This window comes from Sapajus apella, unplaced genomic scaffold, assembly GCF_009761245.1.
Source record: "Sapajus apella isolate SASKATOON/1434 unplaced genomic scaffold, GSC_monkey_1.0 scaffold64, whole genome shotgun sequence".
Classification (NCBI taxonomy): domain Eukaryota; kingdom Metazoa; phylum Chordata; class Mammalia; order Primates; family Cebidae; genus Sapajus; species Sapajus apella.
Window position 1 is genome coordinate 2,244,722 of NW_022437004.1, and position 60,948 is coordinate 2,305,669.

Genomic DNA, 60,948 nt, shown 5'->3' on the forward strand with positions numbered 1-60,948 from the left:
TCCTTGGTAGAGTACCTTGTAGATAGCAAGTATCTCGAATGAAGTAATTCCTCTAGCCTAAGCAATTGTTGTTTTCTATGTAGTCTTACCTAACTTCCTAAGAGATCTGTTTTAGAGTTAGATTGGGGGGGAAATCTATATAATAAGACCTGGGAGAGTGTTAAAGTTAGGCTTTGTTAACAATATTTCTAGAAAGAGGGTCTTGAGCCTTCTTTTCTACTGTGGGAAGAAGAAACATTATAAGAACTACGGGTGATGGAATCTAAGGAGATACAAGAATTGCGATCCATCCTGACAGTCTCTCGGTCTTAGAGTGGTTTTTAATATATAGATCCTGTTCATGTTAGATTTATATCTATTTATTTCCTTTTTTTGTATCTATTGTAAATAGTATCATTTAAAAAAATTTGGTTTCAATTTGTTCTTTGCTTATATACAGAAACTATTGAAGGTTGGTTTTTGTTTTGACCTTGTATCCTTTGACTGTATTAAATTCATTTATTAGTTCTAAGAGTTTTATTGCAGATTACTTGGGATTTTCTACATAGGCAACTATGTTGCCTACAAAATAAGGACAGTTTTTTATTTTTTTTATTTTTTTTATTTTTTTGAGATGGACTTTCGCTCTTGTTGCCCAGGCTAGAGTGCAATGGTACGATCTCAGCTCCTTGCAACCTCTGCCTCCTGGGTTCAAGCAATTCTCCTTTCTCAGCCTCCCAAGTAGCTTGGATTTCAGGTGCATGCCACCATGCCCAACTAATTTTTGTATTATTAGTAGAGATGGGGTTTCCTCATATTGGTCAGGCTGATCTTGAACTGCTGACCTCAGGTGATCTGCCCTCCTCGGCTGCCCAAAATTACAGATGTGAGCCACTGTGCCCAGCCAGAACAGTTTTATTTTACCCCTTCTGTTATACATGCCTTTTGTATCCTTTTCTTGCCAAATTGTACTAATGCTTCCAGTGTAATGTTGAATAGGAGTGGTGAAAGTGAACATTGTTGCATTGTTCCTGGATCTGAGGGGCAGAAGATTCAGTCTTTCATCAAGTATGATGTTAGCTATAGAGTTTTTGCAGATGCCCTTTATTAGTTTGAAGAAACTCATTTCCATTCATATTTGCTGAGTTTTCTTATGAATGACTGTCATATTTTATCAAGCTTTTTCTTTATATAATCATGTGATTTTTTTTTCCTTCTTTAGACTTTTAGTGTGGTGAATTACCCTAGTTGATTTTTGAACTGCTTTACATCCACAGGATGAATCCCACTTGATTGGGGTGCATTTTTTTTTTATATTGCTGGTTTGATTTGCTAGTATTTTATTGAGGATTTTTGCATCTATGTTTATGAGTGATAATGGTCTGTAGTTTTCTTTTGTACTGTCTTTGTTTAATTTTGGTATCAGGATAATTCTGTGCTCATAGTATGAATTGGGAAATATTCCCTTTTATATTTTCTGAAAGAAATTATGAAGAATTGGTATTATTTAAAAACAATGCGTAGTAAGATTTGCCAGTCAAGAGGGGCCATCTGGATGTGGTGATTTGTTTTTCAGATTTTTAACTTTTTTACTGCATTTCAGTTTCTTTAGAAATTATATGACAGTTCAGGTTATCTATTTTATCTTGGGTGTTAGTTGCTTGTTTGTGCTTTTTTCAGAAATTAGTCCATTTGTCTGAGTTGTAGAAGTTACACACATAGAGTTGTCAGAATGTTGAAATGCTGATGTTTAGTTTTACTATTTAATGCATCAAAGATTAAAAGGATTTCTTAAATTTATGTTTAAAAATTTTTTTTTGTAGAATCACTTTCTTTGGCTTAGTTGATTCTTGAGCCTGGACATTTATAAGACTGATCGGACAGGTTTCACTGAGGGATTTCTGGTTTTTTGTACGGATCTCAGTGTTTGATGTGCTCCTTCCCTATAGATCAGAAGAGCTTATGTTTCCTTTCACTAAACTCAGAGAAGGAAAACAGGCAACTTATTACTTACACAAGAGAATATATACTTCTATAAACTGAAAATATGTTTGGCACAGAGACACATACCACACAAGCCAGCAATTGTAGGCCTTAAGCTGTGGTAGCTTCAGCAAATAAGCAGGAAATGAATAAGGAAAACTGGAAGCACTTTGTCGTATAGATCGTGAGAAGGCTACTGGGTCATTCCAAAAGGATTCCAGAGCCAACTTAATCAGGCTCCCAATGGCCAGTACTCTTGGTTGTAGATCCAGGAACAATGCAAGAAAAGCATAACATTGCATTGCCATTTTCTTTCACTGTTGCACCCAATGACACTCTTAGACCTACTATGGCAGAAAGTCAGAGGAAGGGTAGGGGCCAGGAATCTTTATACTTAATAAGGTGATTTTAATGCCTAGCAGGATTGAGGAGCAGTGGTGAAAGCAACATGCCTGCTTGGAGAGAGAACTTTATTTGATTCCTGGAGATATTAAAGAAAAGCACTAAATCAAAAGTCCGATGATATAAAATTGGGCCTGGTCATTGATGCTACCAAACTAAGGAGGAAGTAACTTAATTTTCCTGAGTTTCAATTTTTTAAACTAATGTTTAAATGGTTAATAAAGAAACCATTATTTGGTTTTGAAGACAGAGGGAAGTTTTTCTACAATAATTGTGAAGTTTCTTCAACAATAAAAATATATTTATTTAACCCTTTGTAGCAATGCAGCTTGAAAAAGAAAATATAAAGTATGTGTTAGTCCATTTTCATGCTACTGATAAAGATATACCTGAGACTGGGAAGAAAAAGAGGTTTAATTGGACTTACGGTTCCACATGGCTGGGGAAGCCTCAGAATCATGGCAGGAAGTAAAAGGCACTTCTTACATGACGGCAGCAAGAAAAAATAAAGACAATGCAAAAGCAAAAACCTCTGATACAACTGTCAGATCTCGTGAGATGTATTCACTATCCTGAGAACAGTATGGGGGAAATTGCCTTCATGATTCAAATTGTCTCCCACTGGGCCCCTCCAACAACACATGGGAATTATGGGAGTATAATTAAAGATGAAATTTGGGTGGGGACACAGCCAAACCATATCAAAGCATATCTACAAAAACATACCATCTATATGTTGTAGTCTTTACTGGTCCCCTATGAAGTTTCAGTTCAGATGAAGAAATACTGCTTGGCAGCACCATGCGCAACTACGAAAAGAGGCATTCCTATCTGATGGGAGAGGAGGGTGTTCACGATATAAAAAAAGGCCCCAAAGCAATCAGGAAAGACAGTTATTAACGTGGTTTGAGCGTCGTAACTGCTTTCCTGTTTTTTCTCATCATGTAATATTTATTTATTTATTTTTCCATAAGTTAATGGGCTACAGTTGGTTACATGAGTAAGTTTTTTAGTGGTGATTTGTGAGATTTTGGTATACCCATCAGCGGAGCAGTATACACTGCACCATATTTGCAGTCTTTTATCTCTTGTCTCCCTCACACTCTTCCCCCCAAATCCCTAAGGTCCATTACATCATTCTTATGCCTAGTATTCTTTTAAATTTGGGAGCTCCAGCATTAGGTGCATATATGTTTAGGATTGTGATATTTTCCTGTTTGTCAAGGGCTTTTACCATTATGTAATGTCCCTCTTTGTCTCTTTTAACTACTGTTGCTCTAAAGTTTGTTTTGTCTGATAGAAGAATAGCTACCTCTCTGCTCACTTTTGGTGTCCATTTGCATGAAATGCCTTTTTTCATCCCTTTACTTTAAGTTTATGTGAGTCCTTATGTGTTAGGTGAGTCTCCTGAAGACAGTGGATGGTTGGTGCGTTCTTATCCATTCTGCAGTTCTGTATCTTTTAAGTGGAGCATGTAGGTGATTTACATTCATTGTTAGTATTGAAATGTCAGGTATTCTTGCGTTCATAGTACTCTTTGTTGCCTGAGTACTTTGGTTTTTTTGTTTGTTTGTTTTTGTTTTTTTTAGCTTGTATTTTTGTTTTGTAGGTTCTATGTGATTTATGCTTTAAAGAGGTTCTGTTTTGATGTTTCCGGGATTCATTTCAAGATTTAGAGCTCCTGGCCGGGCATGGTGGCTCACGCCAATAATCCCAGCACTTTGGGAGGCTGAGGTGGGTGGATCACGGGGCCAAGAAATCGAGACCATCCTGGTCAACGTGGTGAAACCCCCTCTCTACTAAAAATACAAAAATTAGCTGGGCATGGTGGCACATACCTGTAGTCCCAGCTACTCGGGACGCTGAGGCAGGAGAATTGCTTGAACCCAGGAGGCAAAGGTTGCAGTGAGCCGAGATTGTGCCACTGCACTCTAGCCTGGGTAACAAGAGCAAAACTCCGTCTCAAAAAAAAAAAAAAAAAAAGATTTAGAGCTCCTTTTTAGCAGTTCTTATAGTAGTGGCTTGGTGATGGCAAATTCTCTCAGCATTTGTTTGTCTGAAAATGACTATCTTTCCTTCACATATGGTGCTTAGTTTTGCTGGCTACAAAATTCTTGGCTGCTAATTGTTTTGCTTGAGGAAGCCAAAGACAGGGCTCCAATCCCTTTTAGCTTGTAGGGTTTCTGCTGAGAAATCTGCTGTTAATCTGATAGGTTTTCCTTTATAGGTTACCTGGTGCTTCTGTGTAACAGCTCTTAAGATTTTTTCCTTCGTCTTAACTTTGGATAACCTGATGACAATATGCTGAGGTGAAGATCTTTTTGTGATAAATTTCCCAGGTGTTCTTTGTGGTTTTGTATTTGCATGTCTAGATCTCTAGCTAGGTTGGGGACATTTTCCTCGATTATTCCCCCAAATATGCTTTCTTAGCTTTTAGAATTCCCTTCTTTCCAAGGAACACCGATTATTCTTAGGTTTAGTCATTTAATATAATCCCAGACTTCTTGGAGACTTTGTTCATATTTTCTTATTCTTTATTCTTTGTTTCTGTTGGATTGGGTTAATTCAAAGACCTTGTCTTCAAGCTCTGAATTTCTTTCTTCTGCTTGTTCAGTTTTATTGCTGAGACTTTTCAAAGCGTTTTGCATTTCTAAAAGTGTGTCCGAAGTTTCCTGAATTTTTGATTTTCTTTAAGCTACCTATTTTATTGAATATTTATCCTTTCACTTATTGTATCATTTTTTGGATTTCCTTGCATTAGGCTTTGCCTTTCTCTGATCCCTCCCCAATTAGCTTAGTAACTAACCTCCTGAATTCTTTTTTGGGTAAATTAGGGATTTCTTCTTGGTTTGGATCCGTTGCTGGTGAACTAGGGTAATTTTCTGGGGGTGTTGAAGGGCCTTGTTTTGTCATATAACCAGAGTGGTTTTTCTGATTTTTCTCATTTGGATAGGCTCTGTCAGAGGGAAGGTCTAGGGCTGAAGGCTGTTGTTCAGAATTCTTTTGTCCCACAAGGTATTCCCTTGATGTAGTACTCTCCCCCTTTTCCTATGGATGTGGTTTCCTGTGAGCCAAACTGAAGTGATTGTTGTCTCTCTTCTGAGTCTAGCCAGCCAGTGCATCTACCCAGCTCCGGGCTGGTACTAGGGGATGTCTGCACAGAGTCCTGTGGTGTGGACCATCTCAGCTGTGGATACCAGCACCTGTTCCAGTGGAGGTGGTGGAGGGTGTAATGGACTTTGTGAGGGTCCTTGGCCTTGATGGTTTAATATTCTATTTTTGTATTGATTGGCCTCCTGCCAGGAGGTGGCATTTTCCAGAAAGCATCAGCTGTAGTAGTGTGGAGAGGAACTGGTGATGGGCAGCGCCCTAGAACTTGCAAGATTAAATGTCCTTTGTCTTCTGGTACCAGGGTGGATAGGGAAGGACCATCAGGTCAGGGCAAGGATAGGCATGTCTGAGCTCAGACTCTCCTTGGATGGTCTTTTTGTGGCTGCTGTGGGCCATTGGGGTGAGATTTCCAGGTCACTGGAGTTGTGTACCTAGGAAGATTATGGCCGTCTTTGCTGAGTCATGCAGGTTGTTAGGGGTGTCAGGGAAGCTGGAAGTCACAGGCCTCACCCAGCTCCCACGCAAACTGTGCCGCGCCTTCCCTCCACCAACAGCCCTGAGTCTGTTTCCAGGCAGAGGGCAAGAGAGGCTTGAAAATTTGCCTGAGGCTTTCTGCCTACCAGCTGAGAAAGAAAAGGGCTTTAGTTCTTCACCTGCCTGTGAAGTCTGCATGCTGGATATGTGCCCTTCCCAAATTCTGGCCAGGAAGGTTCTCGCCCTATTCAAATTGTTACAAAGTTTGGCTAGAGAATTTCTTCTTTCTGTGGAGTTTTGCCCATTTCTCCTCTGGCTGACCTCCCAATAGATCCCTGTGGTGCCAGGCAGGAATGGGCTGCTGAGGACCCAGTGAGTTCACAGGGCCTTCCTACTCTTCCTCTACCCCTGTATTTTACTCAGCTCTCTAACCTGACTCAGCTTCATGTAAAGTTGGAAACTACAGACCTTTAGCTTCTCCAGTGGGGGCATGTGTCTGGGAGAGGAGGGTCTCCCTTTCCCACTTTTGCAGTTGGGGCACTTACAGTATTTGGGGGGTCTACTGGGTCCTGCAGGAGCAGTCTGCTTCCTTCAGAGGGTCTATGGGTTCTCTCAGGATTAATCATGTAATATTTTGAAACACCACATAATTATTTAAAGATTCTAACATATACAATCTAATCCTTATGATTCTTGTAAATGTAAGTAAAATAAGGCAGGTATATAATAGAACTTTGACCAATGTTTCTATAAATCAAATGTCTGCCAACTATAGTTTGTGTCGTCACCTGTTTTTGAAAATAAAGTGTTATTAGAATATAGCCCCACCCATTTACTTATGTATTGTCTATGGCTGCATTTGGACTATATGCAGAGTTTAGTAGTTGAGACAGAGACTATGACCTGCAAAGCCATAAATAATCAGTATCTGGTATTTACGGAAAAGTTAGCCAACCATTTGTATAAAGACTCAGATCTTATTTTTTGGTGAAAAACTGAAAAAAAAAAAAAAGGAAATGAAAAACCTAGTGAAACTTATTTTATTTCTAGTTCAAAACAAATCTTTAACTGCTGTAAGAAATGTCAACTACTTACCTAGGACTTTTGACAATTGGGATGAAGTCTACGTATGCTAAGTAATATGAAGAGAATTATTTTGTTGGTCAAAAATGTCAAAAAAATTCCATATTCCCTTGGCAGGATTTCAAGTATGACCTTTAAGAATTAGGAAAAGACTAGCCTATGCTTTAGGATTAAAACAATCAAATAATTAAACTAGTTCCATTTTCTAACATATTATCTATCATCATTTAAAGTGAATCATTGCAAATTATACATTACTAAAATTACACAGTGCATAATTGTTATGTTATTATTTAATTCAGCGTCAATTGCATAAAGGTCCAAAGTGTTACATTAAAGTTATAATCAAGATGAATTGAACAAGAAAGAAAAGATTTCTTTGTTAGCCCAATTGTTGATGATTCAATTCCTATTCATGCTAATGATTTCTTCTATCTTCCTATGGAAAACATGAGATTCTAGGGATTGCTGGCAAGATGGATGAATAGGAAGAGCTCCGGTGTGCAGATCTGAGCAAGAGTGACATAGAAGGCAGGTGATCTCCGAATTTTCAACTGAGGTACCTGGTTCATCTCATTGGGACTGGTTAGACAGTGGGTGCAGCCCAAGGAGGGTGAGCCAAAGCAGGGTAGGGCATCGCCTCACCCAGGAAGCACAAGGGGTGGGAGAATTCCCTCTCCTAGCCAAGGGAAGCCATTAGGGACTGTTCCTGGCACTCTGGCCCAGATACTGTACTTTTCCCATGATCTTCACAATGTGTAGACCAGGATATTCCCTCTTGTGCCTACAACACCAGGACCCTGGGTTTCCAGCACAAAACTGGGTGGCCATTTGGGAAGACACCGAGCTAGCTGCAGCAGTTTTTTTTTTTTTTTCCATACCCCAGTGGTACCTGGAATGCCAGCAGGACAGAACTGTTCACTCCTCTGAAAAAGGGTGCTGAAGCCAGGGAGCCAAGTGGTCTGGCTTGGCAGGTACCATGCCCATGAAAACCAGCAAGCTAAGTTTCACTTGCTTGAAATTCTCGCAGCCACCATGGCAGCCTGAGCTCAACCTGGGACGTTTTGAGCTCGATGTGGGGAGCAGCATCCGTCATTGCTGAGGCTGGAATAGGCAGTTTTAACCTTGCCTGTGTAAACAAAGTCACCAGGAAACTCGAACAGAGTGGAGCCAATGACAGCACAGCAAGGCCTCTGTAGGCAGACTGTGTCACTAGACTCCCTTTTCACTGGGCAGGGCAACTCTGAAAAAAGGCAGCAGCCCGTCAGGGACTTATAAATAAGGCCCTCACCTTCCTGGGACAGAGCACCTAGGAAAAGGGGCGGTTGTGGGTTAAACTTCAGCAGACCAAAATGTCCCTGCCCGGTAGCTCTGAAGAAAGCAGCAGATTTCCCAGCACAGCATTTGAGTTCTGATAAAGGTCACACTGCCTCCTCAAGTGCCTCCCTGACCCCTGTGTATCCTGACTGGTAGGGGCCGACAGACACCTCATATAGGAGAGCTTTGGCTGGCATCTGGCTGGTACCTTCTGGGATGAAGCTACCAGAGGAAGCTACCAGAGGAAGGAATAGGAGCAACCTTTGCTGCTATGCAGCCCCAGCTGGTGATTCCTAGGCAAGCAGGGTCTGGAGTGGACCTCCAGCAAACTCCAGCAGACCTGCAGCAGAGGGGCCTGACTATTAGAAGGAAAACTAACAAACAGAAAGAAAAAGTTTTGACATCAACAGAAAGGATGTCTACTCAGCGACCCCATCCAAAGGCCACCAACTTCAAAGACCAAAGGCAGATAAATCTATGAAGACGGAAGAAACCAGAGCAAAAAGGCTGAAAATTCAAAAAACCAGAATGCCTCTTCTGATCCAAGGGATCACAACTCCTCACCAGCAAGGGAACAAAACTGAATAGAGAGTGAGTTTGATGAATTGACAAAAGCAGGCTTCAGAAGGTGGGTAATAACAAACTTCTCTGAGCTAAAGGAGCATGTTCTAACCCAATGCAAGGAAGCTAAGGACTTTGAAAAAAGGTTAGACAAAATGATAACTAGAATAACCAGTGTAGAGAAGAACATAAATGACCTGATGGAGCTGAAAAACACAGAATGAGAACTTTGTGAAGCATACACAGTTTTAATAGCTGGATCAAGCAAAAGAAAGGATATCAGAGAGTGAAGATCAATTCAATGAAATAAAGCAAGAAGACAAGATGAGAGAAAAAAAGAGTGAAAAGAAATGAACAAAGCCTCCAAGAAATATGGGATTATGTGAAAAGACTAAATCTACATTTGATCTGTATACCTGAAAATGATGGGAAAAATGAAACCAAGTTGGAAAACACTCTTCAGCACATTATCCAGGAGAACTTCCCCAACCTAGATAGGCAGACAAACACTGAAAAAAACTGACAAAAACAGGCAATGGGGAAAGGATTCCCTGTTCAATAAATGGTGTCGGGAAAATTGGCTAGCCATGTGCATTAGAGAAATGCAAATCAAAACCACATTGAGACACCATCTCATGCCAGTTAGAATGGCAATCATTAAAAAATCAGGAGACATTGCCAGGCACGGTGTCTCACGCCTGTAATCCCAGCACTTTGGGAGGCCAGGGCAGGCAGATCACAAGGTCAGAAGTTTGAGACCAGTCTGGCTAGCATGGTGAAACCCCATCTGTACTAAAAATACAAAAATTAGCCAGGCATGTTGATGTGTGCCTTTAATCCTGCTACTCAGTGGAGGCAGGGGGGAGGGTTGAGGGAGGAGAATCACTTGAACCCAGGACAAAGGTTGCAGTCAGCTGAGATTGTGCCACTGCACTCCAGCCTGGATGACAGAACAAGACTCCACCTCAAAAAAAAAAAAAAGAAAAAAAAAAAGAAAAGAAGGAGACAGCAGATGCTGGAGAGGATGTGGAGAAATAGGAATGGTTTTACACTGTTGGTAGGAGTGTAAATTAGTTCAACTATTGTGGAAGACAGTGTGGCAATTCCTCAAGGATCTAGAAGTATAAATACCGTTTGACCCAACAATCCCATTACTGGTTATGTATATACCCAGATTATAAATCATTCTATTACAAGGAAACATGCACACATATGTTTATTGCAGCACTGTTTATAATAGAAAAGACTTGGAACCAATTCAAATGCCCATCAATGATAGACTAGATAAAGAAAATGTGGCACATATATACCATGGAATACTATGCAGCCATAAAAAAGGATGAGTTCATGTCCTTTGCAGGGGCATGGATGAAGCTGGAAACTATCATTCTCAGCAAACTGGCACAAGAACGGAATACCAAGCATCACATGTTCTTACTCAAAGTGGGTGTTGAACAATGAGAACACATGGACATAGGGAGGGAAGCATCACGTACTGGGGCCTTTCAGGGGCTGAGGGGCTAGGGGAGGGATAGCAGGGGGTGAGGGGCTTGGGGGGGGATAACATTAGGAGAAATACCTAATGTAGATGATGGGGTGATGGATCCAGCAAACCACCATGGCGTGTGTATACCTATGTAACAAACCTGCACATTCTGCACATGTGCCACAGAACTTAAAGTATAATAATAAAGAGCAGAAATACAACATGAATATCCACTATCACCCTTTCTCTTTAAGATTGTTTGGAAAGCTGAGCCCTAACGGGAGAAAAGTTCAAAAGAGAGAGAGAGAGAGAGAGAGAGAGAGAGAGAGAGAGAGAATAATTGGATAGAAAGGAACAAAATTCTTATTATTTGCCAAATGATACAACAGTCTACATAGAAAATTAATCTGTAAAAACCTATCATAATTAGTAAAATTATATAGCGTGTTTGCTAAATAATTTCAATTAACAAAAACCAATATTGTAATGTACTTGTAATGCAGTAAAATGTAAAGATACCATTTACAATCATAGTGAAAATATAATACTCAGGATGAAACCTAAACAAAAAAAAATTCTAGATCTCTGTATAAGGTGGTTTGCTTTAGCTTGAGATCCATCAGTGAGAATTATCCATGGGCAATGTCCAGAAATCACATTATTTCTCATAGACCTTGTAGCCTTGATATTATAAAGTTCTATGGAGAACTTTACACTGTCTTCCATAGGAAGCTGGGATGGTTGTTTCTGATATTGGAACCCATCGTGCACCTGTGCCCAAATATGTCCTAAGACTTTTACCTAGGACTTTCCTCAGTATCCACTGGTCATCCGGAAGAATAAACTCCTGAGAGACAACAATTCATGACCTCTCCTCTCTTGGTACAGAGGTAAATGCATCTTTGTTGCACAATTTACAATCTTTTTAAGGAAAAAACATGATTTTGATCATTGAACAGCATGTTCTTATAAACTTTTAGTGTTATCATGCAAGATCTAATTCTTATCAAATGTAGTGATACTTGTTGCAGATACTAAAATTGTTTCAGTTATGCCTTGGGTCAGGGTGACAGAAAAGCTCTATTGTTTAGATCTTTAGCTTATGGAACACATATCTCTTGGATTTTTTCCTCAGGGTCTTCTGTAGCTTTTGTATCTCATTTTGAAGTTGGGTGCTTTCACCTTGGCATCTCTCCTTCAGTAGTCGAGTCTGTTCCTAAAAAGGAACAAATGGAGGCTAAATAAGTGTACCATTAAGTAAATCTCTGTGAGCTGTCTAGTTTCCACATGCATTGATTTATTTAGTACTTAATTTTTTCTTGAAATGTTCTCTACCCTTGATTTTCATTATAGTGTTCCTTGGGCATTTGAGCTCCGTGATGATTTCTCCTGGGGTTTCTACAGCCAAAGGAGTTGCAGCTTATATCTTCTGCTCTATTGATGAAGGTCTTGTTTTTTTTCTTCTATTAATTATAAAAAACCTTTGTGGGCAATCTTAATAATATATTTGACTTCAGATCTTCCCTATGCATTATAGAGTTTTTAATACACCTACCTACACACATATTATTATGTATACACATAATACAGAAGCAAGGTATTCTCAAAATATGATGTGTATGAATCTTAGATCAGGAAATTTGATCTAAGTCTCTACTCTCTGGTGGCAGGGATAGCAGAAGATAGGTAAGGAAATCCCAGTGCCAGACTTTCCGTATGGATTTCTGCACATAGCTCCCAACTCAATACAAACTGTGAGTAGGGCACAGAAAACAGGCAAGAGTATTAGACTGTCCTACAAGTGTGAGGGTTAGGGAGTCCTTCTACTCATAAAAGTTCTTTTAGAGCCAAAGTCATACTGGATGGGATAGAAAAAAATATTACTGTGGATTCCACTCAGTGATGAAGCTGGGTCAGATATTTACTAGCTGTGTGACCCTGTAAAAGTTATTTAATATTTTCTGAACCTCTGTTTCCTCTCCTTCGTAATAGGGATCAAGTTCTTGTTTCATATGGTATTAAGCAAGAGATATAGATAAGGCATTTTAATGATGCCTAGCATATGACAGTCATGATTAGTGGAAGGGTATACTAAAAAAGGACTGAATGTGACACCCTGCAAATAAACTTTTAGTGACCACATGTAGGTAGTGGCCAGTTCAGGTCAGACAGACAGAAAGTACAAGTAAGCAAGTAGAATCCTTCCCCTACGCTTTATGTTCTCTCTGCCATACTAAGTTTGTGATCAAGAAGAATAGAGAGAAAACAGAAAAACAGAAACTACAAGGTGATACAATTAGATACCTGAAGTTTACTAGTAAGAGTCCTCTCTTGCTCTTCCAGCAACTCAGCCCTCTCCCTCTCCATCCTTTCAGTCAATTGCTTCACATGTTCCTGGTAACCCTTCTCTTTCTCTTCCATCATCTGCTGATACTTTATTTGCATTTCCTCTACCATATTTGCTGAAACCTGTGCAGATTCAGCTTTCACACGTTCCGCTGTGGAGGAAAAAGAAGCAAAATTTGTGTGAGGTTATCTTGTTGCCTCATTCTTCCTTACACACTTACCTGCCATTGTTGCTGCTGACTGGATATGCCCTTCTCAGAGATGACCTCAGCAGGTAAGACACATCTTGCTTTAGTTTATGGAACTTAGGTTTATTACTTAAAATTTGAAGAGCTTTAGGATAATCTGATCCTTTGATGTGCTCCTTACCTTCAATCTCCTTTTCCTTTTCTGTGAGAATCTGATCTGTCTGTAGAATCGCATCAGTCATAGACTTCTTGGATTTCAAGTATGTCTGCAGAATCTCTTCAGCCTTAGACCCAGAGAACACAGAGTGAGCAGTAGGAAATGGCTGTAAGCAGGTGTTACTGTTTGTCTGCTCACCATCTTTTCTTCTGGAATTCTTCCTCTTGGCCCCGGTGTATACAGTGGTCAAGATTCCCTATCGCAGGTGCAGATACATGCTCCAAGCTGGCCAATCAGATTACCATACTTAGCAGAGTCTTATTTAAGAGGATGATATAGATGCTGGGAAATAGGATTCCCTGAACTTTTCAAACTGAGGGCTCTAAATGTGGTTCCATACGGCTGATCTAGCTGGAGAATGAAGTCCTCCTTAACACAGCAAATCAGAGTGATTCAGATAGAGGGAGGAAGAGAGGGAGAGAACTGTGGGGATGCGGGGAGGACATCAGGCAGGAGACAAATCACCACATTATTTGAAATCTTGTATCCCGATGTCCTTTAAATCCAGTTTGAAGCCTAAAATGATAAATTACCATTTTTTTTTTAAAGCAACCATCATTGGGTTTCTGTGTCTTGGAACAGAAAAAATCCAGCTGTAACGATCATGATAACAACTTGTGGTTAATCTGATAATTGAGTTTATAACTCGATAGTTAATTAACTGCACTCTTTCTTTAATTAATTAATCAAAGAATTTTTAAAAGACAGAATGTGTCTCTGTTGCCCAGGCTGGAGTGCTGTGCAGTCTTGGCTCAATGAACCTCTACTTACTGGGCTCAAGCAATTCTCCTGCCTCAGCCTTCTGAGTAGCTGGGACTACAGGCCTGTGCCACAGTGCCTGGCTAATTTTTATATTCTTAGTAGAGACAGGTTTCACCATGTTGCCCAGGCTGGTCTTAAACTCCTGAGCTCAAGTAATCTGCCCACCTCCACCTCCCAGAGTGTTAGGATTACAGGCTTTGAGCCACCACGCCTGCTGACTACATTCTTTTTGATGAGCACTTGGGACATATCTGGTATAACAGCCTCTTTGCATATGTTATTGAATGAAAATGTGAATGTTATGCAGACAGAAAAGCACATCTGTGTGCAATGAAGCTTGGTCACCTTGGTGTTTGCAGGAGGCAGGTCAGTAGCTTTCCATAAATGACAGATGAATCTTGGTTACCTGTATCCCCTTCCTCGGTTCCTCATGGTACTTTTTCTTCAGGTCTTGTAGCTTCTGAATAAAGAGACGATAGCCCCCTGGTTTAGAATAAATTCCCACCTTCACTTCTTCTTCTAGAGGACTGAAAATGTTCTGAAGTAAAGCTGAGCAACGATCTGATGATGCTTTCCGATTCTGTTCACAAAAGTCATCCCACTTTTTGTCTAGCTCGGCCTTTAATGTAAAAACAGGAAGTAAAAAGAGTAACAGGAAAGGATGCTGGCTTGACCTCAGAATTTTGGGAAAGACTTCTGAAAATAAAAAGTCAGTGACTCTGGAGAAACTGAGAGGCTCCCCAGCAGGACCACACTCTTCCTCCTGACCCCACTTTCTACTGAAGTTGCTTTCTCCTTGGAGGTGGGTTTCAGGGCAGAGATTGATAGCTTTATGTCAACTGTTAGAGGAAAACCCTGCTTTTTCATATTGGAGTAATGATGTTATATGGAATAAATGTGCCTGAACAGAAGCCTGCTCAAGATAACTAGGATGAAAATTTTCTTTGCATTTGGTTAGAATATCAAATCAGTCTGAGAAGAGTGGGCAGGTAATTTGATTAGAAGCTTTGATTGTCAGTTACATGCATTTAATAAAGAGAAGAGCATTTATAGATAAGCTATGTGTTTCAACTTTGAATCTGAAGTAATAAAATTGTTTTTTTTCCAATTATCATGATTACCAACAGCTAGCTGTCACCATTTTAAAATCTAGAATAACTATTTCTCTCAAAATAAATGCCAATTTCATTTCTTAGTAGTACTTTGCCTTCCCAAATCCAAATCCATGTAAATGTGATAGAAAAATTACCCCTAATTTCTTTTGAAACAGATGGTCCACATCCTTGAAAGAGTTCTTCATGAAGACTTCAATGGCCTCCCTCTCACTGTCCCTGTGCAGGTCCAGCAGCTCCTGGAGGGTTTCCGTGGGCAGCTGCACCTTCTGGCCCATCTGCTGGTCGTAGTGGGCAATGGCTTTTTGCACTGCAGCTGAGTTCTCTATCTGGGCCAAGGCCAGGACTGCGTTCTCCATGCAGGGCAGATCCCCACTGCTGATGGCACTGACATAGGTCAGCACCAGGCTCCCTAGACCTGCATATAGAGAGCAAATAATAATTTTTCTTGTACTAAAGAAAACTCCCTATTCTGTGTTATTCTGAACATGTCAATCACCACCTATTTTTCTCACAGCATCAATCTCCTCAGCATCACCTGGGAGCTTGCTGGAAATGCAGATTGTCAGCCTCTGCCTCAGATCTACTGAATTAGAGTTTTTTATTTGGGTAAGATCCCCAGATGATATGTATGCCTATCAACATTTGAGAATCCTTGTTCTAGATGACATAGGCCTGTTGTAGTTGAATGTTTGCATCCATTTTAACCCCAAGCACCATCAGGAAAGGAAACTGTAGCTATTTCATTTATGACTGTATCCTCAGCCTATTCATAGTAGCATTTTATCAATACTTATGGAACAAATGGTACTCTCCTAATCAAAAGAAGTCCTCCATTTGGTTTATTTTATCACAGCATTGTCCAAGAAAGCTTTCTGTAATCGTGGAAGTTTTCTGTATGTACTGTTCAGTATGCTGGGCACTAAGTACATGTAGATATAAGCCTTTGAAATATAGCCATGTGAATTGACTTTAATATTTTCCTTATTTTAATTAATTTACATTTACATTTAGATAGCCCCACTTGTCTAGTGGCCACTGTATTGTACAGTGCAGACCAAGTTTACTATGGCAATATTAAGTAATAAAACATTTTTCCTTTGCTTTTTTTATCTTTTCCCACCAAGAAATTGACTAACAAAATCTATAAGAAATGTCGGTGCCATCTAGAATTTAACATAGACATAGCAATCGATTCGGATTTTTCAATACTGAAACTAGGTGGAGTTATTTCATGCTCCTTTTGTTGTTTTCTTTCTTTTTTTTTTTTTCTCTGTCACCCAGGCTGGAGTGCTGTGGCACGATCTTGTTTCCCTGCAACCTCTGCCTCCTGCATGCGTTCAAGCAATTCTCCTGCCTCAGCCCCCCAAGTAGCTGGGATTACAAGCAAGTGCCACCATGTCTGACTAATTTTTTTTTTTTTTTTTTTTTTTTTTTTGTATTTTTAGTGGAGACACAGTTTTCCCATGCTGGATAGGCTGGTCTCGAACTCCTGGCCTCAAGTGATCCTCCCGCCTCAGCCTCCCAAAGTGCTGGGTTTAGAGGCGTGAGCCACCATGCCTGGCCATCCTTTAGTTTTAACAATAAGTGGAAGTACTAGGAAGGGGACTTACGAGGCCCGTTGACCTTGATGCCTCCTGAAAGAGTTTTAGTTTTGGAATTAGTAAAGATGTAGGAACAGAAGTCTGCTACTTGTCGCACAAATTCGGAGTCCAGCTCTTCATCATGCAGTTTCTCGAGCTGGGCAAGCTTCTTGGAATTAACAGGTCGATCAAAGACAAAGCATTTCTTCTTTGGGAAGAACTTCTGGATACAGAGTCGGGGCAGATTAAAATTTTTATCTTTTTCACTGGTACCTAGAGAAACATAATAAAGAAATTTGCCTAATATAAATTTTTCTGTAGAAGGTCAAGCAGTAAATATTTTAGGCTCTGCAGGCTAAGTGGTCTCTTTTCCAAGTACTCAACTCTGTTACTGGAGCGCATGACAACAGCTTTAGACAATATGTAAATGAATAGTCATAGCATTCTTCCCAAAAAATCTCATTTACAAATACAGCTGGCAGGCAGGATTGGCCATCATTTGTCTTAGGCTGCGGTTTGCCAACATTTGGACTAGTACACTGTTCATATTTAATTCATGTTCTTTAAATAAATATCTATTGTCCTTCATATTTTAGGCTAAATACAGAATGACAAACCCTACATACAGAGATAAAATTTATCTAAATTATAAAATAGGGAAAAATGAAAGAAAGAAAAATTTATTTGAGAACATGGGAGAATATAATTAAAAATCTAATCTATTAATTCAGATATGCAGCAAGCATTAATTCCTTTTTTCCTTTCTTTTAAAAAAAAGTCTGTGCTATTGCTAATAGCAAGCATTAATTCTTAAAAATAGCAAGCTAGAGATATAGAAAACTGTAAATGTAAGAAAACTATCAATAGTAAACTAAAAAATGATAATTTCCAGTGTTTTGTCATCCTCATTTATCAATGGTATATCCCTGTTACCTTGCTTCAGCTTCAGGGAGTACTCCAGGTACTCATCTGCTGTGAGGGATTGTCCATGTACTTCCAAGTCCAGGGAGAAATCTCTCAATGTCCACACAAAATCTGGCAAGAAGCTTACAAAATCAGCTGAATCCTCAACCTCGTAGTTCTCACCAGGTGAGGATTTTGACTGGATTCGATCTGTGAGCTCTGTCACATAGCTGAGCAGCTAACTAAGGAAATGTGGCAAAATGAACAGGGACCTTATCCCATATTATTTCAACATATTCCCACACCTTCCATTTTCCTTTGCTCTTCACCTGTGAAGTCTAAAGTGGATACATGGAATCTCTTCCCTTCCCTGTACTTGCATTATTTTTTATGTTTTCTCCTTTTGAGCTTGATTGATAAGGATTCACAGGCAGCTTGTTTATGAATACTGATGTCCCTCTGACCTTGGTGTTGTTCTGAGTCACAAAAGGATACTGCAGTTGGTCTATGGCCTGCTGGTTGATGGTTCCCATGCTATTGTACACAAAGGTGCTGCTCAGGAGGATGGCCAGGGCGAAGATCCAGGAGTCATTCTGGTTGTCACCCTAGAAGTCAAGACACATTTAGTTCAGGAGCAAGTTTCATTGTCACAGCACTTTTCAGAGTAATAGTAGTATATCATAAGTTAGAGTTTTCTTTGAAGACTAATCACCTATGAAAAGAACCCAAATCCAAACAAAATGATTGTTATTTGGATATGGAATCTGTACAGGTTTTTTGATTAGCATTTTTTGGTATACACTGATTCTCACTAGGTCCTCTTATGATCATTGGCAGATAATTGCAAAACAAACATTCAAGGTTGGTAGGCATTCTAAGGCTTGAAATACAATTTAAATTTGCTCAGGCTACTGCATTATAAGTTCTCTGCAGGATAAGACTCATGACATTGGATTTATTTGTGCTCCCTTATACATCTGTGTTAACTCACATAGCTTATAACCTGCAATTAGTAGGATACTGTCTGTTGACCACCATACTCTGCTAGGATTCTGTCTTATTAATATTTTCTCACTTCTGGTTGCTAAGTTTGGCCTTATGACATGTACACAGAATTGAAAAGACAAATTAGAGTCAAATGCAAATTCTTTAAGAAAAAACAAAATATTCAGAGATAAAATATTTAATTAAATATTAAATATTTAAGAAATAAAATGAGATAAAAGAGATAAAATATCAGTGCATAAAATATTCAGTGATGAGGGGCTTATTCCAGAATTGAATCTTTGACCCTTACCTTCTTTATATCTCCCAGGCCCTCAGTGTCAAGCAGGACTAGTGTATGTCCTGGCTTCTTGGGGTGAGGCACACACCACATCCAGATTCCTTTGGTGTGAGATTTCACTGTGGAGCCCAGAGAGAAGCCTGCAAAGGAGAGATGGGGTAAGAAGGGCTGGAGATTTAATAACAGGTGCTTCTGAAATTTGAGGCAAATGTAGCATCATAATTAATGTTAAGAGAGATAACCGAAACCACAATCAGTACTTACCTTACTTATAATCAGAAAAATAGGAAAATTTGAATATCCAATACATAAATGGATTCAGGACCTTGCATAATAAAAACAATCAACAAATTAGAAAAAACTGAGGCAGGAGAATCACTTGAACCTAGGAGTATAGGTTGCAGTGAGCCAAGATCACACCCTCCAGCCTGGGCAACAAAGTGAGACTCCATCTCAAAAAAAAGAAAAAAAAAAAAAAGAAAAGAAAAGAAAAGAAAAAGGAAATAGAAAAAAACAAAAACAAAACAAAACTACCTCAACAAAGTAAAGGACATATATGAAAAGTCCACAGCCCACTTCGCACTCAATGGTGAAGACTGAAAATTTTCCTCTAATGTTAGGAACAAGCAAAAGATGCCCACTTTTGCCACTTCTTTTCCACAAAGTACTAGAGGTCCTATCCAGAATAATTAGGTGAGAAAAGGAAACAGAAAGCATCTAAATTGGAAAGGAAGATGTGAGTTAATCTCTATTCATTGATGACATGTTCTATGCAGAAAACCTTAAATATTACACAGAACTGTTAGAACTAATAAAAAGAATTCAGCAAAGTTGCAGCATACAAAATCAACATGCAAAAATCAGTTGTATCTCTATAGAGCAGCAATGAGCAATCTGAAAAGGAAATTTTGAAAACAATCCCACTTAGCACCAAAAGGGCAAACTACTTAAGAATAAACTTAACCATGGAGGGGAATGACTTGTATAATGAAAATTACAAAACTTTTTTTTTTTTTTTTTGAGACAGAGTCTTACTCTGTTAGCCAGGCTGGACTGCAATCACTGCTCACTATAGCCTTAACCTCCCAGGCTCAAGCAGTCCTCCCTCTTCAGCCTCCCAAGTAGCTGAGACTACAGGCACCTGCCACCAGGCCCGGCTAATTTTTGTATTTTTTGTAGAGATGGGCTTTCCTCATATTGTCCAGCTTTGTCTCAAATTCTTGAGCTCAAGTGATCTGCTTGCCTCAGCCTCCCAAAGTGCTGGAATCACAGAAGTGAACCACTGTGCTTGGCCAAACCTGGGCGACAGAGTAAGACTCTCTCTCAAAAAAAAAAAAAAAAAAAAAAAAAATTGAAAATAACAAATGTTGGTGAGTATGAAGAGAAATTAGAACCCTTGTGCATTTCTGTTGGGAATGTAAAGTGGTACAGTCGCTGTGGAAAACGATATAGCAATTCCTTAAAAAATTTAATGGAATGACTCTATGAGCCAGCAATTCCACTTCTGGGTATATACCTAAAAGAAGTGAAAGCAAGGTCTTGAACAGATATGCAAGCATCCATGATCCTATCAGCATTATTTATAGTAGCCAAGGGGTGGAAGCAAGCCAAGTGCCAATTGACAGGTGAACAGATAAATTAGTATACGCATACAATTACTCAGCCTTAAAAAGGAAGAATTTTGACACATGCTACCACACTGATGAAACTTGAAGACATTATGTGAATTAAAATAAGCCCATCACCAAAGGACAAATATTGAATTACTCCGCTTGTATAACATTCCTAGAGTAATCAAATTAATAGAGATGGAATGTAGAATTGTGGTAGGAGATGGGTATAGGTGGGGCTTTTGTTTAATTGGCACAGAGTTTCTGTTAGGGAAGATTAAGAAGTTCTGGAAATAGATGGTGGTGATAGTTGCACAACAATTTGAATTTAATACCACAGAACTACATACTTAATAATGGTTACAAGGGTAAAATTTATATTTTTATATATATTAAAACAATAAAAGAGAATATCCAATACAGACTGAAATGTTTTTTCAATCTTAAAGATCAGTGTAAATTTGCTGTTACTGTGTGAACATAGGCAGGTGGTCTCTTGAGCCCAGGAGTTTGAGACCATCATGGGCAACATGGTGAAACCATGTCTCTACAAAAAATACAAAAATTAGGCGGTGTGCTGGCCTGCACCTGCAGTCCTACCTACTCAGGAGGCTGAGGTGAAAGGATTGCTTGAGCCCAGGAAGTCAAGGCTGTAGTGAGCTGATATCTTGCCACTGCACGCCAGTCTGGGGCTTAGAGCAAAACCTTGTCCCAAGAAAAAAAAGAAAAGACTAGTCAAGTGCAGTCAGTAGTGAGAAGGGTGAGGGGAAAGAGTAGAACATGGAGTTCAACTGTAACTGATGGTGAACAATCAATTGAGATAACTCACTACCTTGAGAGCAGCCATGAGCTGACTCCTAACCTCTAGAAGAGTGAAGATAAAGAGTCCAACTGTAAATTGAAAATTAGCTTATCATTCCCAGCACCAGCTTTCTTTCCTCACATCCTCATAATGGATGCTGACTTTGTGAAGGGAAAATTTAAAAATGATACAGATTTTTCCTCATGTCTCTCACTGACACTCACAAAACTTTTGGCCATCCTGGGGAATTTTGGGCTTGGCAGAGCTTTGCTGGTGTCACTCACCTTTGTTATTTCCAGCCAGCTTGTTCATCAGGTAGGATTTGCCTGTGCGGTAGAGGCCCACAATCGCCACCACCACCACAGGCTGTGTAATGGCAGACAGGATCTTCAGAGCTTCTGGATTCACCACCAGTTGCCTATTAGTGTTCTCAATAAGGCATATTGGACCTGTCTGGTGGATCTCTGATGCCATGTCCAGGGTATTGTTCTCTTGTCTGCAAAGGAAGAGATGGAATGAATTAGAATTTCCAGTCTTTTGCATTTAAGGGATAGAGTCACAAAATTCCCCAGGATGGCCAAAAGTTTTGTGAGTGTCAGTGAGAGACATGAGGAAAAATCTGTATCATTTTTAAAAATTATGGAAGTATTATCATCAAAGTAAATATTGGTATGACAGTAACTTATCAACAGTCAACTACTCTTGTGATCTAGTACTTTCATTTAATTCATTGTGGAAAACCTTCCCTTGGATTCTTATTAAAAATTTTATACTAGACAATAAATGAAAGATAAAATAGGACTTAGATAATTTTTTTACATCCTGGCTATATGTAAGAAATTCAATATTGATGTTTATTCATGCATTCCTATGGTGAATAAAGACCCCCATGAATAAATGTTTCATTGGTATATGCCCTTAGGACAGTTTCCAGGGATTTTTAAATGTGTTACTTCCTCCATCTCCAACTGGTTATGCTTATTTCACTGCAATGAGGATCCACAAAGCTTCTCACAGTGCCATTCTGGAAGTGGAACCAATGTAACATGCTTTTACAAATTTTATAGAACTACATAACTATGTGAAACACATGGCTAGGGACCTTTCCAAGGGCTTTGATGGGGCATGTGCAAGAGAAGGGCCTGGAAACTTAAGCTTCATTAGTGTCATGATAAGGTAGCCTCTAACTCAGTGGGGGTATGAATGCAAAACTGCCAATACTGAATGTTGTCAAGAAACACACACACACACACACACACACACACACACACACACACACACACAGCAAAACAAAAAACAAACAAAAAAATCTCATGAAATAAGGATTAAAAGACCAGGAGGCCCACAAAGAAAACTTCATGGGAAGTTGTTAAAAGAAACTATATTTCCAGCAATACAGCTTCAGGTTTTCTGTTTTTATTCTGTTTTTTCCATTTTGTAGAGTAGGAGAAACAGAAATAGGAAGAGGAGAAATAGAAGTGGGGCGGAGGAGAAGAAGGAGAAGGGACTGGAAAGGTGAGAGAGAGAGAGAGAGAGAATGCATGAGTGCACTCCAGTAAGCGCCAGCAAGTGAACTGTCAGACAAGGTGATGAATGAGGCTAGTGTTTTGTCAAGAAATTCAGGGAGGAGTTTCCAGAAGGTGGGATCCAAGTTGTCTGAGTGCATGGGAGAAGTTAAGGTAAGCAAAGATACTGGCTTTAATAGTGATGCACTACAAGGGAATTACATAGGAAAATTAGTCTACTGCGCTCTCTTAAAAAAAAAAGGGAGAGGAAGCTCTTTAGTCTGGATTGTTTCTAGAGAAATAACCTGGAACAAAGTTCAAATGTGTAATAAAAAGTATGCTGTTTTCATGGATCTTCCTCTTTCATGTTTGGTTTCAGTTTCTTTCTTTAACAGTGTCAGTGGGCTGCTTACTCTGCTTCTCATTTACTGTTCTTTCCTTCTCTTGAAAAGAATCCATTGGTAGCTCTTTCCTTTTCCCAGCTGCTGTAGGAGCAGGATTCAGCAAGCTCCATCACTGACAATGGAATTGTGATTGTGTCCCAAGTCAACACAAACAATGTCAACAAAGAGAAAGACCATCCTAGTGCATTTCAAACTCTCAGTTCCTGTCTGCTGGCGCCTAATTCAACACAATCACTGTGGCACTTAGAGCCACGCCACTCCTGATAGCACCAGAATTTCATCTGACCTGTGTCTTATGTCAGGCTCAACTGGAGCCTAATTTGGTCCCGGTCATTTTTAAGGAAACGAACTGATCTTTATAAATTCCTTCCCATCCCCGCCACAACCTTATAGGCTCAATGTCCCTGAGCTGAGGTACTTCAGAGCTGGAGAGGAAGCAGTTGGAGTTTTTACCTGTTCTTTTCTCTTCAGTCCAGGTAAAGTTGTTTCTGTCACTTCTCTTTTCTTTCACTGGATGGCTGGACTTTTATTTCACCCCTCCAGTGTTGTGTAGCTTTCTGGATTTTTCTCAGTCATCAAATAATTAGAAGGTAAACCACCTTTGTAATGGCATCAGAGCCTGATGAAACTGAAAGTACTTCTTTCACGGCAATGACTCAGTAACCACAAATACAATTTCTGGTCTCTGCTAGTAGGAGGGGTAATTATGAAGTTTGGAGATATGTTAGTCAGCTTGCTTTTTTCTGCCCGTGGATGCCACCAAAGAAGCATCGTTGAAGTCTCTCTTCTCCCTGTGGTCATATCTAAGTCAGAGTCTATTTAACAGCCTGAACAGGGAGAAGCTCTTCAGTGGAGCATTGAGCTTTGAAACAATGGATGAAAGCCTGAGGAGCCATTTTGAGCAATGGGGAATGCTCACGGACTGTGTGGCAATGAGAGATCCAAACACCAAGCACCCCAAGGGCTTTGGGTTTGTCACATATACCACTGTGGAGGAGGTGGATACAGCCATGAATGCAAGGTCACGCAAGGTGGATGGAAGATTTGTGGAACCACAGAGAGCTGTCTCAAGAGAAGATTCTCAAAGGCTAGGTGCTCATGTAACTGTGAGAAAGATATTTATTGGCGGCATTAAAGAAGACATTGAAGAACATCGCCTAAGAGATTATTTTGAATAGTATGGAAAAGCTGAAGTGATTGAAATCATGACTGACAGAGGCAGTGGCTAGAAAAGGGGCTTTGCCTTTGTAACCTTTGATGACCATGAATCTTTGGATAAGATGTCTTTCAAAAATACCATACTGTGAATGGCCACAACTGTGAAGTTAGCAAGGGCCTGTCAAAGCAGGAGATGGCTAGTGCTTCATCCAGCCAAAGAGGTCGAAGTGGTTCTGGAAACTTTGGTGGTGGTGGTGGAGGTGGTTTAGGTGGGAATGACAACTTGCCATGGAGGAAACTTCAGTGGTCGTGGTAGCTTTGGTGGCAGTCATAGTGGTGGTGGATATGGTGGCAGTGGGGATGGCTATAATAGATTTGGTTATGAAGGAAGCAGTTTTGGAGGTGGTGGCAGTTACAATGATTTTGGCAATTACAACCGTCAGTCTTCAAATTTTGGACGCATGAAGGGAGGAAACTTTGGAGGCTGAAGCTGTGGCCTCTATGGTGGTGAAGGCCAATACTTTGCCAAACTAGGAAACCAAGGTGGCTATGGAAGTTCCATTAGCAGCAGTAGCTATGGCAGTGACAGAAGATTTGGATTAGGAAACAAAGCTTAGCAGGAGAGGAGAGCCAGAGAAGTGACAGGGAAGCTACAAGTTACAACAGATTTGTGAACCCAGCCAAGCACAGTGGTGGCAGGGCCTAGCTCCTACAAAGAAGATGTTTTAGACAAATACTCATGTGTATGAGCAAAAACTTGAGGACTGTATTTGTGACTAATTGTATAACATGTTATTTTAATTTCTGTTCTGTGAAAAGTGTAAAGCATTCCAACAGAGGGTTTTAATGTAATTTTTTTGAACCTGTGCTGTTGATTACTAAATGTAATAGTCTGAATGTGATGCTGAATCAATGTCTTTTTTTTTTTAAATATGAAGTTTCAAAGTTTTTTATTGGAAGAGATTTTAGAGACCATTTATTGTTTTAAAAACTTGTCCCTTAGGTATTGAAAAAAAATGAAATGTATCTCAAGATTGGAGATCTGTTTGAGAATTGTAGAATGAGGAGGCATCACATTAATTTTTAGGTATAAGTTTCTATAACAAGAGATAATTCACCATGGAGCTGCCTATTCCTTTAGAGGTGCAGCAAATGAGGAAAGGGCTTGTTTTACCCACTCGTGAACACCGAGCCCCTGGCTCTTAATGGCCAGCACACAGTCAGGAGGGGGCTCCATGCATTGTACTCATGTTCCAGGCTCAGTGCTGAGTGCTTTACATGAATTAACGACTTAAATCTCATAACAAATATTTCCCTATGATTTTATAGAAACGAAGGCACAGGAAGACTTTATCAGTTGTCTAAACTCATAGCACTATAACTAATCTGAACCCGGGGAGTTCCCAAACCCTCTTCTTGAACTACCTTACTATGCTGCTTGTTTGGTGATTGAATAATTGTAAAATAGTTGTAAAAATATTTAATTTGTAGATGTCTCTCTTTTTAAATTTAGTATACTATAACTTGATTTTTCATGAATTATTGTCTTAGAGCTTCAAATGTTATGCGTCTATTTCATTCATGACTACTTACATACAGAATAGGTGGTATTGGTTCTGTTTTACAGTAAAAACAAATTATAGCCCTTGTGAGCATTTAGTTGTTAATTTATTTACACACATTAAAATTATATATTAGGTATATATGAAATGCAGATATGTTGTTCTTTCTTACTCATATTTTATAAAATAATTTCATTCACACTCTACCTATTCTTCCTGAACACTTTGGCTTCATCATTATTAAAACTACTTTAAAGTCTTATTTATTTATTTATTTTTTTGAGACGAGGTCTCACTCAGTGAGCACCATCTTGGCTCACTGAAGCCTCCACCTCTCGGGTTTCAGCAATTCTCCTGCCTCAGCCTGTCAGGTAACTGGGATGACAGGCACACCCTACCACACCCAGCTAGTTTTTGTATTTTTTAGTAGAGATGGGGTTTCACCATGTTGGCCAGGCTGGTTATTGATCTCAAATGATCCACCTAACTCAGCCTCCCAAAGTGCTGGGATTACAGGTGTAAGCCACCCCACCCTGTCAAAGTCTTTTAGCTTATTTTTTTCAGAGTATGTCACTGTTACTTTTGTCATAATTGTTTTAACCATTTAAAACCTCTGCAAGTTGTCCTAAAAACATGTATCAAACAACAGAACATCTATTCAAGAAGACCCCTACAACTATGGTAACAATAGCAAGAATCCATGGTATTTGTTCCACAACCTGCTTCTTCCTTATCTTCAGTTTAGGTTGTCAAATGTTCCACTGCAGGTGGGTATGGCCAAGAAGCCTGTGTTCCCTCTTCTTTCATCTACCAGGCAGAGATAAAATATCAGGAGGGGCAGTCCATGAGCACTACTGATTCCCTCCAACACCAAGTTGTAGAAATTAAATTCCTGGTTAGTGTGACCAGAAGTTAAGGGCTCTCAACCTCCCTCTAGCCCAGGCTTGTCAGCCTGAGAATACCTCCTTATCCCTTCACTGTGGTTCACTTGTAGGGTGGAGTTTCCATGCTGGGAGAGACAAGCAAAGAAGACCAAAGGCTCCCTGTCCAGTGGAAGGAGCCATGGCTCAGAGGTTTTGCCCAGGAAGAGAGGCAGTCCATAAAACCATAGTGCTTGGAAGCTATTCCCCAAGATACCCACTTTGTTTGAAACAACGTGGAGAAATTCAAGTGTAGAAACTTGAAGAAAAGTTAATGCTAGCTGATCCACTCTATGAGTAATACTAAAAGAAGACTTTCAAGGAGAAAACAAGCGACCTTTTCTAATGGTAATACAAATCCACCTGGACAAACAGTAAGGGAATTATGTAATTATAAAAGACAGCATAATTGTATATCTTTCCCTTCTCCTTGTAACTTATTTTAAAAACAATAAGTATTTTATTGTTTAAAAGAGTACATTTTTAATTGTATTTCAAGGCCAATAGCATATGGAAATGTAATTGTCCTTAATAAGAATGACACAAAGAGAAAAGGTGGGAGCAAAGTTATATTGGAATAAAGAACAATAGTAGATGTTAACTTGAACCTCTAGAAATAAAGAGAACTTATAACTAAGAAAGTAAAAATGAAAAGCTCTACAAATTTATACCTTTTCCTCCTGCTTCCTTAAAAGGCATAAAATAATATAAGTTGATAATAATAACACTGTATTATTGAGTTTGTAACATATTTAGATTTAACATATATAATAATAATAGCACCAAAAGAGGGAAGAGCCAGTAGTTATGGAGCTATTAGAGTAATAATTCAGCATCTCACAGAAGTTAATTTAGCATAAATTTCAGGCATCCTTTGGTAAATTATGTATATGATAATGTCTAGAACAGTTAATAAGAAAATAATGGGTCTCAAATCAATAACCTAGTCCTTTACCTTGAGACACTGGTAAAAGAACAGCTAAATCTGAAGCAAGCAGAAAGAAGAAAATGAAAAGTTTTGGAAAGTAACAGAGTAGAAACCAATGAAATAGAGAATAGAAGAGAAAAGTGGAAAAAGTCAATAAAACCAAAAGCTGTTTTTAGAAATGATCAACAAAGTTGACAAAGCTTTTAGTTAGACTGGCCAAAACAAAACGAAACAATCAAGAAAAACAACAGAAAACTCAAATAACTAAAATCAAGAATGAAACAGGAGGCATCACTACTGACTTTACAGAAATAAAAAGGATTATAAGGTAATACTATGAACAACAGTATGCCCACAAATTAAATTATACAAAATAGGCAAATTGCTAGAAAGACACAAGCTACCAAAACTACCTCATAAAGAAATAGATCATCTGAGTAAAAGTAACAAGAGATTGAATTATGTATTTGTTATCATGCTGCTATGAAAAAATACCTGAGACTGGGTAGTTTATAAAGAAAAGAGGTTTAATTGACTCAGAGTTCCATGTGGCTGAGGAGGCCTCAGGAAACTTACAATCATGGCATAAGGTACCTCTTCACAGGGTGGCAGGAGAGAGAATGAGAGCAGAGTGAATGGGAAAGCCCTTTATAAAGCCATCAGATCTCAAAAGAACTCACTATCATGAGAACAGTATTGAGGAAACTGCCCTGTGATTCAATTATCTCCACCTGGTCCTGCCCTTGACACATGGGAATTATTACAATTTAAGGTGAGATTTGGGGGGGGGGTGACACAGAGCCAAACCATAACAATTATTAATCATAAAACTACCACAAGAAAAGCACATCCCCAAATGACTTCACTGGCTACTTCTTCTAAACAGCTAGAGAAGAATTTATAAAAGTTCCTTGCAAACTTGACCAAAAATAGAAGAGTACAATTTCCCATTCAGTTTGAAATGGTATTAAAATGCTACCAAACCCGAAGACATCACAATTAAAGTGTAGACCAATATGTCTTTTGAAAAAGAATGCAAAAATCCTCAACAAAGTACTAGCAAACCAAATCCCAGAAACATATACCAAAACTTATGCTCATATGAAGTGGGATTTTTTCTGCGAAAGAAAGTATGGTTTAATGTGAAAATCAATTAATGTGGAACACCATGTCCACAGAATGAAGGACAAAAGCCATATAATCATCATAATAGACACAGGAAAAGCATTTGATAAAATTTGATACCCCTTCCTGATAAACATAGTCAACACACTGAGAACAGAGGGGAACTTTCTCAGCCTTATAATGTCCTATGAAGTTTTATTTTGATATAATTTTAGACTTACAGAAAAGTGGCAAAATAGTTCAAAGAGTTTTTGTACACTATTTCCCCAAATGTTATCATTTTAAATTTATTTTCTTTCATCTGAACTATTCAAGAGTTAGTGACAGATATAATGGCTCTTTATTCTTAAATAATTCAGTGTGTGTTTCTTAAAAAAGAAATTATTCTACAGTGCCACAGTATATTTGTGTAAGGCCCTTCTTAGGCTATATAACTTTTTTTCTAGTTTTTTATTTCATTTTTAAAAAATATTTCAACTCTTAATTATAAGTTCAGGGATACATGTGTAGGATGTGTAGTTTTGTTATGTAAGTAAATGTGTGCCATCGTGGTTTGCTGCACAGATCATCCCATCACCTAGATATTAAGCCCAGCATAACTTAGCTACTCCTCCTGATGCTCTCCCTCCCCCAAACCCCACCCCCAACAGGCCTCAGTGTGTGTTGTTCCCCACCATGTGTCCATGTGTTCTCATTATTCAGCTCCCACTTATACGTGAGGACATGTGGTGTTTGTTTTTTGTTTCTGTGTTAGTTTGCTGAAGATAATGGCTTCCAAGTTCCAGCTCCATCCATGACCCTGCAAAGGACATGGTCTCGTTCCTTTTTATGGCTGCATAGTTAACAGCTGGAATTCTGTATCTCCTTCTGGGAGGGAAAACTTATGTAACAGCCTCTTTAGACCTGTCCTTGCAAGAGTAACATGGATATGTGTCTTTAAGAAGCAAATATTGATGGTTAATATCTGATTTTCTCTGCCTATCTACTTTATTGGGAAATGATAGAAGGTTGATTCAGGACTGGTGGAACCCTTTGATGTCATTCTTGAAGCTCTTTAAGGTGAGGAATTGGAGCACTCTGTGTTGGGACTACTTACTTGTGCATTGTCCCTGAGGTAATAAACATTATTCACAAATTTTAAAATGTTCACACCATTATGAGATCTTGATTAGTATATCCCAGAACTAAAAGTCTGCATATGGTGTTTAGTTAGGAAATAATGCTTACAAGGACAGATTTATTTACAAGCCATCCTTTTCCAACTGAATGAATATAGAAGGAACTCTTAAAATATGTTGAAGACTCCACGGAGCATATGAAGTCTTGAGTTTCTTTTTAAGTCAATGTAAATAAAATAAAAGCACTCACCAAAGTCATGAAGAACATTTGTTATCATTTTGAATAAATAGTGGCAATTATTGTATTTTAATTGAGGCTTGCCCTGCCTGAGGTCATGATTGAAAGAGATTCCTGGAATAATAGATATTTCATAAGAATCATGAAATTACTTGCTAAATTTGATTCACTTTTACGTGACTACTTGGAAAAAATGTCAAAATCAAAAAAAGACCAATGTGTCATCTGTATCCAAAATAGAGTAAGATGAATGAATCAAAACAAAAAATATAAAAATATTCAGGAAAAAAACTAGACTCTCAAATACTGATTAGTATTGTTAAGTTTTTCATGAGCACAGTCCAATACTAATCAATTTACAATTATTATGAGTTGAAGGTATTATAGAAAACCCTGAAATTTCATAAATGTTTTCATTTTTTTGCCATCTGAAAATAATCTTTCCATGAGAAAGTGGAATATATATATTCTGGATGTTTGCAACATTCTATTGACCAGTATTTGTGGACAGTAGTATAACTATATCATATGACAATATAGCTATCATGAAAAGTAAAGACAAAGGATTGCATGCACTTTTTATAAGTCATTTATTAAGTGGACTCTGTTGTGTGGTACTCATCCCATTTAGCTCTCTCATTTTTCTTTTTTTAATTTCAGATTGTATCTTCTATTATGGAAATCATTCAATTTTTCCCCGGAGAATAAGCTGAGTTTCTTGAAGTCGTTGGATAATTCAGTTTCTTTCAAGTTATGTTTCCTTTTTGTGTTAATCTTATAGAAGGAATGCTTTAACCACACAGCTCAACTTAAAAAAAAAAATACTCTAAATGGGATGACTGCATGTGGCAGTGACCAGGAGAGGAAAATCTGGAATGGATGGTAGAGGAGGGAGATGATAAATATCAATTATGACCCTGAGACAAGTAGCAGAAGTGAAATCTGGGGCTGTTAACTCCTATGTGTTAAGTCCTTTATAGAATTGCAGCTGCTCACTAACATGAAGAATTGACAATGGATTGAGTTTAATGTAGGGCACAGTCATCAGAGTGGTGAAGGGGTGAACTATATCGGCTGCATCTGATGCACCGACCCATCCTTTCACACTCTCTTCTCATCCCAGTTGTGGCAGTGCTGGGCAGCTCAAAAGAGGCCTGGACTCATCTCAGTCTCATAGTATGTTACACTGGGTAACATAAAACTGCATAAGAGAGTACAGGGTTTATGGGATTGGTATACTCACTCTGTAACCTGTCCCGCCGGGCCTCTCAAACATGCTGGGCATGTTCATGTCTTAGGCCTATATACCTGCTGTTCCTTTTGTTACTTATGCTGCTTCTCCAGATATCCAGGCGACCTCCCCTTACTACTTGAGGTCTTTCCTGAATTGCCACCTAATCGATGCTATTTCTGATCCCCCCATGTCAAACTGCTGTATTCTAAATTGCCAGCTCTGTCACTCCCTTATCTCTGCTTCACTTTTCTGCATGAAAGTTGTGGTTATTTGATGTTCTATATGGTTTACAGTTTTCCTCATTACTTGCTACAATGTTATATCCCTTGAAAGCAGATATTTTTGTCTAACTGCTCAGTCTTCTCTAGCACCTTAAATCAGTGCCTGACAAATAATGAGCCTTTAATAAGTATTTGTTAATTGAATAAGTCAAAACTGTGGAAGTGAACATGTTGGTTAAGTGTTATGCTCATTTTCAAGATTTTTGAGATACGTTAGAGAATTTTCCTCTGGAAGTATTTGCAGTTCCTCCCACTCCTTCAAGTGTTTATCATGCTTTTCACCTCCTTCCAATTAGGTGGAATCCGGATTTTTAATCTTAACTCCACTAACAGGTATAAAATGACATCTTTTCTAAATAAGCAGTTTTAACATTTCAACTGAAAAAGAATATATATTTAGATAGTTATTTTCACCACATTTTATCTCATAGTATGTAGGCTTCCTTGAGCTGATGAAGCCTGAGTTAGTGTTACAACAAGAAGTCAAATGGATTTGGTGTCTACTGTATGATAGACATTGTGCTACAGTCTTTACAGGTGTTATCAGTTAACTCTATTTTTCAGTACATACTTATGATGTAGGTAGTATTATTTTCATTTTAAAGACCAGGAAATACAGTTTAAATATGTTGAGTGGCTTTTTTTTTTTGAGACAGAGTCTAGCTCTGTCGCCTAGGCTGGAGTGCAGTGGCGCGATCCTGGTTCACTGCGACCTCCACCTCCCAGGTTCCAGCGATTCTCCTGCCTCACCTCCCAAGTAGCTGGGATTACAGGCATATGCCACCATGCCTGGACAATTTTTGTATTGTTAGTACAGACTGGTTTTTACCACATTGGCCAGGCTGGTCTCGAACTCCTGACCTCGTGATCTGCCTGCCTCGGCCTCCCAAAGTGATGGGGATTACAGGCATAAGCCACCATGCCTGGCTGTTTCATGGCTTTCTAATACCAGTTTATTAGGATACAAGGCTCTGACAGTTGATTGATTTGAGGTTTCTTCAAATGATGAATCAGTGTGTTAGGATCAAATTAGGTTCGTAGGAGGTTCTATATTCTGCCAACGTGGACTGAAACATTCTGGTGCTATAGGTCTTTCCCTTTACTCTTTCTAACTGTAAGTCTGATTAGTACTCATAAGTGAAAAGTCTCAGGCCCTCTTCTACTTTTTGTTGTGAGTGAAAGATTTCTAATATCAAGTTAGAATAACTTGAAACTATTTTTATTTTGAACACACGTCAGATTGAAAGTGGAAACAAGCTCTTCATTTTTGGGAAATAGCCTAGATGTGAAGAAAACTGCTCTTTCCTGTTTATGACAACAATGAGTAGGGAACAGTTTTTGTGCACTTTGTTTTTACATGAGACTGCTTGAAAAATTTTCTAGGGGCTTTTTCTTTTAAATGGTGGGTAAGAGGAAGTAACATTTCCTCACTTTCCAGTTTACTTGCTTTGCAGTCTATGGAATCCTTATAACCTTTTAATAGATGGTCACAGATCAAATTAATTTATAATTTAGTATTATCATAAAATACAATAATATATTTATGTATGCTTAGTGTTTCAAAGATTGTCCCACATATTAGCGTCCCATGGACAGATGCTGAATTTCAGGTGTGGTATGTTTTTATGATAAGCTGCTTTTTACATAAAGAACTCTAGCAACATGCTCTAGAGTACACAGCAGCAGAGCTGCATTGATGCAGCTTGGGTTACTTAGTCTCATACAGAATGGAGGTATGACCTGCAAGTTAGGAAAACAACCATATGCATGTATGTGTAAAGAGAGCAATGTTCTGTGTGCACAGCACTGGGCTGGATGCTAGTAGACACAGCCACTGCCCTCAGTAGAACTTAACTCCAGTGGGTAAGAGTGACTTGCACCCAAATTATAAAATGAGAGGATTAGAGAAAGGAAAAGAAGAGCACTGAACACCAAAATATGTACAAATTGGAACATTTAAAACTTTTACCCATGAGGAATTTACCCTGATGTCACTTATGTGAAATGGATTAAATTTTAGTTTTCTAAAAAATGACCTGACAATAAAAACAGGCACATAGAACAGTAGAATGGAACCGAGAAATCAGAAATAAATCCAAGTACTATAACCAAATTATTTTTGACAAGGAGACCAAAAACATACATTGAAGAAAGGAAATCCTCTTCATAAATGGCGCCAGGCAACTATAAAACTATTAATACTAGAGAAAAACATGGGGGAACACTTCAGGACATTGGTTTAGACAAATACTCTATGGGTAAGACTTCAACAGTGCACCCAACAAAAGCAAAAATAGACAAATGGAACTTTGATACTTAAGTGATTCTCCTGCCTTGGCCTCCCAAAGTTTTGGGATTGCAGATGTGAGCCACTGTTCTTGGCCTCATAATAAACTTGTTTCTAAGATCTACTTCTTTTCTGTTCTAGCAGAACGAGAGCCTGATTTTTTTTTTTTTTTTTTTTGAGACGGGTTTTTCCTCTTGTTGCCCAGGCTGGAGTGCAATTGTGCAATCTCGGCTCACTGCAACCTCTGCCTCCTGGGTTCAAGCAATTCTCCTGCCTCAGCCTCCTGAGTAGCTGGGATTACAGGCATGTGCTGCCATGCCTGGCTAATTTTGTATTTTTAGTAGAGACAGCGTTTCTCCATGTTGTTCAGGCTGGTCTTAAACTCCTGACCTCAGGTGATCTGCCTACCTTGGCCTCCCAAAGTGCTGGGATTACAGGAATGAGCCACTGTGCCCAGTTGAGCCTGATTTTTTAAATTTTAATTTTAATTTCCAGGGTACATGTGTAGGATATGCAGGTTTATTACACAAGTAAATGTGTGCCATGGTGGTTTGTTTCACCTATCATACATCACCTAGGTATTAAGCCCAGCATGCATTAGCTATTTTTCCTAATGAAGAGCCTAATTTTTAAAAATATAAACCCATAGTACCTAAACCTCAGATTCCTCAAAATACATAATTTAATTTAAGCTGCATGTCTCTGTTTTGTGTGTGTGTGTGTGTGTGTGTGTGTGTGTGTGTGTGTGTGATTTTGCTGCAGAGTTTCCAAACCAATGGTGTCTGTGCACTATTTGGAACTCTCACAGGTTTTATATACAGTTTCCTTTTTTTTTTTGAGACAGAGTCTCACTCTGTCACCCAGGCTGGAGTGCAAAGGTGAAATCTTGGCTCACTGCAACCTCCGCCTCCCGGGTTCAAGTGATTCTCCTGCCTCAGCCTCCTGAGTAGCTGGGATTACAAGTGCATGCCACCACGACCAGCTAATTTTTTTTTTTTTTTTTTTTTTTGTATTTTTAGTAGAGACACGGTTTCACCATATTAGCCAGATAGTCTTGATCTCCTGACCTTGTGATCTGCCCACCTCAGCCTTCTAAATTGCTGGGATTACCGGTGTGAGCCTCCGTGCCCCACCCAGTTCCCTTTTTACTTGTAGCAGAATGGCTATTGGGGTGGCATATTATAAAAAGGGAAAAAAAGGTTAAATGTATTAATATCTGATCCCAAAATTTCTGATAGAAGGGGAAATGTGTGTGTTTGTAAACAGATTTAAAATGCCTGTTGAAACAGAGCTGGGAATTTAAGAATTTAAGTGTCAGCAAAAACCTAAGCAAGAAAAAATGATTGTTAAATATCTTTGTTAAAGAAATTGTGTTTGTTTTGAAAAACCAGGTAGTGAGTAGAGGGAAGAGGATAGAACATGGGAGAGGACAGATGGGAACTAGCAAGGTAGAAGTGGGCTGGGCTGCACTATTGTGGAGTAAAGGGCTTGTGGTTCCCCTCCAAGTTATGAGATCAGAGAAATCTTAGGGAACAAACTTTCTATACCCACATCTTTAACAAAATCTCCTATGCTCAAATGTGCTTTTTCAGTTATCTTACATTTGGGAGTGAGGGTTAGATGAGGCACTATGTCCAGCTCTATATCAGATTAAGCTGCCAACCCCAAACTGAGAGGCCTTCTTCACCATGATTGGAAAAAGCGTAACAGAAGGGATCAGTAAGTGACACAGCATGTTCTCAGCTCTCCCTGGAAAACCACCCAAATGTCATAGAAATGTAACAGAAATCTCTGCTTAACCTACTTTTTCTTTTGGGAGGGCATGCAGTTTAGCTATTTGAGTATTTTGTTTTTGTTCCAATAGTTGATTTTAGCAGAGCAAATGAGTCCATCATGCATTAGCAAATAAAGTCAGCTCCAAAAGTGAATTCTCAGGAAGGGAATGGAGACACATGCTAGAATTATTGTACTGTTCTAAGTTTGTTATTATGTCTCATGTGGAAGTCAGAATGTCCTGGAGACTCGCTCCTGGTTTGGCTTTGAGATAAGCACTGGAAGATGAGCTAGAGATGTGTTGATGGCAAAAAATAGGGATGGTCTTAGAAAAATTGAAACATTAAAAACAGCCTAAGTATGTTTTTTTCTTTCTTTTTTTGAGACACGGTCTTGTTCTGTTGCCTAGGTTGAGTACAGTGGCATGGCATGACCTTGGCTCACTGCAACCTCTGCCTCCTGGGCTCATTCATCCTCCTATCTCAGCTTCCCAGGTTACTGGGACCATAGACACATAGCTAATTTTTGTAACTTTTGTAGGGATGGGGTTTTGGCATGTTGCCAAAGACGGCCTTGAACTTCTGGGCTCTAGTAATCCATCTTCTGTGGCCTCCCAAAGTGCTAGGATTACAGGCTTGAGCCACCATGCCTAGCCATCATCTGGTCCCCAGAAGAGACCAGAGTGCTGAGACCGGCCTGGTTATGGAGACCCCAACCCAGCAGCACTGAAGCAATTAAGAAACAAACACAAAGATACGGTGCAAAGTGGAATCAGTGGGCTAACAGCCTTCTGAGCTGAGATCCTTGAGCAGATGCTGACCCACATATTTATTCTCTCTGAACAGGTGATTACTATTAACAAGCAAATGTTCTGTGTTTTCTCATAGAACAAAGACAAACTAGGCAGGCAGCTGGTGCCTGCTTACCACTGATCAAAAACAAACTAGAAAGCATTCTCCACAAGGGAGTAATGGAGGCAGGATCACATGTCCCATGTTTAAAGAATTGGTTTAACTAGTGTATGATATGCATACACTGTTCATTATTTTAGAATGCCCTGAGCAGTTTTCCGCTTGAGGGCTGGCTCAGTTTTCCTTGCTGTCATTCTCAGTAAACTATATAATCCATCACACACATTAGGACTTGTCCCAACGCCAGATGAGCCGGAAGCACATAGCCAACCACTTCCATGCCTTGATGGATGCAATGTTGTCTGCCAACAAGTTTGAGCATTTCAAGATGCATTCTGAGTGGCTAACTGGGCCTACATTTAAAGTTGAGCCAAGGGGCCATTTGCTAATGAGGGGTCACATATATGTTCTGAGTTCACCCAAAACACATACCTTATTATTTGGGGGTTTTTCAGCTCACCTGCATCTCCCAGTCAGGACTTAGTTGTATTGACCAATTAGAAATCAGCTGCGCTGACCAATTACAACTAAGTGATTTTCAAGTTTCAATTTTCAATTGAATGAGCAGACCTGACTGGGAACCTACGTGGGAACTTTGGCTAGAAAACCTGAGCATTCTTTCTGTTCTCTGGAACAGATAATATTTAAGTTGCTAACACTTTGTGTATTTTCCTAAAACTGAACCAAACAACTCCTTCTGAAACATAACCCCGATATCAGGGAAGTCTTACAGCACAGTGCTAAACAATTTTATTCCTCTAACCAAGTTCTGTGGCCTACTATCAGCAGGAAGTGCTAGAGTGCTTGTCGCCCATTCTCCCTCAAGATTGAGAAAATGAACAACCAAAAACAGGGGATTTGAAACTGCAGAGCCAACCCAATGTGTTTCAAGTTTGTGAAATAAAATAATGCATTGTTTTACTATTGTCACGGACTCCTGGTTTCAAGTTATATTACCTGAGCATGCCCAGATTCACTCAGCATGCAACCACGGTGGAACCTAAGTGCTTGGACCAAGAAGCAGGGCTGAATTAAGAATCAGACACATTAGGGCTTAATCTATGATCTGATTAGATCTAGCCCTGACATCACCTCATGGCACGAAGCAGTCAGATCACACCTCATTACCCTCTGTTTATAAAACCTGCCCCAAACCCCAGATCTGAGAGACAAATTTGAACATTTTTCCCATTTCTTTGATAGTTTACTAAAAATAAACCTTTCCCTCTACAAAAGCCCTGTGTTTTCTTGTTTGACTTTCCATCGCAATCATGCAAACGGCCTTAGTTGGGTTAGGTAGCGAACACTCCCAAGACTCAAAGAGCTGCAGCGCATCACTGTTTTGAGAGCCCAGCCCCCACCAGACTGTATCCTGTTCTGGGGCCCGCAGGCCTTGCATCTCCACATCCCGGGAGGCCTGCTGACATGTTCTCATTTCCACCCAGAGGGCTGCAACTTTGTTCCATGTGCTGAATTCAGTGGTGCAGTAAGGAACAGGCAGTGCACCACACCAGGGAGGCTGCCCCCAGGACAAAGGGAGCCAAAATGCACACTCCTCAGTTTCTGAAATCCACTCGCCTGGGGCCACTGCCACTGACAGCAACCCTCTCAACCTTCCACATGAAGCAGGGCCACCAAGCATCTACATGTGCCTCCCTCCAGTAGTCCTGGGGCTGGCCTGCCCAGACACTGTTCTGTGTCCTGAGGACAGGCTCTCACACCACTCACCACCCAAGCATGCTTCCCGGGCCCTGGGGATCATGCTGCCTCAACTGTTGCTGCAGCCGTATGCACACAACATCAAGAAGTCTGACAACAGGCCCAGGTCACCTCCCACTGGCACCCAAGCATATCATCCAGGGTCCTGGTGATTGCTCTGCCCTACTCACCATAGCCTGCACCCTTGCACACCATTGGAGGGCCTAAGGACAGGAAAACAACATGCCTCCCTAGAGAGAGAGGTTTATGCTACTCTGGCATATATTAGAGAAAAGTACTAAACCAAGTCAGATGGTTTGGAATGTGGTCTAAGTATTAATGCTACCAAACTGGGGAGGAAGTTACTTAATTTTGCTGATTTTTGATTTTCTTATACTTTATTGGTTATCAAAGAAGCAATTATTTGCTTCTCTAATGTTTCTGTAAAGCAGAGTTCTGCAAACTATGGCTTATGGGTGCCACCCTGCTATTGAAAATAAATATTGATGGGAACATAGCCACACCTATTGGTGTATGTATTTTCTATGTCTGTGTTTGCACTACATGCAGAGCTGAGTACTTGAGACAGAGACTGTAAAACTTGCGAAGTCATAAATCATTACTAAGTGGTATATTACAGAAAAGATTGCCAAGCATTGCTATAAAGACTAAAACCTTATTTTCTGATAAAAAGAACTGCAAAAAATAAAACTTAATCAGAAATAAGAAGCCTAGTAAAATACATTGTATTTTCATTTCAAAAATAATAAGGCAGAGTTATTCTTTTATACTGTGAAGTTATTTCAACTCATAAAAATATATTTTATTTATACCTTTGTAGGAATAGATCTTGGAAAAAAATATAAAGCATATCTATACGAACATTTCATCTAGTATCCTGTAGTCTCACCGGGTCTTCTATGAAGTTTCAGGTCAGGCGAAGCAGCAGTGCTTGGCAGCACCACGCTGTATTGTGGAAGGAGGCATTTGCTGTCTGATTGGATCAGAGGTAGTTCAAGGTAATAAGAGGCCTCAAAGCAATTAGGAAAGACAGGATTATTAATGTCGATTTCATGGCATTAGCTGCTTCCCTGCCTTTTCCTTATTGTGTTATTTTGAATAACCACATAGTTTTTTCAAGATTCTAATATATATAAACTAATCCAAATGATTTTTTAAGTGTGAGTAACACAAAAGGTACATAAAACTTTGACCAATGTTTTTGTAAAACAGAGTTCTGCAAACCATGGCTTATGGGTGCCACCTTGTTATTGAAAATAAAAATTGTTTGGAACATAGCCACACCTATTGGTTTATGTATTTTCTGTGTCTGTGTTTGCACTACATGCAGAGCTGAGTACTTGAGATTGAGATTGTATGACCTGCAAAGTCATAAATCGTTACTATCTGGTATTTTACCACAAAGATTGCCAACCATTGCTATAAAGACTAAAACCTTATTTTCTGAAAAAAGAACTGCAAAAAAAGAAAAGTTAATCAGAAATAAGAAGCCTAGTGAAATACATTGTATTTTCAGTTCAAAAATAATTTTTAATTGCTATAAGAACCACTTTCCTAGGACTTTTGACACAAGAGATAAAGTCTACATATACTAAGTAAACACAACAGCATTATTAAATGGTTCAAAAATGTCAAAAAGCATTCCATATTCTCTTGTGGGGAAACTCAGCAAAATTTCAAGTATGGCTATAAAGAACTAGAAAAGAGTAGAATAAGCTTTAGCATTCTAAATAATAAGTAATTGAATTAGTTCAGTTTTGTTACATATCATCTTTTAAAGTCCATCTTTACAAATTATACATTGCTATAAATACAGAGTGTGTAATTGGCATTATGTGACTTTGTTTAATCCAGCATCAATTGTTTAATGGTCTAAAGTGTCCCGTTAAAGTTATTATCTGGATGAGCTGAACAAGAAGAAAGTTTTCCTCTTTAGACCATTTGTTTATCACTCAGTTCCTACTCCTGCTCATGGTTTCTTCTACCTTCATCTGGAGAACATAAAGAAATTCTAGATCTCTGTGTAAGGTGGTTTGCTTTAGCTTGAACTCATCAGTGAGGGCTATTCATGGGCACTATCCAGAAATCACATTATTGCTCATAGACTGTGTAGCCTTGATATAATGGATAACTGTACATTGTCTTTACTAAGAAGCTAGGGTGGTTGTCCTTGATACTGGGACATTGTAGACTTGGCCAGACCAATGCCCAAATCTTTCCCACGACTTTTACCTAAGACTCTGCTTAGTATCCATTTGTCTACTGCTGGTCATCTGGAAGAATAAAATTCTCCTGAATGGTACCAGCTCATGAAACTTCCTGAGTTGGCACAGAGGTAAATGCATCTTTATTGCACAATTTACAGTCTTTTTTTGGAAAAAAAAACATGATTTTGATCATTTGCGAATTATATATTGTTTTTGAAAACTTGTGGTGTTATGGTACAAGATCTAATTATCATAAAATATAGTGATACTTGTTCCAAATTCAAAAATTGTTTCAATTATGCCTTGAGTAAGGGTTACAGGAAGGCTCCGGTGTTTAGCTTATAGTACATCTCCTTCTTGGTGGTTTCATTGCATTCTGGAGATTCCGTATCTCATTTTGCATTTTTCTGCTTTCATTTTGAAATCCCTCTTTTAGTAGTCGCTCTTGTTCCTAAAAAAGGACAAACAGAGGCTGAATAAAGTGTAGCATTAGGCAAATTGAAATATTCTAACTGGTTTCCACATTTAATGATTTGTTTAATTTTCTCATAAAATTTTCTCTAGCTTTAATTTTCATCATATTTTGCTTGGGCATCCAGGCTCAGTAATTTCTTCTACTGGGAATCCTTAAGAAAGAGTTTCAGCTTATACATTTTGCTCTGTATGATGAACCTAAATTACCAGTCTTGATTTCCCACCCCATTAATTGTATACAGCCTTGGAGGGTAATCTTGATCATATGTTTGGTTTCAACTCTTATCTATGCATTATACATTCTTTTATATACCTACCTACACATATACCATTTGTCAGGTTCACGACTATGCCATAGGTCATGTTGAGATCGGGTGGGAGTGGGTGGATAAGCAGAAAGAACATTTGGCAAAGACGGACGTAGGCAGGTGAATATGGTTTTATTCAGTGGCAGCTCTTATCAACAGCTTTCTCACACCAGCTGTCTACACTGTCGGTCCTGTCGCAGCTGCTTAGCCCGGCAGTGCTGCCACCCTTCCCCCCACACCCACAGAGCTGTGCAGCTGGCTCTCCCTTGCCTTCAGGGTCAGCAGCTTAACTCTTCTCTGTCTCTAGGCACAAGTGACCTGAGCCGTGTCCTGGTTCTCCTCTGTCGGCAAAGACGGACAGTTTTGGCTTTCTCTTTGGGCGCCAGCGCCTGCACAGTGTCGACAGGGCAATTATACCTTTTATAGACAATAGTGGCCAAGTGATGGCCTTCCCTATGTTATGGTTATGGTGGTGAGCTTCTCTATGTTATGTCTGCATGGCTATGATATCAAGTGGAGTTATACTCGCTGAGTCACTTAAGATGTAAACATCCTACCTCAGCCTATCTTTGACCAAAACACAGCCATGTTCCTTACACTATTATGTATATAACATACACAGAAATAAAGCAGCCTCAAAATCCCATAAGGTATATGAATCATGGATTAGGAAATTTGATCTAAGCTGCCACATATTGGTGTCAGGGTAGTAGAAGATAGGGAAGAAATACGCGTGCCAGACTGAACATACTGAGTTTCTGCACATAACTCACAACTCAAAACGCACTGGGAGCAGGACATAAAAAATGGTCAGAATTCGTGGAGTATCACACAGGTGTGAGGGTTAGGAGCCTTTCTGCTCATAAAAGTTTTCTTAAATCTAATTTCATACCAGGGTTACAGAAAAAAATAATCATTATGGATTCCACTAAGTGATGAAGACAGCTCAGACATATTTACCGGCTGTGTGACCCTATTTATTTATTTATTTGTTCTTTTTGGAACCTTTGTTTCTTCTCCTAAGTAATAAGGATATAGTTCTTGCTTCATATGGTATTAAGAAAGAGATATAGATAGATATTTTAATGATGCCTAGCAGATAATAGCTGCCTTTAAATGAAGGATATACTGATAAAGGACTGACTGTGACAGAACTGCAAATAAAAAAACTTTTAGTGACCAGACTTGACAGTAGCCAAATCAGGCTGGACAGACAGGAATTGAAAAGTGCAAGTAAGCAAGCAAGGTCCTTCCTCTGGGCTTCATGTTTTCCCTGCCACACTAAGGTTGGGATCAGGGAGAATGGAGAGAAAACAACAGAAATCTCAAGGTGATGCAATTAGATACCTGAAGTTTAAGAGTAAGGCTCCTCTCTTGCTCTTGCAGCAACTGGGCCCTGTCCCTCTCCATCTTCTCAGTCAGCTGCTTCACGTGCTCCTGATAGCTCCTCTCCTTCTGTTCCATCATTTGCTCATTCTTTCTTTGCATTTCCTCCAACATTTTTGCTGAAGCCTGTGCAGACTCAGCTTTCACACGTTCCACTGTGGAGGAAAAGGAAGAAGAAAAATTTGTGTGGGATTATTTTGTTGCCTCATTCTTCCTTATACACTTACCTGTCATTGTTGTTGACTGCATATGCCCTACTTAGAGATGACCTCCACAAGTAAGACACATCTTTGTGGATCTTGCTCTAGTTAAAGGGTTCCATGTTTATTCAGTCAAGTTATTTAAATTTTTAAAGCTTTGGAGGCCATCTAATCTCTAAACTCCCTCCTCACCTTCAATCTCCTTTTCCTTTGCTGTGAGAGTCTGGTCCGTTTGTAGAATTGCATCAGTCATAGACTCCTTGGATTTTAAGTACATCTGCAGCATCTCTTCAGCCTTAGGACCCAGAGAACACAGAGTGAGCAGTGGGAAATGGCTTTAAGCAGGTGTTCCTGGCTGTCTTCCTGCCATCTTTTCTATGGGAATTCTTTCTCTTGGCCCTGGTGTGCTTGGTGGTCAAATTCCCTGTCACAGTGACAGGTACATGTTCCTGGCAAGCTGATCAGAGCATCCTACTTAGCAGTCATTTTTAGTAGGCTAATATAGATACTGGGAAAAAGAGATTCTCTGTGCTGTTTAGATTAAGGGCTCTAAGTTTGGAACTGTTAATGCTGTGGTCTCATATGGGCTGAGTCTTCTTGGGAATGAAGCCATCATTAAGAAAGCAAATATCAGAGTGACTCAGAATGAGGGAGGGTAGGAGAGAGAAACTGTGGAGATGGGGGAACACTGGAGAGACAGTTCATGATGTTATTTGAAACTTTAGATCCACCTGTCCTGTAAAGCCAGTTTGCAGCCTAAATCAATGAACTGCTATTTTTGTTTAAGCAACCATCATTAGGTTTCTGTCTCTTGCAACAGAAAAAGCCCAGCTGTAATGATAATAACAGCTTGGTGCTTCATCTGACAATTGTATTTATAACTCAATAGTTAATTGACTGCACTCTTTGACAGGCACCTAGGACATATCTGGTATAACAGCCTCTTTGCATATGTTATTGAATAAAAGCATGAATGTTATGCAAAGAAAAAAGCACATCTGTGTGCAATGAATCTTGGTCACCTTGGTGTTTGCAGGAGGCAGGTCATTAGCCTTCCATAATTGACTGATAAGTCTTGGTTACCTGTATTCCCTTGTTTGGTTCCTCGTAGAACTTTTTCTTCAGGTCTTGTAGCTTCTGAATAAAGAGACGATAGCCCCCTGGTTTAGAATAAATTCCCACCTTCACTTCTTCTTCTAGAGGACTGAAAATGTTCTGAAGTAAAGCTGAGCAACGATCCGATGATGCTTTCCGATTCTGTTCACAAAAGTCATCCCGCTTTTTGTCTAGCTCGGCCTTTAATGTAAAAACAGGAAGTAAAAAGAATAACAGGAAAGGATGCTGGCTTGACCTCAGAATTTCGGGAAAGACTTCTGAAAATAAAAAGTCAGTGACTCTGGAGAAACTGAGAGGCTCCCCAGCAGGACCACACTCTTCCTCCTGACCCCACTTTCTACTGAAGTTGCTTTCTCCTTGGAGGTGGGTTTCAGGGCAGAGATTGATAGCTTTATGTCAACTGTTAGAGGAAAACTCTGCTTTTTCATATTGGAGAAATGATGTTATACGGAATAAATGTGGCTGAACAGAAGCCCGCTCAAGATAACTAGGATGAAAATTTTCTTTGCATTTGGTTAGAATATCAAATCATTCTGAGAAGAGTGGGCAGGTAATTTGATTAGAAGCTCTGGTTGTCAGTTATATGAATTTAACTAAATGGCGATTGTTCAGAAAAAAATGTTTTGAAACTTCGAGTCTGTAATAATAAAATTGGTCCTTCTGATTGAAGTGATTACAAATCTGTTGTTTTTACCATTATGAAAGCTAGGAAGAATTACTTCTATCCAAATAAATACTCATTTTCTTTCCTTGTAGTACTTTGGCTTCCATGACCCTAAACCATATAAATTTGAGACAAAAATTACCGCTAATTCCTTTTGAAATAGATGGTCCACATCTTTGAAGGAACTCCTGATGAAGACTTCAATGGCCTCCCTCTCACTGTCCCTGTGCAGGTCCAGCAGCTCCTGGAGGGTTTCCGTGGGCAGCTGCACCTTCTGGCCCATCTGCTGGTCGTAGTGGGCAACGGCCTTTTGTACTGCAGCTGAGTTCTCTATCTGGGCCAAGGCCAGGACTGCGTTCTCCATGCAGGGCAGATCCCCACTGCTGATGGCACTGACATAGGTCAGCACCAGGCTCTCTAGACCTGCATATGGAGAACAAATGATAATGTTTATTGTAGTAAGGAAAATCTGTATTCCACATAATTCTGAGCATGTCAAATACCACCTATTTTCCTTACAGCATCAGGGTCCTTAGCATCACCTCGAAGCTTGCTAGAAATACAGACTCTGAGACCGTGCCCAAGATCTATTGAATTAGACTTTTCTCTTTGGTAAGATCCTCAGAATATATATATATGCATATCAACATTTGAGAGGTCTTATACTAGATTACATAGGCTTGTGTAAATTGAATGTTTGCATCCATTTTAACCCCAAGCACCATTAGGACAGGAACCATATCTATTTCATTTATGTCGGTATCTTAGGTCTGTTCATAATAAGCCTTTGATCAATATGTATGAAACAAATGATACTATTCCAATAAAAAGGAGTCCTTCCCTTCATTTATTTTATCACAATATCGTCCAAAGAAGCTTTCTGTAATGCTGGAAATGTTCTATTTGTGCTGTGTAGTACCCTAGCCACTAAATACATGAAGATATGAGTCCTTGAAATACAGCCACGTGAACTGACTTTTAAAATCTCCATATTTAAATTATTTGCATTTATGTTTACGTAGACACATTTGTCTAGGGACTTCGGTATTGCATAGTGCAGTTCCAGTTCACTAGAGCAATTTTAAGCAATAGAGTTTTTTTCCTTTGGCCTTTTTCTAGACTGGAAATTTGACTAACAATACATATTAGAAATGTTGGCGCTGTCTAGAATTTAATGCAAATCCTAAGCAGTAGATTAGGATTTTTCAGAGTTGAAACTAGGTGGAAGTTATACTATGCTCCTCTAGTCTTAAACAATGAGTGGAAATACTAGGAAGGGGACTTACGAGGGCCGTTGACCTTGATACCTCCTGAAAGAGTTTTAGTTTTGGAGTTGGTAAAGATGTAGGAACAGAAGTCTGCTACTTGTTGCACAAAGTCGGTGTCCAGCTCTTCATCATGCAGTTTCTCGAGGTGTGTAAGCTTTTTGCGGTGAACAGGCCGATCGAAGACAAAACATTTCTTCTTTGGGAAGAACTTCCGGATACAGAGTCGGGGCAGATTAAAATTTTTATCTTTTTGACTGGTATCTAGAAAAACATAAAAAATCATAGGATTGTCTAGTGTAAGTATTTCTGTAAAGGGCCAAATGGTAAACATTTTAGGCTCTTCAGGCTGGGTGGTCCCTTACAAGTACTCAACTCTGTTATTAGAGCATATAACAACAGCTTTAGACAATATGTAAATGAATGGGTATAGCATCATTCCAAGAAAACCTTATTTACAGACAGCTGGCAGGTAGGATTGGCCATGGTTTTTCCTGGGCTGTAGTTTGCCAATGCTTGGACTAGCAAACGGTTCATGTTTTAGTCTATGTTCTTTAAATAAATATCAATTTTACTCCATATTCTGTGGCTAAATATAAGATCTGAAACCCTAGGCAGGGAGATAAAATTAACCTAATCATAGCATCATCACTTTACAATCATCTGTTGATGATCATTAGAAAGAACAAGAAACTTGTCTGGAACAAGGACAAATGTAATTTAAAATAAAATCTATTAATTCAGATATTCAACAAGCATTAATTTCTAGGAATAGCCAGGTGGAGACATAGAAAACTGCAAATGCAGGAAAACTAGCAATAGTAAACTCAAAAACGAGAATTTCTTGTGTTTGCTCATCCTCATTTATCAATTGAAGCTCTCTGTTACCTTGCTTCAGCTTCAGGGAGTACTCCAGGTACTCATCTGCTGTGATAGGTACTCCATTTGCCTCCAAGTCCAGGGAGAAATCTCTCAGTGTCCACACAAAGTCTGGGAAGAAGCTCACAAAGTCAGCTGAATCCTCAACCTCATAGCCATTCTCATCAGGTGAGGATTTTGATCGGATTCGATCTGTGAGCTCTGTCACATAGCTGAGTAGCTAACTAAGGAAACGTTGCAAAATGAACAGGGACCTCATTCCCTATTAGCTCAACATATTCCCAAACCTTCCATTTTCCCTTGTTCTTAACGTAAGTGTCAAGTCTAAAGTGGGTACGTGGGATCTCTTCCCCGTACTTGCATTATTTTTAATGTTTTCTCCTTTTGAGCTTGATTCATTGGGATTTACAGCTAGACAGCTGGTTTGTGAATACAGGTGTCCCTCCTGACCCTGGTGCTGTTCTGGTTCACAAAAGGATACTACAGTTGGTCCATGGCCTGCTGGTTGATGGTTCCCATGCTATTGTACACGAAGGTGCTGCTCAGGAGGATGGCCAGGGCAAAGATCCAGGAGTCATTCTGGTTGTCACCCTGGAAATCAAGTCACATTGGAGTCAGGAGCAAGTTTCATTGTCATAGTACTTTCCAGATTAGCAGTAGTAAAACTATGTTCATATGTTAGAGGTTTTTTGTTTGTTTGTTTGTTTGTTTTCGTTTTTTTTTTTTTTTTAACACTAATGATCTATTAAAGGAAGCCAATTACAAAAATTATTCTCAGTAGGATGTGGCTTTTTGGTAGTTTTTCAATGATTGTTTTTGGGTTACAATGACTCTTACTAGGTCTTTTAATAATCATCAACAGATAATTGTTAAAATAAAATTCAACGTTTGGTGGGCATTTTAAGGCCTTAAATACAATTTAAATGTAAAAAATTTCTCTTCTTTTTTCAATAACAAGATTCACATATAAGATTGATACTATTAGTTGCTATTTTATTGAATAATTAATATATACTTCAACCATATAATTTATCTTATTAAATATTCAAAATCATACTATGTGGCCAACATAGTTTTTTTCATACAGTTTAAAGATTAGAATGCTGAAGTTAAGTATGTCAATTTTCTCAGGCTACTGAACTAGTGACAGAATTTAAATTTAAACACAAAGTCATGGGGCTTTAGTCGCCACATTCTTAACTAAACTTCTCTCAAGATAAGACTCACGACACTGGGATTATTTGTGCTCCTTAATGCATCTGTGTTAACCCACACATATTACAGCTTGTAGTTAACAGCTAATAAACAATTAAACAGTGCATAAAATAATCAGAGAAGAGGGGCTTACTCCACAATTGAATCCTTGAATCTTACCTTCTCTACATCTCCCAGGCCCTCAGTGTCCAGCAGAACTAGGATGTGGTCAGGCTTCTTGGGATGGGACACACACCACATCCAGATTCCTTTAGTGTGAGACTGTACCGTGGAGCCCAGAGAGAAGCCTGCAAAGGAGAGAGATCAGACATAGAGATTTAGTAACAGGCAGTTCTGGCAATTGAAGGAAAAGGTAGTGTATTCAAGGTCAAGAGAGGACCAAAAGAAGAATCAGTATTCACCTTACTTACAATCAAAGAAATTGGAAATTTGAATATCTAATGCAAGGAAAAAATCAGAAGGCTTTCATGATAAAAACAATCAGCAAAATAGAAATAGAAAGACAGTACCTTGACATAATAAAGGCCATATATTAAAAATCCACTGCTCATTTCCAATTAGTGATGAAGCATCATGGATTTTCCTATCATATCAGGAACAAGAAAAGGATACCTAGTTTTGCCAATTGTGTTCCAGAGACTACTACAAGTCCTATCTGAGTAATTAGACAGGAAAAGCATAAAGGAGGCATCCTAATTGGTAATGAAAAAGTAAAATTATCTCTGCTGATGATACTATCTAAATCTAATTTGTAGAAAACATTAAATATTCTGCAAAAAACTATTAGAACTACTAAAAGAATTCCTTAAAGTTGCAGCATGCAAAGTCAATATTGAGAAATCAGTTGCTAATGTATAAAAATAGCATTAGAACAGAAACTCTAATTTCCTTTCTGAAATAAAACAAAAGGAAATTTCAAAAACAATCCCATTTAACAGCACCGAAAGAATAAACTACCTAAGAATAAACTTAACCAGGCAGGTGAAAAACTTGTAGAGTGAAAACTTCAAACACCCTTTAAAGAAATTATAGATGACATAAATTATTAGAAAGACATCCTTTGTTTATGGCTTGGAAAACTTAATATTCTTAAGATGTCACTACTACCCAAACTGATGTACAAGTTTGATGTAATTCTTACCATTTTCCAATTACTTTGTCTAAATAGAAAAATCCACCAAACTTTCATATGAGATTTCCAGAGATCCCATAATTATGAAAACAATGTGAAAAAGGAAGGGCAAAGTTGGAGTCTATCAGTTTCTGAGTTCTGAAACCTATTACAATACCATGTGTGGTACTGGTATGAAGACTGACATATAAACCAATGGAATAGAATACAGAGCCCATAAATAAACTCTGACATATATGGTCAAATGATTTCCAATACAGGTGTCAAGATCATTTAATGAAGAAAGGAGAATCTCTTTAACAAATGACATTATCTCCTTAAAAAAAGTTAGGCTGTTACCTTATAACTTAGAAATATGGACTCAAAATGGATCAAAGAACTGAATATTAGAGTGAAAACTATAAAAGTTGGCCGGGCGCGGTGGCTCAAGCCTGTAATCCCAGCACTTTGGGAGGCCGAGGTGGGTGGATCATGAGATCAAGAGATCGAGACCATCCTGGTCAACACGGTGAAACCCCGTCTCTACTAAAAATACAAAAAATTAGCCGGGCATGGTGGCGTGTGCCTGTAATCCCAGCTACTCAGGAGGCTGAGGCAGGAGAATTGCCTGAACCCAGGAGGCGGAGGTTGCGGTGAGCCAAGATCGCGCCATTGCACTCCAGCCTGGGTAACAAGAGTGAAACTTCGTCCCCCCCAAAAAAAGAAAAAAAGCTGTAGAAGAAAAACAAGGGTAAAAGTTTAATAATATTGGATTTGGCAATGATTTTTTTCAATAAGAATCCAAAAGTATAGACAACAAAAGTAAAAATAGATTAGTTGGGCTTCATAAAAATTAAACACTTTTGTGTATTAACAGACACTAGCAACAGAGTTAAAAAAGGCAACACATAGAATGTAAGAAAATATTTGCTAAACATGTATATGATAAGGGAGTGATATCTAGAAAATATAGAAAAAATTTACAAAGCAACACAAATAAACAGTCAGATTAATAAATGAAAAAGGACTTGAATAGACATTTTCCCAAGGAAGATATATAAGTGGTCAACAAGCACATGAAAAGATGCTTAGTATCACTAGTCATTAGGGAAATGAAAACCCAAACCACAATGAGATACTATTTAACATCCATTCGTATGTCTACTATCAAAAAACCAAAACTGAAAATAAAAAAATGTTGGTGAGGCTGTAGAGAAATTAGAACCCTTGTGCATTTCTGTTGGGAATGTAAAATGGTGCAGTCACTGTGGAAAATGGTATAGTGATACCTCAAAAAAAGTGAACATGGAATGACTGCATGAGCCAGCAATTCCCCTTCTGGGTATCTTCCCAAAAGAAGGGAAAGCAGGGACTTGAACAGTTATTCAGACACCCATGTTCCTATTAGTATTATTTATAATAGATAAAAGGTGGAAGCAATCCAAGTGTCCATTGACAGATGAGCAGATAAACAAATTATTATACACATACAAATTACTCAGCCTTAAAAAGGAAGTTTTGACACATGCTACCACACTGATGAACATTGAAGACATATGAATTGAAATAATCCACTCATAAAGAACAAATACTGAATGATTCCACTTATGTGGGGCTTTTGTAGTAGTCAAATTCATAGAGATAGAATGTAGAATGATGGCAGGTGATGAGTTGATATGGAGCTTTTGTTTAATTAGTACAGAGTTTCTGTTAGGCAAGACGAAAAAGTTCTGGATATGGATAGAGGTGACAGTTGCATAACAATGTGAATTAATGTGAATTTAATTAATGCCACAGAGCTGTATACTTAAAAATGGTTATTAGGGTAAATTTTATGTTTTTTTTACAACAATAAAAAAAGAATATCCAATACAGACCGAAACATTTTTAAGCCTTATAAAGATCAGTGTAAACTTGCTGTTATTGCATAAAAATTATAATAAACATTGTACAGTTTATTATAGTTATTATGCACATAAATTATTTTTATTATTGTCTTATTCTTTTTAGGAAAGGCATAATTTGTGCTTCTGAAAGGGAAACTAAGCTATCGTGGGAATAATTAATGAATTGAATCTTATCCCCTAGGATAGCACAAAGATAAGGAGCCTGACTCTGAATGGAAAGTTAGCTTTCAGTATTCATCCTCATCTCTGACTTTCCTCACATCCTTGTAATGGATGCTGACTGTGCAGGGGACAGAAGGGACTTGGCAGAGCTTTGCTGGTGTCACTTACCCTTTTTCTTCCCAGCCAGCTTGTTCATCAGGTAAGATTTGCCTGTGCGGTAGAGGCCCACAATTGCCACCACCACCACAGGCTGCGTAATTGCAGACAGGATCTTCAGAGCTTCTGGATTCGTCATCAGTCGCCCATTAGTGTTCTCAATGAGGCACATTGGGCCTGTCATATGAGTCTCTGACTCCATGGCCGGGGTATTCCCTTGTCTGCAAGAAAAAAAGTGAAATAAATGAGAATTTTTAGTGTTTCGCAATTATAAGGGAGAAACATACAATTCCCCAGTATGGCCAAAAGTTTTGTGTGTGACAGTAAGAGAGATGAGGCAAAATCTGTATCATCTGAGGAAGTTATGGAAGTATTATCAAAGTAGCTCATTATAAAAAATGTTAGCATGATATTGATTTATCAACACTCAACTACTCTCATAACCCAAATATTTTATTTAATTTATTGCGGGAAACTTTCTTTTTGGATCCTTATTAAATATTTACACTAGTCAATGGAAGATAGAATAGGATTAAGAGGATTTATTTTGCATCCTGGCTATACGTAAGAAATTCAATATGATTTACTTATTAATTCTTACAGTGAATAAATATCCAACACAGTGAATCAGTGTTCATAGTTTGATGTTTATCCTTAGAACAATTTTCAAAGATTTTTAAAATATGTTCTTCCTCCATCTTCAACTGGTTATGCTTATTTCACTGCAATGAGGATCCACAAAACTTCTCACAGTGCCATTCTGAAAGTGGAAACAATGTAACATACTTTTTCAAATTTTATAAAACTGTAAAACCATGTGAACCACATGGCTAGGGAGTCACGATAAGGTAGCCTCTAACTCAGTGAGGGTATGAATGCAAAATTGCAAACACTGAATGTTTCCCCCCAATTTACAAAATAAGGATTAAAAGATCAAGAGGCAGATAAAGAGATCTACCTAGAAAGTTGTTCAAATAGAATATATTTCCAGCGATACAGCTTTAGGATTTGTTTTGTTCTGTTTTCCATTTGGTAGAAAGAGCAGGAGAAAGAGTAATAGAAAGGGAAGGAATAGGTGGGAGGATTCAAGATGGCCAAATAGAGACAGCTCTGGTGCGCAACACCCTTCAAGAGAGACACAGAAAGTGAGAGATCTCCTAGCTCCAACCGAGGTACCAGGTTTATTTCAACAGGTCTGGTTGGATAGTGAGCAAAGCCCAGGCAGAGCAGACCAAGGTGGAGAGGGGTGCCGCTTCACCCAGAAAGTGCATCTGACTGAAAAATTGGGGATTCTCCCCTGGCACCCCGATCCAGATATGATGCTTCCCTTGAAGTCTCAACAGTCCACAGAATAGGGGGTCTTTGCAGGTCAAGTGCTGGAAATTACAAACACAGAGTGCACAGAGTTGAATAGTAACCCCAGCGGTGTTGCAGATTGTCGGCAAATGCATAAGCCCATAAGCTGGCTGGTAGAGCCTGCGGACTGAGACACCACCCCTTCCCCCAGCCTGGAGAGAGCGGGAGCTGAAAGTGGGGAGACAGATGGTGCAGCTGGGCAGGTCCCTCCTCCACTAACCCCAGCATGCTGAAGCACTAAGGTCTTCGGGTTTTACAGCCAGTGCCTCAGTCTGAGCTGAACCCTGAATGATCCAGCTTTGTGTAGGAAATGGCACCCTCCGTTAAAGAGGCGGGCCTAGCCTTCATGTACAAACAAAAAACACAGGAAGCCTATGTAGCAACTGGACAGAGCCCTTGACAACCCAGCAGGCCTCCAGGTCAGTGGAAGGAGGGGCACCTGGCATTAAAGAGGTGGGCCTAACCTCCCAGTGTAAACAAAAGACACAGGAAGCATACCTAGCAACTGGATGGAGTCCCTGGAAACCCAATAGTGCCTGGTCAGGCAGACAAGTGACCTCATCAAGCAGCTCCCTGAGATCAAAGCTAGATAAACCCATAAAGATGGGAAGAAACCAGAGCAAAAAGGATGAAACCAGCAAAGACCAGAATGTGCCTTCTTCTTCAAGGGATCACAACTCCTCACCAACAAGGGAACAAAACATGACAGAGAATGAGTTTGATGAACTGACAGAAACAGGATCGGAAGGTGGGTAGTAACAAACTTCTCTGAGCTAAAGGAACACATTCTAACCCAATGCAAAGAAACTAAAAACCTTGATAAAAGGTTTGACAAAATGCTAACCAGAATAACCAGCTTAGAGAAGAACATAAATGACTTGATGGAGCTGAAAAACACAGCACGAGAACTATGTGAAGCAAACACAAGTTTCAATAGCTGAATCGATCATGCAGAAGAAAGGATATCAGACATTGAAGATCAACTCAATGAAATGAAATGAGATGGAAAGACTAGAGAAAAAAGAGTGAAAAGAAATGAACAAAGCCTCCAGGAAATATGGTATTATGTGAAAAGACCTAATCTACGCTTTATCAGTGTACTTGAATGTGACAGGGAAAATAAATCCAAGCTGGAAAACATTCTTCAGGATATCACCCAGGAGAACTTACCCAGCCTAGCAAGGCAGGCCAACATTCAAATCCAAGAAATACAGAGAACTCCATAAAGATATTCCTCAAAAAGAGCAACCCCAAGGCACATAATCATCAGATTCACCAGGGTTGAAGTGAAGGAAAATGTTAAGGGCAGCCAGAGAGAAAGGTCAGGTCACCCACAAAGGAAAGCCCATCAGGCTCACAGCAGATCTCTTGGCAGAAACCCTATAAGCCAGAAGAGAGTCGGGGCCAATATTCAACATCCTTAAACAAAGAACTTTCAATCCAGAATCTCATATCCAGAAAAACTAAGCTTAATAAGGGAAGGAGAAATAAAATCCTTTATGGACAAGCAATTACTGAAAGATGTCATTACCATCAGAACGGCCTTACAAGAGCTCCTGAAAGAAATGCGAAACACAGAAAGGAACAACAAGTACCAGCCACTGCAAAAATGTACCAATTGGCAAAGACCAATAATGCAATGAAGAAACCGAGTCAACTAATGGGCAAAAAAAGCAAGCCAGTAACAAAACGACAGGATAAAATTCACACATCACAATATTAATGTTGAATGTAAACGGCCTAAATACCCCGGTCAAAAGACACAGACTGGCAAACTGGATAAAAAGTCAAGACCCATCGATGTGCTGTATTCAGGAAACCCATCTCATGTGCAAAGACAGCATAGACTCAAAATAAAGGGATGGAAGAAGATTTACCAAGCAAATGGAGAGCAAAAAAAAGCAGGGGTTGCAATCCTAGTCTCTGATAAAATGGACTTCAAAGCAACAAAGATCAAAAGAGACAAAGAAGAGCATTACATAATGGTAAAAGGAACAATCCAACAAGAAGAGCTAACTATCCTAAATATATATGCACTCAACACAGGAGCACCCAGATACATAAAGCAAGTTCTTAACGACCTACAAAGAGACTTAGACTCCCACACAATAATAGTGGGAGACTTCAACACTTCACTGTCAATATTAGACAGATCAACAGGACAGAAAATTAACAAGGACATCCAGGACCTGAATGCAATCTGGACCAAGCGGACCTAATAGACATCTACAAACACTCCACCCCAAATCCACAGAATACATTCTTCTCAGCACCACATCACACTTACTTTAAAATTGACCACATAATTGGAAGTAAATCACTTTTCAGCAGATGTGAAAGAATGGAAATGATAGCGAACAGTCCATCAGACAATAGCGCAATCAAATTAGAACTCAGAATCAAGAAACTCACTAAAAACCTCACAACTACATGTAAACTGAACAAATTGCTTCTGAGTGTCGACAGGATAAACAATTAAATGAAGGCAGAAATAAAGATATTCTTTGAAACCAATCAGAATGAAGACACAATGTACCAGAATCTCTGGGACACATTTAAAGCTGTGTCTAGAGGAAAATTTATAGCCATAAATACCCACATGAGAAACAAGGAAAGATAAAAAATTGACGCCCTATCATCAAAATTGAAAGAGCTAGAGGAGCAAGATAAAAAAAAAACCTCAAAAGCAAGCAGAAGACAAGAAATAACTAAGATCAGAGCAGAACTGAAGGAGATAGAGACACAAAAAAACCCTTCAAAAAATCATTAAATCCAGGAGCTGTTTTTTTGAAAAGGTCAACAAAATAGACAGACATTCAAAATTGGGTGAAGGATATGAACAGGCATTTCTCAAAAGAAAACATATATGAGGCCAAGAAACATATGAAAAAATGCTCATCATCACTGGTCATTAGAGAAATGCAAATGAAAACCACACTGAGATACCATGTCACGCCAGTTAGAATGGCGATCATTAAAAAATCTGGAGACAACAGATACTGGAGAGGATGTGGAGAAATAGGAACACTTTTACACTGTTGTAAAATTAGTTCAACCATTGTGGAAGACAGTGTGGTGATTCCTCAAGGATCTAGAAATAGAAATTCCATTTGACCCAGCAATCCCATTACTGGATATATATCCAAAGGATTATAAATCATTCTACTATAAAGACACATGCACATGTATGTTCATTGTGGCACTGTTTACAGTAGCAAAGACCTGGAATCAACCCAAATGCCCATCAATGATAGACTGGACAAAAAAAATGTGGCACATATATGCCATGGAATACTATGCAGCCATAAAAAACGATGATTTTGTGTCCTTTGTAGGGACATGGATGAATATGGAAACCATGATTCTCAGCAAACTGACACAGAACAGGAAATCAAACACCACATGTTCTCATTGATAGGTGGGTGTTGAACAATGAGAACATGTGAACACAGAGAGGGGGGCATCACATACTGGGGTCAGTTGGGGGGGCTAGGGGAGGGACAGCATGGGGTGGGGAGTATGGGGAGGGATAACATGGGGAGAAATGCCAAATAGATATGATGGAGGAATGGAGGCAGCAAACCACCTTGCCATGTATGTATCTATGCAACGACCCTGCAAGATCTGCACATGTACCTCAGAATCTAAAGTACAATAAAAAATAAATAAATAAAAGAAAGGGGAGGAATAGAAGGAGTGGAGAAGAGGAGGATAAGCGGCTAGGAAGGTTACAGAGAGAGCTGTCAGACCAGAAGGTGATGAATGAGGCTAGTGTCTTAACAAGGAATTCAGGGGAAGACCTTCCAGAAGGCAGGATCAAAGTAGTCTGAGTGCATGGAGACGTTATAGTAAGCAAAGATATTTTCTCTAGAGATGCATTACAGGAGAATTAAAGAGGAAACACTTTAGGCCCCACTCTCTACTAAAAGAAAACAAAATTGGAAGCGCTTTAGTGAAGTAGTGGGATTGTATTTCACTTCTAAGGGACAGGGAATCAGTGAGCACTAGGAAATTAGTGAGTCTCGAACATTTCTAAAGAAAGTAATCCATTCTGAAACCAAGTTCAAAAGTGTAATAAAAAGTATGCTGTTTTCATGAATCTTTCTCTTTCCTGCTGGGTTTCAGTTTTTTCTTTGTCTTTAACAGTGGCAGTGGGCTGCTTACTCTGCTTCTCATTTACCGTTCTTTCCTTCTCACGAAAAGAACCCATTTGTAGCTCTTTCCATTTCTTAGCTGCATAGGAGCAGGATTCAGCAAGCTCCATCACTGACAGTGGAAATGTAATCCTATCCCTAGTCAACACAGACAATGTTAACAAAGAGAAAGATTATTCTAGTGCATTTCAAACTCTCAGTTTATCCCCTGTTTAGTGGTGCCTAATTAAACATAAGCACTGTAGTGGCACTCAGAGCCATGCTGCTCCTGATAACACCAGGATTTCATCTGAGCTGTGTCCCACGTCAGGCTCATCTGCCTGATTTGTTCTGGTGATGTTCAAGAAAACAAACTGCACATGTACCCCAGAACTTAAAGTATAATAAAAAAAATTAATTAAAAAAGAAATACAATTTAAAAAAAAAGAAAACAAACTGACCTTTACAAATTTCTTCTCATCCCTGCCACAACATTTTAGGCTCCATATCCCTGAGCTAGAGAGAAGCTGCTTGATGAAAAATAGTAAAAGTTTTTACCTGTTCTTTTTCTTCCTAGTTCACGAGGAGTGGCTTCTAGCACTTCTGTGTCTCTCACTGGATCCTTGGACTAGTATTTCACTGTTCCAACGTTGTAAGGCGGGGATTTCTTCAGGAATGAAAGATTCAGAAGTTAAGCAGCTTTGTAATGGATTTAGAGTAACATGAAACTGAAAGTACTTTGTTCAAGTCACGACTTCATGACCAGAATGCAATTACCGGAATGTCCCAGTGGGAGGGTTTAATGATTGCTCAATCAGAAGCTTCAAAGTTTTTTTTTTTTTTTTTTTTTTTTTTTTTTTTTTTTTTTGTTAGAAATCTTAGAGTCCATGTGTTACTTAACAAAATGTCCGTTAGGTTTTGAATACAATGGAACGTGTCTCATGGATTGAGTCAGTTTGAGAATCCTAGAATGAGGAGGCATCATGTTAATTTTCAGATACAATTTCCTAAAATAATAGACATGCTACATTGGAGCTGCCTATTTCTTTTAACAGGTGAAGCAAGTAAGGACAGGGCATGTTTTACACACTCATAAACACTTAGCCCCTGGCACGTAATGCCCAGCACAGTCAGTAGGGGGCGCCATGTGTTGTACTCATGTTCCAGGCTCAGTACTGACAGCTTTACGTGAATCACACAAATGAAAATTCAAAACAAATACTTCCTCATGGTTTTATAGAAACCGAGCACAGAAAGACTTTATCTGTTGTCTAAAATCATAGCACTGTAACCAATCTGAACCCAAGCATTCTCCATCCCATGTCCTCTTCTGGAACCACTTCATTATGCAGCTTATTTGCTAAGTGAAAAATTGTGGAAATATTTTATTTATAGGTTTTTTTATTTTTAAATTTATTATAGTGTGATTTTATTTTTATAGATTGTTTTCTAAGAGCTGTGTGTGTTTTGTAACAACTTCTAACATACAGAATAAGCGCTATTATTTCTATTTTACAGCAAAAACAAAATAGTAAAAAGTCTGAGTGAACATTTCATTTAAATATATATATATATATTTATAGTGACATGGTTTCACCTTGTTGCACGGGTTGGTCTTGAACTCCTTGCTTCAAATGATCCTACTGCCTAGGCCTCCCAAACTGCTGGGATTATAGGCGTGAGCCACCAGCCCCAAACTTGTGTGAGCATTTCTTACTTACACATTAAAATTATACATTAGATGTATATAAAAATGCAGATATAGTGTATTTTCTCATTTATATTTTATAAAATAATTTTATCTAAACTCTATCCTTCCTTAACATTGTAGCTCCTTTATTATTAAAACTAAAGTCTTTTACTTTTCCGAGCGTAACATCCTTACATCTGTCAAAATTATTAGAACCATTTTTTTTTCTAAAAAAAAAAAAAGAAGAAAGAAAGAAAAAAAAAAAGAATTAAGGAGAGGAAGAAAGAGAAAGAGGGAGAGGGAGAGAGAACGGGGGTGTTGCTTTATTGCCCGGGCTAGAATGCAGTCTAAAAATGGATATGCCTATAGTTGTGCTTAATAATAGAGACATGAAAAAAAAATGAGGGAAGAAAATAACAAACAAGCAGCCAACCAATATTTCATTGAAACCTGTAAATAGATGTGGTACTGATAAGGGTGTATATTTTGTGTATTTAAAGTGGAGAGTTCTATAAATGTTAATTAAGTTTACTTGTTCTGGATCTGAGTTCAAATCCTGGATATCGTTGTTAATTTTCTGTCTCATTGATCTGTCTAATATTGATGTTGAAGTCTCCCACTATTATTGTGTGGGAGCCTAAGTCTCTTTATAAGTCTTATATATCTGGGTATTCCTGTATTGGGTGCGTATATATTTAGGATCCTTAGCTCTTCTTGTTGCATTGATCCTTTTATCATTACGTAATATCCTTCTTTGCTTCTTTTGATCTTTGTTGCTTTAAAGCAACTCCTGCTTTCTATTTATTTATTTATTTTTGCTCTCCATTTGGTTGGTAAATCTTTCTCCATCCTTTTGTTTTGAGTCTTTGTGTATCCTTGCATGTGAGATGGGTCTGGATGCAGCATACTGATGGGATTTGGCCTTTTTTGCCTGTCTGTGTCTTTGGATTGGGGGATTTAGTCGATTCAAATTTAGAATTAATAATAATATATGTGAGTTTAATACTTACATCTGTAACATCCTTACATCTGTCAAAATTATTAGGACCATTTAAAAATCTCTGCAAATTGTCCTGAAAGCATAAGCATACATTGCAATGAAACTTCTACTCAAGGAGAGCTCCAACAACTCTGGTAAGAATAACAAGAGGCTGTGGCACTTGAGCCACGGCCCTCTTCATCCTCATTTTCAGTTCAGGTTGACAAAGGTCCACTACTGGGGGTTATGGAAAGGGGATGGGGCTGCCTCTTCTCTCACATTCTAAGAAGGGATAACATATCCCATCAGAAGTGCCAGTCCACCAGAATTTTTCATCCACCCCAATGCTGAATTGTAAAGACTAAATTTCTGGTGAGTGTAACCAGAAGTCAAGGGCTCCCAACCTCTCCCAGCTCCACTCATAGAGCAGAGGCTCTGTAATTGCCCAACAGATTCTCCTCACCCGTTGCCTAGACAGAGCTGATTTATCATGACAGGGGAATTGCGGTAGAGAAAGAAAGGGTTTAATTCATGCAGAGCTGGCTGTATGGGAGTCCAGAGTTTTGCTATTATTCAAATCTGTCCCCCTGAAAATTTGGGTATAGTGGTTTGTGAGGATAATTTGGTGGGAAGGGGGTTGGGAAGTGGGGAGTGCTGATTGGCTGGCTTGTATGAAATCACAGGGTGTGGAAGCTGTCCTCTTGTGTGAGTCAGTTCCTGGATAAAGGCCACAAGACCAGAGGAACTAGTTTACTGACCTGAGTGGCAATTGGAGAGGTCTGGAAACTTGTGGCCTCTAGCTGTGTGACTCCCAGACCATAATTTCTAATCTCATGACTAATTTGTTAGTCTTGCAAAGGCAGTCTAGTCCTCAGGGAAGAAGGGGTTTTTATTTTGGGACAGGGCTGACTAAATTCCTTCCAATGCCAGTTTGGCCTATGCTCAGGGATGAACAAGGACAGCTTGGAGGTTATAAGTACGATAGAGTCAGTTAGGTCGGATCTCTTTCACGTAATAATATTCTCAGTTATAATTTTTCAAGATTTCAGCTCTGGTTCAGGAATGGCAGAATGAGAAAACCTGGGCTGTCACCCTCACTCCGGTTCATTTGTAGTGTAGTTTTTCCAAGTTGGGAGGGGCAAATGGAAAGGAGCAGAAGCTACCACCTCTGCTCAGTTGAAGGAGTCATGGCTCAGAGATACTTTCCAGAGAAAGAGTCCATAAAATCAGAGCTCCAAAGCTTTTCCCACAGAAACTGACTTTATTTGAAACAGAGTGTGGCTGATGGGGTTGGGGGGGCAGGGGGAGGGGAAATTAAAGCCTAAAACCTGAAGAAAATTTACTGCTAGATGCTTGACTTTACCAGAAATAAT

At 39.1% G+C, this 60,948-nt stretch overlaps 2 protein-coding genes and 1 long non-coding RNA gene across 3 annotated transcripts; 1 reads left to right on the top strand and 2 right to left on the bottom strand.

Annotated features, from left to right (window-relative positions):
- Positions 1 to 11,257: 11,257 nt before the first annotated feature.
- Positions 11,258 to 23,859, bottom strand: LOC116529903 (guanylate-binding protein 3). Its single transcript, XM_032247815.1, has 11 exons — positions 23,567 to 23,859; positions 21,489 to 21,700; positions 18,805 to 18,932; positions 18,003 to 18,112; positions 17,538 to 17,737; positions 16,635 to 16,877; positions 15,159 to 15,439; positions 14,316 to 14,528; positions 13,112 to 13,214; positions 12,701 to 12,894; positions 11,258 to 11,612 (listed from the first exon to the last, which is right to left on the bottom strand). Exons 2-11 carry the CDS (start codon positions 21,676 to 21,678, stop codon positions 11,484 to 11,486), a joined length of 1,791 nt encoding a protein of 596 aa, XP_032103706.1. The 5' UTR covers positions 21,679 to 21,700; positions 23,567 to 23,859; the 3' UTR covers positions 11,258 to 11,483.
- Positions 14,622 to 37,549, top strand: LOC116529910. Its single transcript, XR_004259734.1, has 4 exons — positions 14,622 to 14,711; positions 15,539 to 15,630; positions 18,823 to 18,950; positions 37,416 to 37,549. It is a non-coding gene; the product is annotated as an uncharacterized LOC116529910 (long non-coding RNA).
- A 2,301-nt stretch (positions 37,550 to 39,850) lies between these two features.
- On the bottom strand, positions 39,851 to 57,662 carry GBP1 (guanylate binding protein 1). Its single transcript, XM_032247816.1, has 11 exons — positions 57,465 to 57,662; positions 51,430 to 51,638; positions 48,241 to 48,368; positions 47,348 to 47,457; positions 46,876 to 47,078; positions 46,009 to 46,251; positions 44,865 to 45,145; positions 44,026 to 44,238; positions 43,135 to 43,237; positions 42,704 to 42,897; positions 39,851 to 41,025 (listed from the first exon to the last, which is right to left on the bottom strand). Exons 2-11 carry the CDS (start codon positions 51,617 to 51,619, stop codon positions 40,909 to 40,911), a joined length of 1,782 nt encoding a protein of 593 aa, XP_032103707.1. The 5' UTR covers positions 51,620 to 51,638; positions 57,465 to 57,662; the 3' UTR covers positions 39,851 to 40,908.
- Positions 57,663 to 60,948: the final 3,286 nt, after the last annotated feature.

Bases quoted from the DNA above. Each gene is read 5' to 3' on its own strand.
- GBP1 (XM_032247816.1), bottom strand. From the start codon at position 51,619: ATGGAGTCAGAGACTCATATGACAGGCCCAATGTGCCTCATTGAGAAC. The intron at 48,369-51,429 runs GTAAGTGACACC...TCTCCTTTGCAG, and splicing joins GCTGGCTGGGAAGAAAAAGG to GCTTCTCTCTGGGCTCCACG. The intron at 47,079-47,347 runs GTATCCTTTTGT...TTAGCTACTCAG, and splicing joins CAGGCCATGGACCAACTGTA to CTATGTGACAGAGCTCACAG.
- LOC116529903 (XM_032247815.1), bottom strand. From the start codon at position 21,678: ATGGCATCAGAGATCCACCAGACAGGTCCAATATGCCTTATTGAGAAC. The intron at 18,933-21,488 runs GTGAGTGACACC...TCTCCTTTGCAG, and splicing joins GCTGGCTGGAAATAACAAAG to GCTTCTCTCTGGGCTCCACA. The intron at 17,738-18,002 runs GTATCCTTTTGT...TTAGCTGCTCAG, and splicing joins CAGGCCATAGACCAACTGCA to CTATGTGACAGAGCTCACAG.